At 42.7% G+C, this 53,529-nt stretch overlaps 1 protein-coding gene across 3 annotated transcripts; it reads left to right on the plus strand.

Moving 5' to 3' along the window:
- Nucleotides 1–7,987: 7,987 nt before the first annotated feature.
- LOC121367931 lies at nt 7,988–31,096 on the plus strand. Of its 3 annotated transcripts, none has more exons than XM_041492386.1 (6): nt 7,993–8,627; nt 18,662–18,852; nt 23,711–23,977; nt 25,875–27,767; nt 28,861–28,952; nt 30,448–31,096. In XM_041492386.1, the coding sequence occupies exons 1-6, from the start codon at nt 8,252–8,254 to the stop codon at nt 30,704–30,706; spliced, it is 3,078 nt and encodes a 1,025-aa protein (XP_041348320.1). In that variant the 5' UTR covers nt 7,993–8,251; the 3' UTR covers nt 30,707–31,096. The 3 variants fall into 3 exon arrangements, with proteins under 3 accessions (XP_041348321.1, XP_041348320.1, XP_041348322.1); XM_041492388.1 differs by having other exon boundaries at nt 8,490–8,627; nt 18,662–18,892; XM_041492387.1 differs by lacking the exon at nt 28,861–28,952 and having other exon boundaries at nt 7,988–8,627.
- Nucleotides 31,097–53,529: the final 22,433 nt, after the last annotated feature.

Raw genomic sequence — 53,529 nt, forward strand, 5'->3', positions numbered from 1 at the left:
ACACAATGCAAATTTGATAATAATAATAAATATTATTAAAATGTATACGTGACACCCATATGTACTTAAGAATACATCAAAAAGGAAATTAATTTTTGAGCTCCAAGCTTACTCATCACATTTGGGACCTTGGTTCATATCCAACCATTTTGCCAACTCAAATTCTGAGGGAAACACTACTTACTTACTATGGGATTTCATTTCTGCAATGCATATATGTTTTTATACAAACGTAATGGACAAGCTGATAGGTATAAAACTATTTTATTTCACTAAACATAATTCAAAGACATATTTAAAAATAAATTGACTCTACACATTTTGTTAATTATATTCCATACGTGTGACGTAAATATTGGTTAACTATAATGCAAATATTGTTACTTTTAAAGATTTGAACTTAAATGGCAATACATTAAAACATAGAAAAAAAACCAGTGGACGAAATGACCAATGTACGAAAAGGCACTGTAGACGAAATGACCAGGGACGAAAAAAATCATGGATAATATGATCTGTAACCGCACGGTTGCTCATCTTGAAACCTTTTGCGGGAAAGTTTTTACCCACAATCAGCATTTGATATCTGTTTTCTTTGATTTGGATAAAAAAAAATATGATTCCACATGGAAGTATGGTATCTTGAAATAACTCCATGACATGGGTCTAAGGCCAAACAAAATAAATTTCTGGTCTCTGGTCAGGGCGCGCGTCAACATATATATATTTTTTATTTCTCACTTTTTGACGTCGATTTTTGCCTTTTGCCGGACTTTTCTTGCTAAGACGTAAACACCGTATTTGGAGTCCAAATACCGTCACGCATAAACTAGGATGTGCATTCTGATTTCAATTTAAATATGCCCCCTTATTTCGATATTAAATAGACCCACCTTTTCTGTGCAATCCATGCTTTAAAAAAAACATAATTGAAAAAAACATCACATCGATGAATCAATTCCGGAACTTTGGTATAGTGCGGTCCATACACGATCAATTTTATTGTGCAATAGTAGTAGACCCGGCACTATTTAATATTGCGCAATAATATCGATCGTTTATGGGCGATATTGACGGTTTGCGCATTATATTGAAGAAATCAAATTTATTTGATTTTTATTGACGGTTGGTCAATAAAGTTGTCGTGTATGTGGGATCGGTCAATTGTATTGCGCAATATTCATTCAGTTTGTAATTTGTCACCGATATGAATGGTTCAGTATTCACAATGGCTCCAAAGCAGAAGGACCGGAAGTTCATTATTGAGTGTATTGAAGTATACCGTGAGCTGCCTGCCTTATGGAAAATAAGGAGCGACGAATATAGTGACCGAACAAAGAAGTACTTGGCGTATGAAACGCTACTGTTAAAATTCAGGGAGAAGTACACTGGTCAGGGGCGTAGGCTAGGGGGGTTCAGGGGGTTCGGACGAAACACACACACACACACACACACCCGCTGAAGCAAATGGTTCGCTTTCAGAACGAAAACATACAGATTTATACATATGGAGTTTCTGGTAGTGCAAAAACAAAATAGAAAAAGGTCCACTTGGTTCATATTCGCGTAAAGGAAGGCTACAAAGAAAGACAAAGACAACGTGAAGAAATTATATCGCTGGCTTGCAAATGACTTAGTCAACCAGATAATGAATATCTTCAGGTAGCAAAAAACGTGGGAAACGATTTGTGTAAAATGGACCCAAAGGAGCAAGTGTTTGCTAAGAAGGCGATCAGCGACATTTTATTTGAAGGCCAAATGGGCACGTTAAACCGTAATTCCGTACAAATAAATACAACAGACAGAGCCAGTTCTCCATGCAGTTTCACAAGTAACTCTTGTAATTATTATTCGCAACCTCCAAGTGTTGTTGATAACATTAAGAATCAGTCAGTTCAGTTTAATGACAATCCTCCTCAAACCCATTCTCTTGCAACGTATTTTGTTACCTATCAGCCATAATCAAATAACTACTCTTATTTTGAAAAAGTACAAAATGAATAGAAACCGATTCAAATATTATTGTTCGTATTTGCTATTATTCATTTTATTTTTCGTTCGGTTGGAACATGTTCATGACTGTTTATTTTAAACAAGCATACTATTTGCAATCAGTTATACATGTATGTACATGTATGTAGTTGTTTGTTCTTTATGTTATAATTTATAGTATGTGCTATCAGAATCGATAGAAAATGGATTGTTATGTTGTTTTTTCTTATATACAAAAGAAAGTAATTGGAAAAGAAAGAAAGAAATGTTTTTATTTAACGATGCACTCAACACATTTTATTTACGGTTATATGGTGTCAGACATATGGTTAAGGACCACACAGATTTTGAGAGGAAACCCGCTGTCGCCACTACATGGGCTACTCTTTCCGATTAGCAGCAAGGGATCTTTTATTTGCGCTTCCCACAGGCAGGATAGCACAAACCATGGCCTTTGTTGAACCAGTTATGGACCACTGGTCGGTGCAAGTGGTTTACACCTACCCATTGAGCCTTGCGAAGCACTCACTCAGAGTTTGGAGTCGGTATCTGGATTAAAAATCCCATGCCTCGACTGGGATCCGAACCCAGTACCTACCAGCCTGTAGACCGATGGCCTAACCACGACGCCACCGAGGCCGGTAAGTAATTGGAAGTATCTCCATCATGTACAGTGGGATATTTCAGGTACTTCTCAGACACCCCCCCCCCCCCCCCCCCCCCGCGCCGGGGTGGGATCAGTGGCAGTGCTTCTTCTGATTACTAGTATCCCCTGCCGCTCGTAAGGGAGAGGTGGCGAAATGATTTGGTGTGGTAAATGTATACCCTGGTTATATAACAATAGATTACACGTCCCCGTACACGTAAGAAATCGCAACCTCTCCAATTGACTTACCTTTATACAGATGATAGCCTCACAAGTTTCAATCACTATTCTGCCAATCGCTTGTTGTGATATCGCACTGATATATTTTAAGTCTTCAAAATTAATGTGTTCCCTATGGCCAAATATTGTAGTGTAATTGACAGGCTGACTTGGTGAAATTGGTTCACGCATAAAAATGTTCGTCGAATGAAGCAACGTCCATTCGTACAAAATTTCTGTAATCTTCTGGCTCGTTTGCACGTAATGCCAGACGGAGTTTCTCGTGGGTAAAGTCAGATCTCCTGCTCAGCCAATCCTTGGCCCATTTCCCTCTGTGCCGTTTTTTCTTCTTTTTTTCGAAGAAAATGTCAAGGCGATGGCCATGCAAGTATCACTATCAATATCGGTATCCATTAATTGATGTGTGTACTATCACGGTTTCAAAACAAATGACAGTTTATTGCACAATATGATTGAGTCGTGTGTGGCCGAAATTATTTTTCAGAATATTGATGTCAATACTATTGTATCAATAAAATTGATCGTGTATGGGGCACTTAGAGGTCGACTTCCAATTGTTATGTCCTGTTTTTTGAAAGACCGATATTTTAAAGTTCGGATGGGATCAACTTTGTCTGCTACTCACAAACAAGCGATGGGCGTACCTCAAGGTATCATCCTGTCAGTTACAGTCAAATCGAGATTTACCCGATAGTGGCAGTCCTCCTATAGTCAGTGCCGGGCGAACGAAAAAGACTTATGTCGTACTCGCATCGGTCATACATACATACATACATACATACATACATAACACATTGATTTATTCTGAAGAAGGATCCTCCATCTGTTTCAGTACTGCCAGTTACACAGACGGTGAACGGTAATCAATATGTACCGGCGAGGAAAGACATATATATTTGGTAGTCGAAATGTGATGAAATCGCTTTGATTCCATCCCAAATCTATTTTGAATTTTTTTATGAGATGATGAATTTTACTTGAACTTTTAATATATTTACCTGTGATATCTATAATAATTTGTCCATCCAAAAACAATATTCTATTTTTGTTACTTTAGTGTATTTCACAATATTAAGTAATAACAAATACTAACTCTGTCCATCTATATTAATGTTTTTGGGTTTTTTCCTGCCATATTATTATATTATGTAACGTTATAATTATTGCCACTATGTTTCAACTGTACAAACATTGTGTACGTCTATAAACAGAGGTTTTTGGCTAATAAACAATACATATTTTTAAACAACGCTATGTTTTAATTTAACTTTTGATTTTTAAATTGGTTTGGTATTCACTTCGTGCGGGGTGGAATCTAGCTCAATCGGTTAAACGCTTGTCCGTGGTGATTTCATCGCAGGATCGAACCTCCTCGGTTAACCCAGTCTATGATTCGGGTTTTTCCCTTCCGAACCAGTGCCCTACGACTGGTATATCAAAGGATGTGGTACGTGCTGCCCTGTCTGTGGGAAAGTGCATATAAAAGATCCCTTGCCGCTAAATGAAAAAGTGTAGCAGGTTTCCTTTGAAAGCTACGAGTCAATTGCCAAATTGTGACATCCAATAGCTGATGATTAAGAAATCAATTGCCAAATTGTGACATCCAATAGCTGATGATTAAGAAATCAATTGCCAAATTGTGACATTCAATAGCTGATGATTAAGAAATCAATTGCCAAATTGTGACATCCAATAGCTGATGATTAAGAAATCAATAGCCTATGTATTATTTATGCTGGGTGTAGATCAAAATTCATTCATTGTGTTTATATATGATATGTTAAATTTGAGAAGCCGTTAAAAGAAACAGTGGTAGATTTAGCAGTGTCCCTTGATATCTAAATCCGTAGTATGGCTTGTTCTGCCTGTGGGAAAGGGTACATATAAGATACACTGCTTCTAGTGGAAACATGTAGTGGGTTTTCTCAATTAATTAATATAATAGATATATTATATATATATGATATTATATTATATTATATTATATTATATTATATTATATTATACATGTTTCAGTATATCTATATCATACTGAATGAGGGGCAGTTATCTGCTCCATGCGAAACTCAAACGTATTTTGATATGGGTGAAGATCAGCGAACACACGTCATAACTTAGAAAACCCCATCCCTAACATTATACTCGCACTTGTTCCAGTCTACTAATCTTAAATACCCTAATGACGTCAATGTGCATACCTCTATAATAATAAATATCTCATCCATAACGCATGAGCCAATGGAGAACGTTACGTCGTCTATACCAGATACATAATAGTAGGTTTTGTCACATGAGTGGGAAAAAATGTTTGTTTAACGACACCACTAGAGCACATTGATTTATTAATCATTGGCAACTGGATGTCACACATTTGACAATTCTGGCATATACTTTTAGAGGAAATACACTAAAACAATGTCATTATCAACAAGGGATGTTTTATATTCACTTATCCATATGACAGTACATACCACGGTTTTTTATATACAGCACGAGGGGCACTGGTAGGGATACACACAAACAAAAATCAGAGAATAGTGCCTATGGTCAAAGTTTATATATATAAACATTGGCCATAGGTACTTTGTCGCGTAAAACACAAATTTGATTACTCTCCCTTGTTTTAATCGAACAATTATAATACCCCTCTAGGCACAAGCGATTTTGAAAAAGCTCAGGACAGAATATATATATATATACAAAGTATGTGTGTGTGTGTGTGCGTGTGTGTGTGTGTGTGTGTGTGTGTGTGTGTGTGTGTGTGTGTGTGTGTGTGTGTGTGTACGTGCGTGTGTACGTGCGTGCGTTTATAGGAATATTAAATAATAACTTTGTATTATCTACGTCCGATATGAAGTAGCTTTACTCACTAATTTATGTACGCACTCATACTTTTATTAACTCATACACTTTTGTAGTTTCACTTTGAAAAAGTTCATGTTTATTTACACATGTAATCGGTGCTACTAATGGGAAAATGTAGCGGGTTTCCTCTCTAAGACTATACGTCAAAATTACAAAATGGTTGACATGACTAATAAATCAATGTGTTCTAGTGGTGTCGTTAAACAAAACTTTTTTTTTCATTTAACATGTATTTGTAAATATTTTAGTTCAAACAATTTTGTCATTCTCATATCCATTCAAGATTCAGGCAAGGCCACCCTGGGTTCAATGAATGAATGAATGAATGTTTAATGACACCCCAGCACGACAAATACATCGGCTATTGGGTGTCAAACTATGGTAATGTAAACAAATAAAGTGATGATCAACATCAATATAAAAATTCAAGATTTAAATAAAAACAGTGTAAAGAACTGTGAAAAAATACAAATATCACAGATAGATACTGACTTTTACTAAAAATTTCAATTTGTGCTGTATTGGCCATTCTCAAAAGAGAATGTTACACCCCTGCACCACGGTGAGGTTACAGCACGCGCAGGGGCCCTGGGTTCAAGTCTTGGGCATGGCCAGTGGCTAATCCCATGGCGGAAGCGTATTTTAATTATGGGAACAACATTGACCTATTGCTAAAGGGGGTAGTACTAAACCAAATAACTTCCGGCTGGGTCAAAGTTCGAGGTGCACCGAACTTTTGATAGAGAAGTGAACACCACAAGTCCTGTGATTGGTTATAAATGTGAGTGTGTTCGTTGTAAAAAATAATAGTTTCATCTGGGTAAAAAAAAAAGTGCAATTTTATTTCATCTAGTACCAATGTGTCAAGTAGCCTTGTGCTTGAAACATGTATGGGGTACCTGTAAAAAAAAGTACTCGAATTTTGTGCGAAACTAGGGTAGTCATAGACGCTACCCGTTATCTCAGAAACGAGCAGCTTGACCCCCAGTTTTTTCTGATTCACTTTAAGTGTAAGGGGTGGTAGTATTTATATCCGTGGCGTTTATGTCGGTTGATACGTTGCAGGTAGGAGTTTTAGCCACATATGTTACTATTGTCGTCTATGGGATTTGATTTGGTAGTATACACCCTAAAGGGATTGGGCATTCATTCAACAACTACTATATTCATTGTGCCATATGCATGTAGTATGTATTCGATCTGTAATTTAAACACAGTAGCGATCCAGCTAGGACTGGTTTAATGTGTATAAAACCGGATACGAGTTACTTGTGTGTACCCGTAATTGCGTAATCTCGCTGACGTGCCGAATACTTTAACACAGGTGTATAGAGTCGGACAGTCAATAGGAGGCCATCCCAGATACATACACACACACACACACACACACATATATATACACACACATAAACATACACACATACACACACACATATATACACCCACACACGTGCACGCACACATACCCATACACATGAACACACACACAGACAGACAGAGACAGACAGACATATACAGAGAGAGAGAGCGCGCGCGCGCGCGCGCGAGAGAGAGAGAGAGAGAGAGAGAGAGAGGGGGGGACAAACAAACAGACAAACAAACATGCATGTTTACTTACATACATCATACATACATACATACATACATACATACATACATATATACATAGATACATATAATATTATATTATATACATACATGCTTACTTACATACATCGATTCATACATACATACATACATACATACATACATACATACATAGCTCAGAACGTATTGTGGCATGTCTGCAAGTTGCGGGCGATTATGTGTCCCACGTTCGAGTCTCAGCAACAGCATGAGACAATTTGTGAAGCCAGAAAGGATTTAATTATCCCCTGCGCCAGTGCGTTAATATCTATAAATGTAATAGTCAAACCCTACATACATATAATATATAGATATTCATACATCAATACAAGCATACATGTACATACATTCATAAACAAACACACATTCAAAGATAAAAAAAAATCCCCCACACCCACCCCAACCCCAATAGGTAGCTACCCCATCTTCAAATATTCTTCATATGAAGCAATTTTCGACTGGTCAGCAATAGTATAGGGTAGTGTAATAATATCCTGTATCCATTCTCGTTCATTGGGTTAATATAACCTGCTTCCTCACAATGGGTTCATAAAATATACACATAGCTCTGTCCCGCGGCATACCTGTATCTATTGAAGGCGATTAACCAATCAAAATGTCCTGCGCTATTGTTGCTGTCAGACACGGTTGACGTGCGTTGAGCCTTCCTCGTATCATCGACACAGCAGTTGTTTTTCCAGGAAACTAGTAGTCCCCTTTTTGACCTACATGTCTATACGGAGTTTCCCAGTTTTATTAACAAGATGGCGAACATCGGGGTGTTGTTTTCTTTTCCTTAACCTTGCGTATGTGACAACAAATGGCGAATACTTCGAATCGAGTTATCCAAATATGTGACAATATCGCGATTTATCGAAGTATATGACACCGACGGAGATGGCAAATACGCGAGGACAACAGTGGAGCGGGTTAATCGAAGACCTGCCACCGTCTATTCTGGACACCCGTGTTCGTGACTTCCCGATGTCGGTGATAGACAAGTTAGGGTTGATGCTGTATAACGATGGGAGAGGGGAGGCGGGCAACTGGGAGGGGCTCGCGGAGGAGTTGGGGGTGACGACGAACGCTGAACTAGAGGAGATTCGACGGCGGGCCCACGTGGAGCAGAAGTTCCCAGGCTGTCGTCTGCTGTGCGACTGGATGGCGGGAGACGGTAAAACTGTCTACGTCTTACTGCAGGCCTTGAAGGCCCAGAACAGACAGGACTGTTTGGAGTACCTCATTCAGAAATGTTATGGTGAGGATTTTGTTTTTCTTTCTCTTTTTATTTTAACCATAAAAAAACAAGGAATGAATGCATAGGCGTCCGGGCTCTCAAGTTTGCCCGAATCTAGATACCAACATTTATTCATATTAGCATTACTACCAAACAGCTATATAGGGTTGCAAACTAATCACTACGCATTTTTACATGGATTACAGCTAATTTTGAGGGTAGAATGGTGGAAATACATGGTAAAAAGGCACATTTTATCCGAATATCTGTATCAATTTTGCCCGAATTTGAGCTTTTGCCCTGTTTCGTACGCATATGAATGGATGAATGACATGCGAAAATAAGTGAGTGAATAAATGAATGAATGAATGAATATGAATGAATGAATGTTTTAAAAATATATCAGTTATTAGGTATCAAACAAAGGTAAGCATACAAAAAAAACCTCAATGTAAACAATAATATAAAAATGCAGCAATTAAAACTAAAACACAGTGTAAGGAGATGTGAACATGAAAACAATATAAAAGAATTATTAACCATCCTTGAAACCCGCTGTCAACTCGCGGCAACTTTGTTATTTGATTAGCAACACAAGTAAATTTATATGTGCACTTTTTGACAGTCAGGACCTCTGAGTAACTATCATTTTAATAGGTATTAAGCAATGTTCTATGGGGGGAAATGATATATGTGTATGTATCAGAGCTTCTGGATTATGGTAGCCCCACTTCCATGGCTAGTGATATTCTATGTTGGGCTAGTAAATAACTATCATAGCCATGCCCGACGGCTAGTGAATTTGTTTTTGGATCAGATGTTGCAGTTATGTCTATTTTGTAAATATGAATATCCTGCCCTCACCCCAACTCCCCCCCCCCCATTGTGTATTTTCACTCTATATCTCCCCTTTAGGTGACATATTCAATTATTACTATTACTTAATAAAATTGTAATAACTTTAAGTAATGCAGGGCTAGTGAATATTTAATCGTGGCTAGTAAATTTTTAATATCACTGATCCCATGGCTAGTGCAGTTTATAAACATTCTAGAAGCCGTGTGTGTGTGTGTGTGTGTGTGTGTGTGTGTGTGTGTGTGTGTGTGTGTGTGTGTGTGTGTGTGTGTGTGTGTGTGTGTGTGTGTGTGTGTGTGTGTGTGTGTGTGTGTGTGTGTGTGTGTGTGTCTGTGTGTGTGTGTACCCCGGGTCTGTTATCCACTTTCAACATCAGTACAAAGAAATCGTTGGTCTTGTGTTTCGCCTTTGATCGTCGGGTTTTGTTTTTCTTTCAATGTTTTCATGTTCATTTCAGTATCAATTTTGAAATACACAGGGGTCGAAAATATAGTTTTACCCTCACGACAAATTAAGAGATACAAACTAGTTGCTTTAGTTCACAGTATTATTCCTGGTTGTTTCTCAGTAAGTAGTTCAAACCTGGCCATAATAGATTAATATCTAGTATTGCGTCCATAATGCATTGCAGCTCGTGTGTCATCTAGCTGTGGTCTATACTAAGTTTGATGCATCATTCTACTCGATAATAATATAAACTAAAGGTCTTTGGCATCAGATTTAGAAAATAATGTGGTTTTTTGACGCAGTAGCTGGCGACCATTTGGATGTCCACAATTCCTCTTTTATTACATAATTCTTTCTCTAGCTGTGGTCAAAGTACAGCTAGAGGACACTCGAGCTGAATTCACTATATCTCCACAAAGGTTCAGTTGTCTACATGATTTGTGCTAGCCTAATGCTGCATTTTCCTAACAAAATACTGCAGAAAATAGGTTCTGACTAAACTGTTCACAAGTTACCTTTATGCTTGGGATTTCCTAGAGTATATGAATCAGTTTTGGAGGAATTTTGTTTTGTTTGTTTTCTTTCTTGTTTAACGACACTACTAGAGCACATTGATTAATTAATCATCGGCTATTGGATGTCAAACATTTTGTAATTCTGACATATAGTCATCAGAGGAAACCCGCTACATTTTTCCTTATGCAGCAAGGGATCTTTTATATGCACTTTCCCAACACATAGAAAAGCACATACCACGGCCTTTGATCAGTGGTGGTGCACTAGTTGGAACGCGAAAAAAAACCAATCAGTTGAATGGATCCGCCGAGGTGGTTCGATCCTGCAAAGCAGGCACCTCAAGCGAGCACTCAACCGACTGAGCTAATTCCCGACACACACATACACACATACACACACAAACACAAACACACACACACACACACACACACACACACACACACACACACACACACACACACACACACACACTTTGGAAAGAGTACACCCCCAGTACCCTTACATTAATAGGAGAACATATATTTTTAATATGTTCCTCTTTATGGCAGTCCTCCTCTTTGTGGCAGTCAAAAGGACGTATTGTCCAGTAAAGGAGCTCCACGTGAGTGGCTGTCCTCCCATTAATAGACGAGACAATAGATAGACATTCATGGAATTTTGTGAAATGCCCATTCGACTCTGCATTGTGCAGAGTAAGGAAGGAAGGAAATTGTTTATTTAACGACGCACTCAAAACATTTTATTGACGATTATATGGCGTCGGACATGATTAAGGACCACACAGATATTGAGGGAAGAAACGCGCTGTCGCCACTTCATCGACTACTCTTTTCGATTAGCAGCAAGGGATCTTTTATATGCACCATCCCATAGACAGGATAGCACATGCCACGGCCTTTAATGTACCAGTCGTGGTGCACTGGCTGGAGCGAGAAATAGCCCAATGGGCACACTGACGGGAATCGATCCCAAACCGACCGCGCATCAAGCGAGCGCTTTACCACTGGGCTACGTCTCGCCCTGCATTGTACAGAGATACGGTCGTGATCACTGATTATAACGGTTTTGTCGTTCACATTTATGACCAGCCAGGGGCGTGTACCACCTCATATTAATTAGCCAGGTATAAATATCATTTACGGTTTGTGAAACTGATTATCACAGGTACACTATTGATTATTCGAGGTACGGTGCCAGGTGATGCATGTTCGGTTTACACGGTGACTCATCTTATCGATCACCGTCAACATAACTGTGTCATGACGAATCTGTTAGCGTGTAGTGCAAGAAAATTGATTTTAACCTACTGAGTCATAAACTATGCTATGACTTACAGTCCTCGTTGAAGCTATTAGCATCAATATGATAAATATTGCATCTCTATCTTAAAAATGTCGTGTCCTAATGTAAAATGCACACACAATTATAGCTTTTAAAGGAACCGTTTTCCGTTGTAACTTTCTTCTTACAATAATTTCGTATATATATATATGCTTTTTTTCAAACAGCTAAACAAAACAATACATGCAACTGGGTCAGGGGGAATCCCGAATGCATTTATTGACGCAATGTTCTATATTTTAAACTTTTAATGGGTTTTATTATTCAGGATCCGTGCCGGTTGCTTTATATATTATGCTACCTTGAATTCATCTGATCATAAAGATAACTGGCTGAATTATTGAAGCCTGGTTTTTCTTAAACGCAGGTGTTTAAGCAAATGTCGTAGTTAAATGCCCTAGGTGTTTATACAGACATATGTATATCTATGAATGTACAGTGAAACCTCTCAAAATCGGACACTCTTTAAACTGGAATTCCCTCAAAACCGGACATTTTTCATGGTCCCTTTTTAAATATCTGTACAGAAGAGAACCTCTCTAAACCGGATACCCCTTAAAACAGGAATTTTTACTTGGTCCCCAGGGTGTCCGGTTTAGAGGAGTTTCGCTGTATTACTATACCATGCTAAGGTGTATTCCCGCATGTCAACGTCGGTTTCCGAGTTTACAACGAGGATCATTAACACAATTAACACAAAATGTGAAAACTCAAAATTTGGTGTAAAACTGAAAATGTGTGCAATATGTTCACAATACTTTTCACGTGCAAACCGCATACGTTGGACGCATAAAAGGCACAGATTGATTGTTGGATAAGTCTGTGTGAAACAATGCCACGACTCAGCAATGATCAGATCAAAGGGAGCAAACATTAGGAATGCTGATTGGTGGAATTTCGCAACAAAGGGTAGCTAGGAATTTTCAAGTGCACCCTTCAACACGTTTAAGGTTGAATGAGCGACTGGAAGTGTTCGTAACTGTCCTCGACCAGGCCAACTTCCTCTTACAATAGACCTCTTTCACATTCCCATTGCGCATGTGCGCGAAGAGTACCGTCCCTTGCCGAATTGGACGGTATCGATGCTATATACATATTGGGGGGGGGGGGGGGGGGGGGGGGGGGGCATAATCGACAGTTGTAATGAGCGCCGTGAGCAGTTTCGAAAGGAGCTGTGAATCTCTAGCGACTAACGTACATATTTCGTATAAGATGTTAAATTGGCTGCGAAAAACGGTCTACTAAAGTTTACATCGGAATGGTTTAAGACCAAAAGCAGTGAAACATTAACTTAGACGAAGTCTCTGGAGCCGCCTGTCAAAGGTATTTTAATATCGCAAAATTAAAAGATTCATACAATAAAATTAACTTTTGTGGAATGTGTTTGCTACTTTTAATAAATTAGAATTATAGTTAAATATTCACACGGATTTCCAGTGATGTTTAATTCTCCACATGTATCAGTATTTAAAATTTAATAAAATATGCCTCCCCTTCCTCCTAAAAAATCCAACAAAACCCCTAACTCACAGAGACCTTTATCACAGCTCTATTTTCCCCTTATCGTTTCATTAAAAAAGACAGTCGTACAACTACTAATCAATGTTACATGTCTATCCACAAATTATTTAATTATGTATTTATTTACTTATTTATTTACTTATTTATTTATTTATCTTATTTTATTTATTATTTTATTTTATTTTATTTTCACTATCATTTATATCAGATACATACAATTTCACTTGAAATAATGTCTGATATTTACGAAGTTTTAAATCATATATGAGCCGTCACACGCGAAAACCTACAACTTAGCATGACGCCAGAAACCGAATAAACGCGGCTCAAAGTTTGACGTCACATATAAACGCGGAAGTAAAAGTTAACATGCTGTTTGCGTTGTTTGTTTTGAAGAATTTAGAAGATGACATCTTCTTTACATGAATATCAGTTTAAAGTAAACATATATCTGTATGTAAAATAGTATTTGGTTACTATTTTGTATTTTGTACCTAAGAACATTGGTCGAGATCGTTAGCGATACCATCAGTACTTTGATACACATTTACAAGCATAGGGAGAAGTCTCTATATCGATATATATATATATATATATATATATATATACATACATATATATACAACCCTTGCCAAACAATGAGATGACGCCGGTTACTCTCGAGAATAATACACGAACTTTTGTTGCGAAATATACGTTAAGAAGTTGCATTAAGTTGTGGTATGCATGTAAAATGGCCTGAGAAGTCGGAGGAGGGACTATAGCCCTACTTTTATAAACCCGGTTTAAAATATGACTTTTGCCCCCCCCCCCCCCCCCCCCCCCCCAACCTGCACTAACTAGACTGCGTCCTTCCTATACAGATTGTACCCCCTCCCCTTCCCCAACTCCAGATATCGTTCCTACGGGCTTGATTCTAATATTTTATATACTATAGCTCAAATTTTATATGTATCATTTAATTTTATTCCAAATACCGAACAAAATTTTAAATACCTTGCTGAAAAGAAATCCCGACAAGAATCCTGAATGTATTTATCTGTATAATGCTTTATAAATATTTAAATCATGTTAAATACAATAAATATCTGCATATATACACGCGCGCACACATTAATATTATTTCAGCCCATATCCGATATTTATTGCGTACGAATCCGAACCGATGGTTTGTCGGGCCTTAACATCCAAATATTTTTTATTTCGTGATCCGCGATAAGCAATAATTCACAAATGTCTCCAATAAGTCTTGTTGGATGTCGACAGAATGTTCGGGTTCCCTACTGATAGAATAATTAATCATGGAGATGTTCATATTCCTATTGCGTGGCCTCCCATTGTTTATGGCCCCCAACTTGTCCACAGGTCTATTTTTTCGAGATCTCGCGTGAGTTCGCGGTTTGCGTCCTCGAGTTACCCCGCAACGGGCACATGCGCAGTGGAATGTGGTCTATTCAGAGACAAGACAGACAGGTGAGGAGAAATCATCAACGTAACCGCTTCTTGTCAGCTGCAACAACAGGAAGAAACACGACAGGACGTCATAGGAGGCAAATAAATCCAATTACAGTAAATCAACGTCTCGGACAAATTGGAATGAGATATCGCATCCATACAATTGATGGTTTATCCGTATCTGTCTGTCTTGTCTCTGAGTTGTAACCGGAGGTTGGCCTGATCGAGGACGGTCGCGAACACTTCCAGTCAGATTATATCGCTCATTCAACCTTGAACTTGTTGAAGGGTCACGTGAAATATTCTAGCTACCAATTATTGCGAAATTCCACCAATCAGTATTCCTAACTCCAAGCAATCATTGCTGAGTCGTGGCATTGTTTCTCACAGACTTATCCAACAATCAATCTGTACCTGTTATGCGTTCAGCGTATACGGTTTTCACATGTAAAGATCCTTGTTATAAATTCAGAAACCTACGTTGACATGCAGGAATACACCTTAGCATGTTATAGTAATATATTCATAGATATGCAATATATATATATATATATTAAAACCAAATTGCGTTTTCAAAGTATGTCAGTATATATATATATATATATATATATATATATATATATATATATATATATATATATATATATATATATATACACACGTGTGTGTATGTGTGTGTGTATGTGTATATGGGTATGTATGTATGTATGTGTGTGTATGTATGTGTGTGTATGTATATATGTATGTATGTATGTATGTATGTATGCATGTAAGTATATATATATATATATATATATATATATATATATATATATATATATATCTTTATGTACTCAAAAAAACTTAAGGGTTGTTTCTCTTTCCAGTCAGTGCTTTACAACTGGTGTAACAACACCATGGTATGTAGTGTTTGTGGGGTGGTAGATATAAAATATCTGTGCTGCTAATCGGGAAGAGTTCCCCAATGCGTGAGACGGCGTGTTTCCCCTCTCCTCAGCGTTGTCCTTAAACAGTCAATAAACATTTGTTGAGTGTGTCGTTAAATGAAACAGTTTTTTCCTTTTTCCTTCTTCGAAGTCGTTCTTTTATTACATGTCTTCACTCAATATATTTACACTTAAATATTGAAATTAAAACGGATTGCGAATCTGAGGTGGGTTGCTATGCATTCGAAAAAGTTTGTTTTGTTTAACGACACCACTAGAGCGTATTGATTAATTATTCATCGGCTATTGGATGTCAAACATTTGGTAATTCAGACCCGCTACAATTTTCCTGATGCAGCAAGGGATCTTTTGTATGCACTTTCTCACAGACAGGAAAGCACATACCACGGCCTTTGACCGACTGTGGTGCACTGAAAAAACACAATTAGTTGAATGGATCCACTGAGGTGTTTCGATCCTGCGACGCAAACACCCCAGGCGAGCGCTCAACCGATTGAGCTAAATCCCGCCCCTAAGCAATCGACTAATCCCATGTACTTAAATATTGAACATAAAACGGATTGCTATGGATTTTAATAACCCCGTGTCGTTATTTTATTACATGGCTTCACACTTCCGGCAGACAGACATTTTACGTGCCCCTATCCACGAAGGTTCAGGCACGCCCACCACGGATTTAGCCTCTGACTTCGCCAGTGACTAACTCCGGAGCAGGGGGGGGGGGGGGGGTAAGTTTGAGGTGGGCGGAATTTGGAAAAAAGCGATTTAGTAAGGTCAACGCGAGCGCGGACCAAATAGCAGACACTTCGCAAACTTGAAGTACACCGAGTGGGAGCCGTGCTCTGATTGGCTGAATTTCGATTCCTCGGTGAAGCCTGTATTTTACCTAAGTCTACAAAGAGTAACTGCATCCAAAAACATGTCCGGACTCTAAAATTTAACCCAAAATAGTTAAGACTGCTCAGCCAAAAGGTTTTTAAGGTGATTTTGAGCAATTGAACGGGCGCAAAAGTAAAATGCGTTAGACTACTTATAAAAAAATAAACATAAGAATTTTGAACTGCTTCGAAAACGTTTAAAGTCTAACTAGCCCAATAAAGGAGGTTGGTACCTGTCCTAGTAAAGGTTGGCGTCTAGGGGGATCCGATGTAGTCGGTGGTCTCAAGATGCTGGAGGAACTGCCGGTAATCGGAGTCTGCTACGGTCTTGGTGATTGGACGGTAGTGTGGACCCGCGACGGTTTTGAGGACTCGATGTAATGTCGGGTTGTCCATCTCCGATAGCAGCAGTCCTTGGTTGAATCTTCCGTTCCGGCGGATGGTTACGCATACAGCGCTTTGTCCCTCCCGCATCTTGAGTCGGTGCACAGCGAATTCCCCCTCGTTACGTCCATCTGGCAGAGGTTGGTAGGCCTGTTCTTTTGGGTGGCTCATCAGTTGACGTGCCTCCGTCAGGTTCGTCTTAACCAGCTGTTGGTATCGCTGTTGGAGACGGCCGGCCTGCAGTGACCACTGCTCCACTGGTTTTGTCCCCGGCTGCGGCGGTTGAGAGGGGCGACTTGGCCTGGCTGGAGTGGCATTCGGAGGAGTGGTCGCCTTCCTCTTCACAACAGATCCTTTCCGGGCCTGCGCCTCAACGGGTGTCGACGACTGGATCGGCGACACAACCGGAGGCGCTTGAGTAGGTTCAGGTGCAGGTGGCCGGTTGAACGGAGTGTCACAGATGGCTGTGTCCAATTCAATTCGTCCTCTTCCTGAGGGTCAGAAGCCGAGACAGCCGGGGCCGGAACCTCTTCCATCCTGGTCTTCTTCCTCGGTTGAGTGGCGTTGGGCGGTCTAACAGAAGGAGTCGCCGCCGGCGGTTTAGCCACCGGTTTTGACCCCACCCCCCCACCCCCTGCGCCGCCGCTGGCGCACGTCTCCTCTTCCTCCACCTTCCTTTCTTCTGAATACGATCTCCGTACACCAAGGTCACGGTTGCCCGTGACCCGGTGTACGAGACTCGATATTCCAAGAGAGCTCCGTAAGGAGCGATAAGCCCCCCCCCCCCCCCCAGATGGGGAGGTAAACGCATAGCACAGTCAATCACGTCTGTTTCTAACGGCTGCATGACTTGGAATGCAAGAATCGACACTTCCGGCTTCTGTGGTGAAGTGGTTACGCCATCGGACCTAAGGCTGTTAGGTATTGGGTTCGCATCCGGGTACCGGTTCCCACCCAGAGCGAGTTTTTAACAACTCAGTGGGTAGGTGTAAAGCCACTACACCGACTTCCATTTATTTAACCGCTAACCCTCTGACCTGGACAGACATGTGGGGCAGAACGTAGCCCAGTGGTAAAGCGCACGGCTGATGTGCGGTTGGTCTAGGATCGATCTCAGTCGGTGGGCCCATTGGGCTATTTCTCATTCCAGCCAGTGCACCACGACTGGTATATCAAAGGTCGTGGTATGTGCTATCCTGTCTGTGGGATGGTGCATATAAAAGATCCCTTGCTACTAATGGACAAATTTAGCGGGTTTCCTCAAAATTACCATGTTTGACATCCAATAGCTGATGATTAAAAAATAATTGTGCTCTAGTGGTGTTGTTAAACAAACCAAACTTCTGGACAGACAGTCCAAATCTGGCTGAGGTATGTGCCTAGGACAGCGTTTTTGAACCTTAATTGGATATAAGCACGAAAATAAATATAAACAAACAACACTCTATAGATTTACACTAAAATATCAAGTTTGAGCCGGGTCGCTACTGATTAAAATAATTAAAATATTGCGTCTATTATAGGACTTCAGACCATGGACGTGAACGTTAAGATCAGGTTTGAGCCAGGTCGCTACTGATTGAAACAATTAAAATCTTGCGTTCTTCTATTACAGGAATTAACTCCATGGATCCATCTGTACGTTAAGATCGCCTTCGAGATGGGTCGCTACTGACTGAAATAATTAAAATCTCGCGTTTTTCTATTACAGGGCTTCACTCCATGGACCTGCACGTTAAGATCGAGTTCGACATGGGTCGCTACGAGTTCAAATCCGTGTCAACCGAAATGAATGCTAGTCTCGCCTCGAGCCTCGAGAACATTCTCCATCACCTTCCCAACTACGTCATCACCGGACCAGACGCGTCCATTGGGTGGAACACCCCGGCGCGACAGCTCAAGGTACTTGGACAGAGAAAGGATGGGTGAACAACCGTCACATGTACTAAAATTTTAGTTCTGTACACTTTACACTTTGCACTTTCACTAACCACTAACTGTCCGTCCTGGACACAGTCCAGATAGCCGAATTGTGTGCCCAGGATAGCGTGCTTGAATCTTCATTGGATATAAACATGAAAATACGTATAAACAAAAACAACAACAATACTTTACACACACAAATATGCAGTAGCAAGTGATGTCAACACACAGTTGCAGCATCTGTTCGTAACATGTATATATATATATACTCTTCAAAAGAAGAAACGCAAAACCACATTGTCGTAACATTTGGAGAATTGATTTAATTATTGAATGGTGAGTCCGATAATTACCAAATGTTGCAGGATTGTTCACAATTCACTCTAGTCCATTGTGAGTAAGTGATAGGACACACCACCAAGGTCAAGGTCATCTGGAGTCAATACCGGGTGTGGCCTCCGCGTGTGTTGACAACTGCCTGGCACCGCCTGCCCATTGAAGCAACCAGAGTACGGATGACGTCCCGGGGGATGGTGGCCCACTCGGCCTGCAAGGCTGCTGCCAGCTCGGGCAGGGTCTGGGGCTGTGGTTGTCGCTGTCGGAGGCGTCGGTCCAACTCGTCCCATAGATGTTCAATTGGGTTCAAATCCGGTGATATCGATGGCCAAGGAAGGACATTAATGTTCTTGTTCTGTAGGAAAACCGTTGTGAGACGTGCTGTGTGAGGCCTGGCGTTGTCATGTTGGAACACTGCGTTGGCGTTGGCCATAACTGGAACGATGTGTGGCCGGAGGATCTGGTCAATGTAGCCCTGTGCATTCAGGTTGCCCTGCACGTGGACCAGGTCAGTTCTGCCAGTGTGTGAGATGGCTGCCCACACCATGACACTACCCCCGCCGAATCTGTCCACTTCCTGCACGCAGTTTGCCGCATAACGTTCACCACGACGCCTATACACGCGACATCTTCCATCATGACGTCGGAGCAGAAATCGGGACTCGTCACTGAACCACACCTGTCTCCATCGCAGTTGAGGCCATTGTCGATGAATCTGGCACCACTGCAGTCGGAGTCGACGGTGTTGTGGTGTTAAGATGACACCTCGAACTGGACGTCTGGCACGAATTCCTACCTCACGTAGGCGGTTCCGTACGGTCTGGTCGGATATCCTGCGCAAACCTGGTATTGCTGCGGCTGTGGAGGTGGCAGTAGTCAATCGTTCCCGAAGGTGGCGTACCCGGATGTAGCGGTCCTGCCCGGGGGTAGTGACCCGTGGTCGACCGGATCTAGGGAGGTCACGTGTTGATCCATGTTGCTGGTAACGGTCCCACAGTCTGGAGATGGTGCCGTTCTGGATCCGCCTGCGTCTAGTCGGCCGATGGCATTGTTTCTCTGCGGTTCACTGAGACGTGGCATGTCCTGGATTGTCAACTGTCGGCCAGATACAGAGGCCAGGCAAACGAACACCCTGCACTTTTATACTGTCGGTGTTCATGTTGCACGTGCAGACAACGCACGTGCAGTGGTGACATGGTTTGCACGTGGCTGCGTTTTTGCGAATATTCACATTTTGGAACTTTATTGTACAGTAGCTGCGTTTTATCGAATGTAACCGTGGGAATGTGTTTGGGACATGCAATGACCTTATATTCACAAAGCATGAACCGGTAGGAAACATAAAATCGGAGTTATAACCCATTTGTACCCTTTTGCGTTTCTTTTTTTGAAGAGTATATATATATATAGGTTTAATATTCCGTCATACCATTTGGTATTTGATATAACTGAAAAACCCCACAACAACAAATGGAATATGCACAACATGTCTGTCCGTACATCCGTTTATCCGTGGCGTCTTTCTGTCTACATGTAAGTACATTAACATCGTTATCATCATTGTAAAGATTGCGTGGCCGTCGACGTTGTTGTTGTTGTTGGTAATGATGGTAGTATTAATAGGATCAATGTCAATAACAGTAGCAGCATTTTAGTAGTAACGGTGGTGGCAGTGCTGGTGGTGGTGGCAGTGCTGGTCGTGGTGATACTGCTGGTGGTGGTGGCAGTGCTGGTGGTGGTGGTACTGCTGGTGATGGTGGTACTGCTGGTGGTGGTGGTACTGCTGGTGGTGGTGGCAGTGCTGGTGGTGGTGGCAGTGCTGGTGGTGATGATACTGCTGGTGGTGGTGGCAGTGCTGGTGGTGGTGATACTGCTGGTGGTGGTGGCAGTGCTGGTGGTGGTGATACTGCTGGTGGTGGTGGCAGTGCTGGTGGTGGTGGCAGTGCTGGTGGTGGTGATACTGCTGGTGGTGGTGGCAGTGCTGGTGGTGGTGGTACTGCTGGTGATGGTGGTACTGCTGGTGGTGGTGGTACTGCTGGTGGTGGTGGCAGTGCTGGTGGTGGTGCCAGTGCTGGTGGTGGTGATACTGCTGGTGGTGGTGGTGGCAGTGCTGGTGGTGGTGATACTGCTGGTGGTGGTGGCAGTGCTGGTGGTGGTGATACTGCTGGTGGTGGTGGCAGTGCTGGTGGTGGTGATACTGCTGGTGGTGGTGGCAGTGCTGGTGGTGGTGATACTGCTGGTGATGGTGGCAGTGCTGGTGGTGGTGATACTGCTGGTGGTGGTGGCAGTGCTGGTGGTGGTGATACTGCTGGTGGTGGTGGCAGTGCTGGTGGCGGTGGCAGTGCTGGTGGTGGTGGCAGTGCTGGTGGTGGTGATACTGCTGGTGGTGGTGGCAGTACTGGTGGTGGTGGTACTGCTGGTGATGGTGGTACTGCTGGTGGTGGTGGTACTGCTGGTGGTGGTGGCAGTGCTGGTGGTGGTGGCAGTGCTGGTGGTGGTGATACTGCTGGTGGTGGTGGCAGTGCTGGTGGTGGTGGTACTGCTGGTGGTGGTGGTGGTACTGCTGGTGGTGGTGGTACTGCTGGTGGTGGTGATACTGCTGGTGGTGGTGGTGGTACTGCTGGTGGTGGTGGTACTGCTGGTGGTGGTGGTACTGCTGGTGGTGGTGGTACTGCTGGTGATGGTGGCAGTGCTGGTGGTGGTGGTACTGCTGGTGGTGGTGGTGGTGGTACTGCTGGTGATGGTGGCAGTGCTGGTGGTGGTGGTACTGCTGGTGGTGGTGGCAGTGCTGGTGATGGTGGTACTGCTGGTGGTGGTGGCAGTGCTGGTGGTGGTGGTACTGCTGGTGGTGGTGGTGGTGGTGGTACTGCTGGTGATGATGGCAGTGCTGGTGATGGTGGTACTGCTGGTGGTGGTGGCAGTGCTGGTGATGGTGGTACTGCTGGTGATGGTGGCAGTGCTGGTGGTGGTGGTACTGCTGGTGGTGGTGGCAGTGCTGGTGATGGTGGTACTGCTGGTGGTGGTGGCAGTGCTGGTGGTGGTGGTACTGCTGGTGGTGGTGGTACTGCTGGTGATGGTGGCAGTGCTGGTGATGGTGGTACTGCTGGTGGTGGTGGCAGTGCTGGTGATGGTGGTACTGCTGGTGATGGTGGCAGTGCTGGTGGTGGTGGTACTGCTGGTGGTGGTGGTGGTACTGCTGGTGGTGGTGGTACTGCTGGTGGTGGTGGCAGTGCTGGTGGTGGTGATACTGCTGGTGGTGGTGATACTGCTGGTGGTGGTGGCAGTGCTGGTGGTGGTGGCAGTGCTGGTGGTGGCAATGCTGGTGGTGGTGGCAGTGCTGGTGGTGGTGATACTGCTGGTGGTGGTGGCAGTGCTGGTGGTGGTGGTACTGCTGGTGGTGGTGGCAGTGCTGGTGGTGGTGGTACTGCTGGTGGTGGTGGTAGTGCTGGTGGTGGTGGTACTGCTGGTGGTGGTGGCAGTGCTGGTGGTGGTGGTACTGCTGGTGGTGGTGGCAGTGCTGGTGGTGGTGGTAGTGCTGGTGGTGGTGGTACTGCTGGTGGTGGTGGTACTGCTGGTGGTGGTGGTACTGCTGGTGGTGGTGGCAGTGCTGGTGGTGGTGATACTGCTGGTGGTGGTGGCAGTGCTGGTGGTGGTGATACTGCTGGTGGTGGTGGCAGTGCTGGTGGTGGTGGTACTGCTGGTGGTGGTGGTACTACTGGTGGTGGTGGCAGTGCTGGTGGTGGTGGTACTGCTGGTGGTGGTGGCAGTGCTGGTGGTGGTGATACTGCTGGTGGTGGTGGCAGTGCTGGTGGTGGTGGTACTGCTGGTGGTGGTGGCAGTGCTGGTGGTGGTGGTACTGCTGGTGGTGGTGGCAGTGCTGGTGGTGGTGGTACTGCTGGTGGTGGTGGCAGTGCTGGTGGTGGTGGTACTGCTGGTGGTGGTGGCAGTGCTGGTGGTGGTGGTAGTGCTGGTGGTGGCAGTGCTGGTGGTGGTGGTACTGCTGGTGGTGGTGGCAGTGCTGGTGGTGGTGGCAGTGCTGGTGGTGGTGGCAGTGCTGGTGGTGGTGGTACTGCTGGTGGTGGTGGTAGTGCTGGTGGTGGTGGTACTGCTGGTGGTGGTGGCAGTGCTGGTGGTGGTTGTACTGCTGGTGGTCGTAGCAGCAGTAGCAGCTAGTAGTAGTAGCAGTAGCAGTAGTAAGAGTAGTAGTAGTAGTAGTAGTGGTGGTGGTGGTGGTGGAGGTGACGGTGGTGACGGTGGTGGTGGTAGCAGCAGCAGTATTATTAGTCGATGGTGCGGGTGTGGGGGTGGGGTGGGTGTAGTAGTAGTTGTTGTTGTTTTTGTTGTTGTTTTGTTATTGTAGCTGCAGTAGTAATTGTTATAATATGTGGTGCTAATTAAATAGTTTGTTTTTTGTTGTTGTTGTTGTTGTTTGTTATTGTAGCTGCAGTAGTAATTGTTATCAAATGTGGTGCTAATTAAATAGTGTGTTGTTTTTCTTCAGGGTAAACAGCTTTCGCTGAAGAAAGTTGAAGCGACCGATGTCACCAGACACACCGTGTACGGCAGACACACACAACACGTCGGCGTGCCCACGTCCACGTCGTACCTGACGTCAAGCCAGGTAGTGGACCTGAACCGACTGGACCAGAGACTCTCAGAACACCGTCTGGACAACCTGAAGGGACACGACCAGACGGCGTGCGAGGTGGTCTTCAACATCCCCGTGTCAGGCCACACTGTGGTGGACAACACTCACCCAAAGGCATCAGTAAGTCAACCAACCCAAACCTAATAGGACTGTCCAGAGTTTGATGCAGTCGGCCGGCCTCGGTAGTATTAGTGGTTAAGCCATCGGACATAAATCAGACTGGTAGGTACTGGGTTCGCATGCCAGTACCGGTTCCCACCCAGAGTGAATTTTAACGACTCGGTGGGTAGGTGTAAAGCCACAACACCGACTCCTCTTTCACGGACCACTAACAACTAACCCTCGGGCCTGGACCCATATTCACAAAATATCGTAAGCCTAGTTTTACACGTAAACGTAAATCTACGACTGAAGAGCTATTCACGAAACAACGAAAACGTAAGATACGTGTAAAGTTGGACGTAAATATAAAGAGTGCCTCCAATTACAACTAACGCAGCACGTAAGTCGTGTTCATATGATAAATCAAGCACGATCGCCGTTAATTACTATTATTTACGAAAACTGGCAGCAGTTCCAATAACTGAAGCAGTTTGCGATGGAGAATGCCCACGGATTTAACATATTTTTGTTGGTGATCGAACGGATGTTTTCGACTCGGCCAATTTCTCCTGAGTTATCTTTTCCTTTTTAAGAAATGTCCTCAAGTTCGTACCAAAACGCGGATCCCCACCAATACCAAAATGCGATGTTATTGTTAGCAGACGACAAACAAAATTGCGTTTTGCGCATTTGTTATTTACCCTATAGCCATCGTTTCTAATGTGTTTTTATTAATTACTCCAGTGAGAGTGTTAAATCGTAGATTTACGTCCAACTAAGTTACGTTTACATTTACGACCGTCTTTGAGAATAAGGTGCTTCTTGCACGTAAACGTAAATCTACGGCAGACGTAAGTGCTGGTCGTAGACGTAAATTTACACCTTTTTGTGAATATGGGTCCTGGTGCTTATAAAACTGAGTCTGAGACGGTAATGTCATGACAACGCCATACAAATTGTATGCGTGTGACGTGTTAAGAAATTGAGTCTGGACTCTTAAAAGTTTTATCAGCACGGGCCCTGGAGCCTTTTTAAAAGACTGACATTACATATATATATATATATATATATATATAGAGAGAGAGAGAGAGAGAGAGAGAGAGAGAGAGAGAGAGAGAGAGAGAGAGAGAGAGAGAGAGAGAGAGAGAGAGAGAGAGAGAGAGAGAGAGAGAGAGACAGAGAGAGAGACAGACAGAGAGAGACAGAGACAGAGAGAGAGAGAGACAGAGAGAGAGACAGAGAGAGAGACAGAGATTGAAAGGAATATAAGGGATCACATAAATACTAAAAGCAATCCATGGTGTGAGAAGGTGTTCGTATTACTGGCAGTTAATTCAACACTACAGACATTCAATCCCACGTCACTACTTTGTATGAAATATGCCAGTAATAAATTAAATGTGGTCTATAATTTTATTTCCTGTTTTTCTTTAAGCACTGTAGTTGTATGTAGTTGTATGCGTTTAAGACGAGCACATGCAAGAAGTCGCTATAATGCAACTTTGACATAGCACCTCTAAGGCTGTTAAAAGCTGGGTTCGTATCCCAGTACCAGCTCGAACCTAACGAGAGTGTTAACGATTCAGTAAGGAGATGTAAGATCACTAAAATAATACACTAACTATTAGCAGGTGCATAAATAAAGTGCATAAAAGTATTTTGTTATCTTTCATTGTTATTTTCATCGAATGAACCATGGAATATAACAATCAAACATAAAAATATATGAGGATATTTGTTTTTCAAACTGCTATTTTTGTCTTCAAAGTATTTAATTTTATTGCTGTATCTCTGGATTATGTTCTTTTTGCTATGTGACTATTTTTATGTAATAATTATTAACTATTGAATTGTTGTTGTTTTTTCTGCCATTATAAAACCGATGATATTTATATAACAACATATTGTCTTTCAGGCTCCTCCAAGCTCTGTTTCCTATAATAATTTATCAGGATGCAAACATGAAATACCATCAACCGCTTGTGTAGCATCATTCATTAATCACACCACACCAAAACATCCATTTGTTTCAAACAGTTCTACGACGCCAATGCACAAATGTTCAAACAGTCTTACGACACTGAAACCAGTCTTTGCTGATCCTAGCGTCTCTCCACAATGGCCATCTCTTCCGATGGACGAATCTTTTCTCGATCACGTGAATCAACGCACGCAACAGACCGTGGTGAAAGGAGTAGAAGGACATCTTGTTACAGGCGATACGTCGTTAAAACAGCTGGTTTCGAGACCTGCATACAGCGTGGTGCCGAAACATAACCCAATATGCATCAAGGAACATTTTATGACAAACAATCCAGTGACTGGACCCATGTCTGTGCAACAGTTTCTAGCCAAAAACACTACGTATGCCAAACCATCAACACAGCTAGGACAACCTCCTCATCCTGTGATTTCATCCAAACCGACTGTCCCAATGCCAACAGTTGTTACTCATTCTAAGATGACTGGCTCATCTTCCACTAAACCCGCGTGTCACGATTTCAATCGTTCAGACTGTTGCAATGCAAACAGGTGCACATCAGGTCCGTCTTCTGTTGCTAATATCAACCCAGTTCTTGGATCTCAGTCAACGACGGCCTCGTTGATGACGTGTGCGACAAAAACCACACCGACCACGGCATGCACCTTCGCTCATTCGCCAGCGTACATTGGTTTGGACCACCCTGTGATTTCAGTGACTGCCAGACGATGTGTGCCGCCTTCTGAGGAACATAATCCAGGACAGGATAGAGCTGCACCACCAGCAGGACCAGGTGCTATGGTCGGTTACCCTCATCGTGGTCCAGGTTCCAGTGTATCATCCTCGCCAGTGTACTATAATCTGGTGGAGGAAAACATCGTGAAAACAAATCCCAGACCGTGTACGTATAACAAGCGTCCAGATGGGTATGTGGAGTTGAGTGATGATCCTCAAATCACTGGTATGGAGGTGTCTGAATCCACGGATAAAAACTCGGAGAGTGCGAACAAGGTTTCTGAATGCATCATTCAAAAGAGTGCTGATGGCTACTTCGGTTTTGCTGATATCGGTGACAACACTGGTCCTCAGAAAGCATCTCAATCCGACCCATCACGCAGTGCAACCAGTAGCGATTTAAATAATTCGGAAAGTGGGGTATCATCCATGGAGTGTGAAAACGCCGAGGCTGCCTCTGGGTTAGTTAAATCAGCGTCTGCCCCTCTGAAGATTTGTGAATCTTCTGATGGGTATTTCGGCTTTGCTGGAAACTCGGAATCGCCGATGGAATCGGATCACTGCCTGTTTGCTATGGAGGTAAGCCAGTCTGATTCTGCCTTAACAAACCGCGACCACGACAGATGCATAGGTACTGATGTGGAGAATCATTCCACACAGCAACCTGCTAGCAGTTATACCAGAGTGCAGTGCGCATCCCCTTACAGCAACAAAAAGGTCACATGGCAGTTAACGTACTCCAGCATAGCCAACGAAAACGACGAAGAGGAGGATGCGGATTATTTGGACATGAATGGACAAGCGTTGGCTGTAGCTAGAACACGACAAGGAAACGGTGGATCCCTCTTTGCCATGCATTCCACCGGATCTCTTGACAGTCAGATGATGGAATCGCAGTACGAGTATACTTATATTAAGTTTGACGAGGATCACCCAGTAAAACCGAGATCCATGTCGCTGCCACAACCAAGTCCCCCTCTTCCCATGGAAAGGACGAGGTGCATGTCCTCATCACCGATTGCTGGAGGCAGGCCTAATGCAGTTGATAACGACAAGATTCCAGGGTGGTGTCCAGATGAAAACGAGTCCACGGTATGAGATGCTAACCACTATTTTATTATAGTCCGTCCTATCCTCCTACAAACAAAATGTGGGTTTTTTTGTAAATCATTTCAGTTTGATTTGACGATAGAAGAAAAGTAAAAGTGTTTTGGAAATAACAATAGACTACTATTTTTGTGTATAATTTAGAAAACAATCGTCTCAGAAATAAATAACTTGTAGTAAATTCATAGTATGCGAAAAGGCGTTCCCCGTGGGAAGGGCTATAGTTACTTTAATTTTACTTTAATTTTATATTTTACTTTATATGTGGCCCAAAGTATTGAATGAGTATGACCAGAATGAACACCTACCTTCTTGACTGGACTTTGTTTTAATCTCAGCTTCTTGGGTTTTGGGGGAATGTTTCGTTCTTTTTTTCGTTCTTACCGGTTTGTGGTCTGACACCTCAGAACCTTTCATAGATTAGTTAACTTGAGGTTTAGCCAAGCATACTTATTGCATTACATCTTTTGATGCCAGTGAGTGTTCTGCACCTCACTGAGTCTTGAAGAAATCTGCATTATTAAGACGAAACATCGAGGTTTACATTTCTAATTTCCTTGTGGATGATTTTAAGACAAAGACGTTTGGTTTAATTTTATAGTAATTGACGATATCAAGTTCAGGTTCAGTCGCGTTGTTCTGGAAACATACAGTTCAGCGGCCTGAACTGCCTTTTAAAGACCGATGTTTTGTTAGTATTTTGTGTGTTCTTTAATGCCATATGGTTAAAGGGACATAATCGTTTTTTGACAAAACCATATTATATTTTCATGGATGTAAATCTGAGGTTAACAGCCCAGATATCTGAAATGTGTGTCCAGGACAGCGTGTCTGAACCTTAATGGGATATAAGTACGAAAATAAGTTGAAATGAAATGATAGACTTTCACTTCGGTTTAACTTCGAATATGTACCTTTAACACCCAATAAATCATAAGTCTGCAGTGGGCGTGTGTATGTCTAAACCAGGTCTACACTTAGCGGGGTGGGTGTTGTGTGGTGGGATAAGTTATCTCACAGACAACGACGAAAAAGTGACATTTTAAAGATTAAAAGAACTTCTATATTGTTGTTACAGATAGAAGAAACTATGAGCAAGTTCAAGAACGAAGATGGTAACTTTATCGTGTGGCTCAGGGCAAAACCCAAGAAGTTCGTTATATCTGTGAGGTAAAACCAAATGAAGTTTAAACTTTAAAGTCACCAAACTCTAGTCTCAGCCCATGAAAATGAGCACTAAAGTTTTAATAATCTACAAACATGCAACACATCTGGTTAAGATTATAACAGAAAGAAGCTAAGGTCTGTGATGTTTAAATGGGAAATACAGTCTTAAAAATAACTACGGCTTGTTTCGATAACCATTTAATTATTTCTCAGACGAACGTGCGTTTTAGAATTATGAAAAATGCTTTCGGGGTATTATAAAAACCTGGATGACCAGAACCACTTCAGGTGTACGAAAATGAATATTCTAAATAATAAACTGTAAGTACTTCTAATTTAAATGTTTTAAAAAACAGCTTTAAAAGTGAAAAATATGCTGTAGTGTTTAAAAACTAGGGTCTGTCACTTTAATTTGTAACTACGCCATAGATTAATTCATCATCGACTATTGGATATCAATCATTTAACAATTCTGACACGTAGTCTTCAGAGGATACCCTTTAATATGTTAATTTTGGGTGGAAGACCTGGTTGACCGAGTGGTTAATGTCGTGTGCTGTCAAATGACATGCGAATCGGTGCCGTAGGTTCGAATCCTGTCAATTGACACTTTATTTTATAAATATATTCATTTTCCCACAGACAATTATATAAGTCGTGTGTGACGGATAAAACAACAGCGCCCTCTCCGCCACCACAACCACTACCAGTGTTTCGTCCTAGAACACACAAACAAGACAAGAATAGATTATTTGTATTTTTGAAAAGGCTACAGAGCACATATGTGCAACATTATTGAGCTGTCGGTAGCAAGCAAGGGTTGGTTCTGATGCTATTGAATTTGCAAATGTCCCGTAGGATTAAGGCCAATTTGAAAATGTTGCGTACTTTCTTAAATGTAATTTTGACGCATAATCTAGAATGGTTTGTCAAAATTGAAAATGGAGCTAATTGGTTGATTTGACTTAGATGATCGAAAGGTAGCTCCTTGACCAAATAGTAACAATGTGGAGATCTTTATATTGACGGGGACGGGACGTAAGTCACTGATAAAGCGTTCGCTTAATACGCGGTCGGTCTGGGATCATTTTTCGTCAGTGGGCATATTGGATTATATCTCGTTCCACCCACTGCATCACGACTGGTATATCATAATCAAAGGCCTTGGCATGTGCTATCCTGTCTGTGGGTTGTGCATATAAAAGATCCCTTGCTCTCCTAATGGAGAAATGAAGCAAGTTTCCTCTCTAAGACTATAATATCAAAATTACCATATGCTTGACATCAAGTAGCCGATGATTAGTAAATCAATGTAATGTCAATGTAAATCACTTATTATTTTGTTTAATTCCAAGAAAACGTGAAATACCTCCAACTGCAAACACAATTTTGGTTGAACATTTATCTTTTGCAGTTAAATGTTGTGTTGAAATTCGGTAATAAACAAAACAATGTTTAACTTATGTATTGACCTTTTCGTTTCTGATTTCAATTGCAGCCACCTTCGAGAGATCAGACACTACTGCATCCACGAAAAGAACATCAACAACCAGGTACACTACTACATTTTCAAGTCTGGCAAAGAGTCGCCGGATCTGAAAGAGCTGATAAGCCACTACCAGAGAGAGGGGCTCAAGGGCCCAGATCCAATGCTGACTGGCAGTAGGGGCAAGAGGTGGCAGCAGTTTTCACACATCAAGCTGAAAACCCCTCTGAAGGTGAAAAGGGTCACCACTGTTGTGAGAAAAGACAAGTAGAGAGGTCACCATGACAAAGACATATACTTTTTCAGTATATAATTTATTTGTGTAAATTATTTTATATTAAACATATGTGCTGTTATAATAAGATTGTGGCTATACGGCAACCCCTGTAATTGCCCACGGCAATCAGCAATTCTCTGCGGCATTCGGCAATTCTCCACGACACGTTTTTACCTTGGGACTATATTGTAGGTGTTGTTGTTGTTGTTGTTGTTTTTTCAATGGTATGTTTTTTCAATGGCATGTTTTTTGTCGTGTACATTTTCTTAATTGCAGGGTTTGTACAGATGATAAGTAATTGAATACACATGTTACTGTATATGTTCTGAAGTCTAATTCACAGAGCTAATGCAGGCTCTCTTAAAATACACCGAGTCATCCTTGCAAGGTGTTTGGGTTTTTTTTTATGCGAGATCATTAATTTGCGAGAGTTTAGTGAATAAGGCCTCTGTTACATTAACATTTTAATACATACACATACGCACGCTCACACACACGCACGCTCGCACACGCACAAGCGCACGCATACAAGCTCATACACTCACACACACACACACGTACACGCACCGTGTCAAAACACACGTACACGCACTCTGTCAAATCAAGCAATATACGAGATCGAATACTTCTCTAGCTATATACAGATGTTCAATACATCCACATCCACACGTACATATCCCCTACACAGAAATACACATACATGCACACATACATACATACATACACATACACACACACACACATACACTAACACACACACCACACGCGCGCACACATACATACATACATACATACACTAACACACCTACACACACGCATACATACATACATACACTGACGCGCGCGCGCGCACACACACACGCATACATACACTGACACACATCTACACACACGCGCGCGCGCACACACACACACACACACAAACGTGTGACTCAGTGTTGCAATAAAGTAACGGTTAAGTGTACGTGGACTGTCATCCTCGCAAATCATAGGTCCTGGGAATTTTGGGTTGCGAAGATTGTTAGCTTTGCAAAACCATTTTCCAAAACTGGGGATACTACCGCCGCTTAAACACCTCTCTCTTTCCGACCCCCGCCCCCCCCCCCCCCCCCACACACACACACACACACACTTTACACCTATGGATACTGCTTATAGCTACGTCAATTTACCAACCAACCGAGTTTGAAAGTAGACTGAAACACTATTTTTATTTTCTTGATCACAACTAATTACGATATATAAATACAATTATTTCTTGTTCTCCTTTTTTAAAGTATTTTTCTTCTTCATCTGCTACCTTTGTTTCTTCTTTTTTTTTAAACTTGTTTTCTTCTTCTATCCTTTTTTCTGTTCGTCATTATGATATTTATTACGATTAAAGTGTGGCCAGAATTGAATCCACATTCAGAATATGTGCAATAATTGTTCTAAGACATTAAGTTAATGTATTTATGTAACATGCATCAAAGTCAATTTAACAAAATTGTATAAAGTCGACTTGACGTCAAAACTATTTATTAATTTTTAATTTAAAATACAAAGAAAACTATATACTCTTGTATGATTAAAAACAAATAATTTTTATTCACTTCGAGAATGTTGGAGGTTTTTTTTTTTTTTTTTTTTTTGGGGGGGGGGGGGGATAACTAGTGAAACATGGCATTTGCAACTTTGGTAATGCACCTTTATCATGTTGGTGAATATATAATTCTACTGGAAGAAATCTATGAAAATATATATTATATGTATGTTTGGTGTATGTTTGTGAAGATATATTTTATAAGTATGCATTGTTTGTGAAATACTTGGACATTTTTTGTTGGTAATAATAAATGTTTTAGTATAAAAACATTAATTATTTTATTGTTATGTTTGTATTTGGGTTAGCTTTTGCCATGTCAAAACGTCAAAGGCCGTGGTATGTACTTCCCTGTCTGTGGGGAAAGTGCCTATAAAAGATCCCTTGCTGCATTAGGAAAAATGTAGTGGGTTTCCTCTGATGACTACGAGTCAGAATTATCAAATGTTTGACATCCAATATCCGTTGATTAATTGATCAATGTGCTCTAGTGGTGTCGTTACACAAAACAAACTTGGGGTAGAGTCACTCTACTAGAGTGTCCACCCTATGTTCGATTAGTGGGATAGATTTTCCTGTTGAGTTATTTCCCCTAGATGGGAATATTTTAACATGCTCCTATACCACAGAGGTTTCAAGCATGTCTATCACGGGGCCCGTCTCTGGAGGCCAGGGGCCGGCTCAGGGACAGAAAATTTACGGGACAATTTTGAGTTTTAAACCAAGATATAACAGGGGAATTTAAATATTTTGTTTGCGCAATTCGAAATTAATAATAATATAAAAATAAAAATAAAAATAAATTAATAACATTTTTGGCGCTTAATTTAAGAGCGGACAGCCACCCCCCCCCCCAAAAAAAAACCCCACATAAAATTCATATTTAACCTTAGCCCTTGGGGAGGTAAAGAGGTTAAGGTGGGAGGTTAGGTCAAGGCCACAGGAAGTTATTTAGTGGTTGGGAGAAAGGGAGGGACACCAGGCCTATTATGAACCACGGTGTGACCCGCCAGGAGCGGGTAAGGGGAACAGGGCAACCCCCTGGACATACCCTGACATTCCCCACGGCCAAACCCGCCTACGCTTAAGCGCCTAACCTACTTTTTCCGGTGGGATGCCCCGTCCCACCCCATCCCACCCCAAAAGACCCCCCCCCCCCCAGCCAGCCCAACCGCTGTGCCCTTCAATTCCGGTGTCCTTCAAGAAGTTTCAACACGAGAACCCACTCGGAAGCCCAAACTCGGAGGTAAAAAACCCAACACAAAACCGCACCACAGCAGCGAAAACACCGACATCCGCGCTCCAACACCCAATTCTTTTTATTTTAATAATATTAAAAACAAGATAAAATAAGAAAACAGATTAAAACCGAGCACCCGTGTAAACATATTATACATAATTAAAAACAAAAACATCAAATTATAAATTGATAAATTATAAACAATAAATGGTCGAGTTGGCGAGTGGAGGAGTAGGTCACTGCCAGGTAACAACCTCCCCCATCATACATACCTGAGGCTGACACATTCACACACATACATACATATATAACACCAACACCAATTATAAAAATATGAATATAAATATATTATCTCGCCTTCATGTAAAATTCTTTAATCTAATTGGTTGTTTGCCGTTAGACAAATCCCTTATACCCCTGTAATTCTCTGTAATTTCCAACAGTTTCCAGCCACCCCAGTTAATGCTAAAGCAATAATTAGATTATAAATAAATAAAGTTTCTTTTTATTATTATTAATATCTGTTTCAGACAATTTTGTATTACAAACATTTGAAGTTAAAAACTCGTTTATCGATGGAACTATTTTTCGTCACTGGCAAGTGGTTTCGTTCGCGCCCGCGTGGTACGGCTCCGTTAATAAATTGTTAACAATTATTGTCTGGCGTTATTTTGATTATTTGGTTATATGGTTTAACATGTCGGCAAGATAAATTTGTTGTAGAAGCATCTCTCGGGATATATGGCATTTTACGTACCCTCTGTGTGCTCTTATACCCCCTCGCCTTCGGCTCGGGGTAAAAGAACACACAGAGGGTATATAAAAAGCCATATACCCCTTGTGATGCTTCTACAACTTATAATGTATATTTTTATTACAAAAGTATAAAAGTATAACAATAAATATTCGGGTTAGGGATAAGGGACAGCACCTGTGTCAGCAAGGAATTATATTTTACTTTAAAAATAATAATAATAATAGAAAAAAAAAAGCGAAAAAAAAAGCGGTAAAAGACGTTTAGTTTAAATGTATAGGTAAAATACGCCTCAAAATGTCCAAGTGCCCTTTTTGTTTGTAGAATTTTTTTTTTTTAAGTAAACAATAATTATATTGTAGATAAATGAAATCAAGATTTTCGTGTACATGCGCAAGCTTGCAGATATGTGTCTGTGTTATTGAGTCTCATTGAGGTTCTAACGCGAGTGACGCCAATTTACTTCATTATTGCTAGTATATTATGACGTAGAACTGTAGGAATTCATATTAATTGTAAATATCAAAACTTGTAGTAAGGTGCCCTTTTGACGAGTCAATGTGCCCTTCTTTTTTGGTCCCCCCCCCCCCCTAAAAATATTTCCTGGATCCGCCCATGGCCCTATGAAACAAAAATTAAATAATTAGATAACAATAACTACAGAGATGAATAATATCCCTATATATTAAAAAATATTAATTATGTTAAATATTTTACGCCATTAGACATTGTTATTATGCTTTAGATATATATGATTATGAATATTGTCTGATGTCCATCCTGTTTAGGAGAGCACTTATATAGGCTCTGCCTGTTGTGCAATCCTTTTGATTTTTTTTTTTTCAATAAAATATCTCAAAACAAAAACAAAACAATAATATCCCTCACTCCCTGAGCGCCCCGCATCACATCACTGAGTCATACCATGCCCACGGGGGGAGGGAAATTATAGTGATTGAGTACAATTTATATATATACTTTAGATTGTAATACAAAGGCTATCAACCTGTCCCTGCAATTCGCACACGAAACAGGTTTCGTGCACGGATTATCAGGGGACCTCTTGGGGTGTCCGGTTCCGCACCTAAAACAAACAGGGTGCTCTCTGGTGGACCTACACTTTTTGAATGTGTGTCCCCACCTCTGACATTTGGTGCACTTTACGGGTTCAGCCTGATATGGGTGTAGACCATGCTCCACCCCCCTGACTCTAATGGTTTCGACCCCCGTTGGGTGGGACAGAAGGATATCAAGGTACCCATTCCACCACACCGTTAAATTGGTGATCGAGAGGTTGGGGTAATCCCGCTTGACAGATGGAGTAGGGCTACACCCTGAACCCCTCTCATGTCTGTTTTAACAATCTTTCTAAGGGAAAGGTGGGTGGGTGGGGGGGTCTACCTTGTGAAGCGGATCCCGCCTTGTAACAGTTTGATATGGTATATTATCAGCCGTAGGGGCGGGTGGGGGCCGCACTTGTGTTGGTCCCCCCCCCCTTCCCTTGTAGGTTTGACTTCTTTGTAAAAGGGGGCTGGTACCTTTCCCAATCCTCCCTGTGTGGGTTTCTCCCTCACATCAAGGGGCAAAACTGATCCACCTCCATATCAGAAGTATTTAGTTTAGTTGGCAAACTTGTATTAAAATTGATGGAATGGAGATCAACTTCCCGTTTAACTCTACGTTTTGCCGCTGGGGGATGGGGGGGGGGGGGCGGTTTTTGTTTTAACAAAATCCCCTGCGGTAGGGGAGATTTCAAAATTAAACTCCGGTGAATTCGCATAGCGACGTTTCCTCTTTTTCTTGGTCACCTCAATGAAGGCGTCCTCGGTGGTCTCCTGGGGGTGAAAAGTAACAACCTTTTCCTTCCAAAAGCCCAGACTTGCAAGCTAACTTGCAATGAGGACAGACGTCTCGCCATGTACTCTCGAGTTAGCCCCCTCCCCCCTCCCCCCCCCCCCACACACACACCTGGGGGACTCTTACTGAGTTACGGGAAGCTACTTGAGTATCGCATCACGTACACCAGGTCACGGGCTTCCGTGACTTTGGTGTATGGCGACGCGATCGTACAGAAGAGGAGGAGATGGAGGAAGAGGAAAAGCGCGCCAGGAACGGCACGAGGGGGGTACCAAAACTGGCGGCTCAACCGCCAGCGGCGGTCCCTTCTGCGACGCCGCCCCCAGCCCAGCCTGAGTCGAGGAAACCAGCTACGCCGGAACTGTCGACCACCGAGAGGGACAGACTCAACACCGTAAAGGCCCTCCATCGCCGACCACTACGTGGCCTAGATAAAACTGGCCGGTATCCCCGGTACTGCCAGTCGTCAAGCCACCGGCCCGATCAGCCGCCGTTGGAAAGAGGAAGGCCGTCGCTCAGCCGAGCGACCAACCTGACAAGGCCCGGCCTCCTCCAACACCCGCACCGTCCCCTCCGACTCGGAAGCCGTCTGGAAAGTTCAGACTGGGAAACTCAGGTCCGGCTTCCTGAAGTTCGTGCAGGGGGATACCTCGGATCCGGCATCACTGATGGGCGGACTAGTGAAACCAGAGCTAAAACAACTGCCTGATGGAAGCGCTTACGAGCTACACACCATCAAATCTACAGCCGGCAAGACGGGGTTGGTACTAACTCAGCGCCCAGAAGGAGTCTACCGACAAGCGGTCCTGGTTAGAGAGATGGATAGCCACACCATCCACAGGATCGTCAAGGCCCTTTTCGGCAACGACTACCGGAGTGTTATAACCATCCTCGCCGACCAGAGATGGAAGCACTTCATCCCCGCCTTTGCCGGTTCTCCACTCATCGGTTCGCCGTAGGCCAACCTCCACACCCTAACGGCCTTAACGAGGCCACTCACGTGGACATATAGATCGGACTTTAAACATTTAGACCTTCGTTCAAAATGTTATGTCGAAATTATTTCTTTTTAAAAAATACCGGTATTATTAAATAGTCCGATCCTCTCTTCTTTCTCTTATTTATTTTTGGACTGTCCTTCTAAAATGCTCCAAATTATATAAATATTCGGTCGAGCATAGCGTCTACCTTGTGAAGCGGATCCCGCCTTGTAACAGTTTGATATGGTATATTATCAGCCGTAGGGGCGGGTGGGGGCCGCACTTGTGTTGGTCCCCCCCCCCTTCCCTTGTAGGTTTGACTTCTTTGTAAAAGGGGGCTGGTACCTTTCCCAATCCTCCCTGTGTGGGTTTCTCCCTCACATCAAGGGGCAAAACTGATCCACCTCCATATCAGAAGTATTTAGTTTAGTTGGCAAACTTGTATTAAAATTGATGGAATGGAGATCAACTTCCCGTTTAACTCTACGTTTTGCCGCTGGGGGATGGGGGGGGGGGGCGGTTTTTGTTTTAACAAAATCCCCTGCGGTAGGGGAGATTTCAAAATTAGACTCCGGTGAATTCGCATAGCGACGTTTCCTCTTTTTCTTGGTCACCTCAATGAAGGCGTCCTCGGTGGTCTCCTGGGGGTGAAAAGTAACAACCTTTTCCTTCCAAAAGCCCAGACTTGCAAGCTAACTTGCAATGAGGACAGACGTCTAGCCATGTACTCTCGAGTTTGCCCCCTCCCCCCCCCCCCCCCCCACACACACACACCTGGGGGACTCTTACTGAGTTACGGGAAGCTACTTGAGTATCGCATCACGTACACCAGGTCACGGGCTTCCGTGACTTTGGTGTATGGCGACGCGATCGTACAGAAGAGGAGGAGATGGAGGAAGAGGAAAAGCGCGCCAGGAACGGCACGAGGGGGAGTACCAAAACTGGCGGCTCAACCGCCAGCGGCGGTCCCTTCTGCGACGCCGCCCCCAGCCCAGCCTGAGTCGAGGAAACCAGCTACGCCGGAACTGTCGACCACCGAGAGGGATAGACTCAACACCGTAAAGGCCCTCCATCGCCGACCACTACGTGGCCTAGATAAAACTGGCCGGTATCCCCGGTACTGCCAGTCGTCAAGCCACCGGCCCGATCAGCCGCCGTTGGAAAGAGGAAGGCCGTCGCTCAGCCGAGCGACCAACCTGACAAGGCCCGGCCTCCTCCAACACCCGCACCGTCCCCTCCGACTCGGAAGCCGTCTGGAAAGTTCAGACTGGGAAACTCAGGTCCGGCTTCCTGAAGTTCGTGCAGGGGGATACCTCGGATCTGGCATCACTGATGGGCGGACTAGTGAAACCAGAGCTAAAACAACTGCCTGATGGAAGCGCTTACGAGCTACACACCATCAAATCTACAGCCGGCAAGACGGGGTTGGTACTAACTCAGCGCCCAGAAGGAGTCTACCGACAAGCGGTCCTGGTTAGAGAGATGGATAGCCACACCATCCACAGGATCGTCAAGGCCCTTTTCGGCAACGACTACCGGAGTGTTATAACCATCCTCGCCGACCAGAGATGGAAGCACTTCATCCCCGCCTTTGCCGGTTCTCCACTCATCGGTTCGCCGTAGGCCAACCTCCACACCCTAACGGCCTTAACGAGGCCACTCACGTGGACATATAGATCGGACTTTAAACATTTAGACCTTCGTTCAAAATGTTATGTCGAAATTATTTCTTTTTAAAAAATACCGGTATTATTAAATAGTCCGATCCTCTCTTCTTTCTCTTATTTATTTTTGGACTGTCCTTCTAAAATGCTCCAAATTATATAAATATTCGGTCGAGCATAGCGTCTACCTTGTGAAGCGGATCCCGCCTTGTAACAGTTTGATATGGTATATTATCAGCCGTAGGGGCGGGTGGGGGCCGCACTTGTGTTGGTCCCCCCCCCCCCTTCCCTTGTAGGTTTGACTTCTTTGTAAAAGGGGGCTGGTACCTTTCCCAATCCTCCCTGTGTGGGTTTCTCCCTCACATCAAGGGGCAAAACTGATCCACCTCCATATCAGAAGTATTTAGTTTAGTTGGCAAACTTGTATTAAAATTGATGGAATGGAGATCAACTTCCCGTTTAACTCTACGTTTTGCCGCTGGGGGATGGGGAGGGGGGGGCGGTTTTTGTTTTAACAAAATCCCCTGCGGTAGGGGAGATTTCAAAATTAGACTCCGGTGAATTCGCATAGCGACGTTTCCTCTTTTTCTTGGTCACCTCAATGAAGGCGTCCTCGGTGGTCTCCTGGGGGTGAAAAGTAACAACCTTTTCCTTCCAAAAGCCCAGACTTGCAAGCTAACTTGCAATGAGGACAGACGTCTCGCCATGTACTCTCGAGTTAGCCCCCTCCCCCCCCCCCCCCCCCCCCACACACACACCTGGGGGACTCTTACTGAGTTACGGGAAGCTACTTGAGTATCGCATCACGTACACCAGGTCACGGGCTTCCGTGACTTTGGTGTATGGCGACGCGATCGTACAGAAGAGGAGGAGATGGAGGAAGAGGAAAAGCGCGCCAGGAACGGCACGAGGGGGGGTACCAAAACTGGCGGCTCAACCGCCAGCGGCGGTCCCTTCTGCGACGCCGCCCCCAGCCCAGCCTGAGTCGAGGAAACCAGCTACGCCGGAACTGTCGACCACCGAGAGGGATAGACTCAACACCGTAAAGGCCCTCCATCGCCGACCACTACGTGGCCTAGATAAAACTGGCCGGTATCCCCGGTACTGCCAGTCGTCAAGCCACCGGCCCGATCAGCCGCCGTTGGAAAGAGGAAGGCCGTCGCTCAGCCGAGCGACCAACCTGACAAGGCCCGGCCTCCTCCAACACCCGCACCGTCCCCTCCGACTCGGAAGCCGTCTGGAAAGTTCAGACTGGGAAACTCAGGTCCGGCTTCCTGAAGTTCGTGCAGGGGGATACCTCGGATCCGGCATCACTGATGGGCGGACTAGTGAAACCAGAGCTAAAACAACTGCCTGATGGAAGCGCTTACGAGCTACACACCATCAAATCTACAGCCGGCAAGACGGGGTTGGTACTAACTCAGCGCCCAGAAGGAGTCTACCGACAAGCGGTCCTGGTTAGAGAGATGGATAGCCACACCATCCACAGGATCGTCAAGGCCCTTTTCGGCAACGACTACCGGAGTGTTATAACCATCCTCGCCGACCAGAGATGGAAGCACTTCATCCCCGCCTTTGCCGGTTCTCCACTCATCGGTTCGCCGTAGGCCAACCTCCACACCCTAACGGCCTTAACGAGGCCACTCACGTGGACATATAGATCGGACTTTAAACATTTAGACCTTCGTTCAAAATGTTATGTCGAAATTATTTCTTTTTAAAAAATACCGGTATTATTAAATAGTCCGATCCTCTCTTCTTTCTCTTATTTATTTTTGGACTGTCCTTCTAAAATGCTCCAAATTATATAAATATTCGGTCGAGCATAGCGTCTACCTTGTGAAGCGGATCCCGCCTTGTAACAGTTTGATATGGTATATTATCAGCCGTAGGGGCGGGTGGGGGCCGCACTTGTGTTGGTCCCCCCCCCTTCCCTTGTAGGTTTGACTTCTTTGTAAAAGGGGGCTGGTACCTTTCCCAATCCTCCCTGTGTGGGTTTCTCCCTCACATCAAGGGGCAAAACTGATCCACCTCCATATCAGAAGTATTTAGTTTAGTTGGCAAACTTGTATTAAAATTGATGGAATGGAGATCAACTTCCCGTTTAACTCTACGTTTTGCCGCTGGGGGATGGGGGGGGGGGGGGGGGCGGTTTTTTGTTTTAACAAAATCCCCTGCGGTAGGGGAGATTTCAAAATTAGACTCCGGTGAATTCGCATAGCGACGTTTCCTCTTTTTCTTGGTCACCTCAATGAAGGCGTCCTCGGTGGTCTCCTGGGGGTGAAAAGTAACAACCTTTTCCTTCCAAAAGCCCAGACTTGCAAGCTAACTTGCAATGAGGACAGACGTCTAGCCATGTACTCTCGAGTTAGCCCCCCCCCCCCCCCCCCCCCCCCCCCCACACACACACCTGGGGGACTCTTACTGAGTTACGGGAAGCTACTTGAGTATCGCATCACGTACACCAGGTCACGGGCTTCCGTGACTTTGGTGTATGGCGACGCGATCGTACAGAAGAGGAGGAGATGGAGGAAGAGGAAAAGCGCGCCAGGAACGGCACGAGGGGGAGTACCAAAACTGGCGGCTCAACCGCCAGCGGCGGTCCCTTCTGCGACGCCGCCCCCAGCCCAGCCTGAGTCGAGGAAACCAGCTACGCCGGAACTGTCGACCACCGAGAGGGATAGACTCAACACCGTAAAGGCCCTCCATCGCCGACCACTACGTGGCCTAGATAAAACTGGCCGGTATCCCCGGTACTGCCAGTCGTCAAGCCACCGGCCCGATCAGCCGCCGTTGGAAAGAGGAAGGCCGTCGCTCAGCCGAGCGACCAACCTGACAAGGCCCGGCCTCCTCCAACACCCGCACCGTCCCCTCCGACTCGGAAGCCGTCTGGAAAGTTCAGACTGGGAAACTCAGGTCCGGCTTCCTGAAGTTCGTGCAGGGGGATACCTCGGATCCGGCATCACTGATGGGCGGACTAGTGAAACCAGAGCTAAAACAACTGCCTGATGGAAGCGCTTACGAGCTACACACCATCAAATCTACAGCCGGCAAGACGGGGTTGGTACTAACTCAGCGCCCAGAAGGAGTCTACCGACAAGCGGTCCTGGTTAGAGAGATGGATAGCCACACCATCCACAGGATCGTCAAGGCCCTTTTCGGCAACGACTACCGGAGTGTTATAACCATCCTCGCCGACCAGAGATGGAAGCACTTCATCCCCGCCTTTGCCGGTTCTCCACTCATCGGTTCGCCGTAGGCCAACCTCCACACCCTAACGGCCTTAACGAGGCCACTCACGTGGACATATAGATCGGACTTTAAACATTTAGACCTTCGTTCAAAATGTTATGTCGAAATTATTTCTTTTTAAAAAATACCGGTATTATTAAATAGTCCGATCCTCTCTTCTTTCTCTTATTTATTTTTGGACTGTCCTTCTAAAATGCTCCAAATTATATAAATATTCGGTCGAGCAGTCAATTCGTTTTATTTTTGGTTTGTAATTTGTTTTTTTGTTTTTGTTTTATTTATTCTATTAACTTTTTACTAATTGCTATTTTCAAAATTCTGCCCATTTTCAACACTACCCCTCCCCTGAATCGGGGGAATCAGGAACCTCACTGAGTGGGGCGAAGAAGTTGCTGGTTGGAACTGCAAAATTAGCTTTAGTACTGACACAAGCACTATCCTCTAGGTTATTGCTAATCTTACCTTCCCAGGTTACTAGTCTACTCCCCACCCTTGACTCGTTTTACATATCTAAAGGAAGCAAACGTAGTGCCACATCCTGTGAAGCTGTCGACGAGAGGCAGGGTCAGTGATTTCTCTTTACCCAGGACAACATATATACCATAGTGCCTGCTTTCTCGAACACCTTTCATCACTTTTCTTTCGAATTCTTCGTGATATATGTGTCCCATACCACATCAACTATTTTAGAATGTTCTAACTGTTTAGTGATGTATGTAACACATATACTGTTGGCATTCTGATCAAATATCAGGTTACTGATAGGAACAAGATTCCAGGAAAGTAGGCAGGCGTTTTACATTATCCAAACGCCAAGTATTTTGCATTCCCCATTGCCCTGAAGACAAGGAAAAAATCATTACACATTGTGTCGTAGTTATTCTTCAAGGAACCGAGTGTTCAATGCCACTATGTGACCACGAGGAAGCAGACACTAGGCGTTTAATTCATGTTCAGGATGCTGTTCTGAACGGTTTTATTAGGAGTCTTGTGTGCGCTGCTAACACACGTATGCTTGTCATTCTAATTGGCAAGTTCTATCATTTGATTACCTTGAATCAAAATATGAGTATTTGGGTTGCCTTTGGTACAGGCAAATACTTTCCATTTTATGGCGTCTTGGGTAAAGATACATTCCTGTCCCTACGTCTAAGGGTATGGCACTACCTCTGTTTTCATTGGAACAGGTGAAAAAACAGCCTGAGGTGCACGAAACTGCTATCCTGATGTAATCCGTACCTTTATCTACATGATGCTCAACCCTTTAACATTCATAGATAAAGATGTCCCATACTTCCAGCTACTGGAAGAGCGACCTAAAACATGTTGACAAAGCACGGAAGGTGATGTACTGCCAGAAGGGGAAGACAATGGAATCCATTCCACTCAACCAGGATACCATATTGCAGCACTAAACATGAGTTACATACCAAGCTGGTATATGGTCCACCGATTAAAAGAGGGGTGGGGATGAACGTTTGTTAAAGACAGCCTGTCCTATGTACTGTACATGTGATGCCAAACGCTTGCTGTGATTTGAATACGTGTGATTGCATGATTCTGAAAGGATGCAAAAAAGGTCCATTGGAAATGCGAGTGCTAGTGCGAATAATTTTTACATGCTCATATACCACTAGAGTTTCGAGCATGTCCGTCCCGGGGCCTGTCTCTGGATAGCCAGGGGCTTGTCCCAGGACAGAAAAAATTAAGCTGACAATTTTGAAATTTACATCCAAAAATTAAATAGTGGGCCTTTAAAATTTTGATGCGCATCTCTAATTAATATAATTAATAAAGAAAATTCTACTCATTAAATTTGGTCGCTAGATTAGATCGGGTGGTCAAAAAGAAATTAAATAAGATCGGTGGCCTGACTCGGGGGCGGGGGAGGGGGGGGGGGGGTGGTAGAGTTGAAAATGGGCAGAATTTTGAAAATAGCAATTAGTAAAAAATGTATAGAATAGACAGGATAGTACATAACATGGCCTTTGTTTAACCAGTTGTGGAGCACTGGCTGGAGCGAGAAATAGCCCAATGGTCCCACTGACGGGGATCGACCCAAAGCGATCGCGCATCATGCGAACGCGTTATCACTGAGCTACGTCTCATCCCATCACTATCAGGTATCACCATCAGGTATCACTATCGGGTATCACTATCGGGTATTACCATCAGGTATCACCATCGGGTACCACGATCGGGTATCACTATCGGGTATCACTATCGGGTATCGCCATCGGGTATCACCATCGGGTATCACCATCGGGTATCACTATCGGGTATCACCATCAGGTATCACCATCAGGTATCACCATCAGGTATCACTATCAGGTATTACTATCCATGTATTACTATGCATGTACCCTATAAGTCGACCTTATATCTTGCTACTAAGGGAGCTATCACTCTCCCTTTGCATTACTCTCCTAATCCTACTTGTACCGGTACTTCAAGGAGAGTAATTTGGAGCTCCTTTTAGCATACATGTGATTAAAAACAAATATACAGCAAAGGATTTAATACCAATGCTCAAGATGAAAATATCTTAAATCATATGTCACTTCCTTTTTCTTCACTTGCTTAAAATATTAATATCTATACACCCAGTATATTTCTGGTCACCCTAATGTTTATTGTAGCTACAATTTCATTTTACAATAACTGCATTTTATGTCCTTTCATAAACTTAACAAAAACGAAATTACACACACACACACACACACACACACACACACACACACACACACACACACGCGCGCGCGCGCGCGCAAAAATGTGTATTTAATGCGTCTGGTAAATGCAACTTTAAAAGATCGCACTGCAAACAAGAACAATGTTGAGTGGTTTTCAATACAGCTACTTACTTTAGTTTTATGTTACATCGATTACACAAAATAATCCCTGAAGTCTAATGCAGAGCACTGTAAAAAATGAGTCACACCTGGAGGACCATTTTGTCGTCCTTGAACCATTTTGTCGCCGGCAATAAAATGAGTCACACCTGCCGGGCCATTTTGTCGCGTTGAACCATTTTGTCGCCGGCAATAAAATGAGTCACACCTGCCGGACCATTTTATCGCCCTAGAACCATTTTGTCGTCAGTTTGGCTATAAGCACATTCGAGTCCCACTTTGTAGCTTTTATTAACTCTTTGGTAGATTCAATGACAGATTATTTTTTGCATCTGGTTTCTATGCATGTATGAGTGATTTTCTTGGTAACATTTCAGATGATGATTTTTTTCATAATTATATTACTTTTTAGATTTTTTACGGTATAGAGAGCGGGAAATTGATTTAACATCAGCTAAAACCTTAGGTGATATAAAGACAATTATTATCCAGGAATTTTTTGGTGATAGGCCTGTTATGGAAGAAAGTGAGATTGTTCCAGAGATAGAGATAAGTGACTTGAGTATGGAACAACAGTTAGCTTTTAAAAAGCTTGAGTACGAAAGAGAAGAACATGCATTAGAGAGAGAGAGAGAGAGAGAGAGAGAGAGAGAGAGAGAGAGAGAGAGAGAGAGAGAGAGAGAGAGAGAGAGAGAGAGAGCGAGAGAAGAGAAAGAGAAGAGAGGGATAGAGAAAGAGAAGAGAGGTATAGAGAAATAGAAGAGAGGGATAGAGAGAAAGAAGATAGAGATAGAGAAGATAGAGAGAGGGAGAGAGAGAGAGAGAGAGAGAGAGAGAGAGAGAGAGAGGGAGAGAGAGAGAGAGAGAGAGAGAGAGAGAGAGAGAGAGAGAGAGAGAAAGAGAAAGAGAAGTGAGGGATAGAGAAGATAGAGATAGAGATAGAGAATTCCAGTTAGCAAAATTAAAGGTGGAACATGAGTTAAAGTTGAATACTGAAGAAGTTAGACGAGAAGTAGGAAATGGGTTTAACATGTCGGAGGCTTATAGATCAGTGCCTGTATTTGACGAACAGGAGGTAGATATGTCCTTCCAAATTTTTGAACGGGCCGCTAAGCAGCTAAATTGGCCGCAGTCTAAGTGGACATTGTCAGCCGTGTCTAAGTTTAAGGGGAAGGCTAGTGTAGCTTATAATTCAATGAGTGATGAGCGAGCAAGTCAGTACGACCTAGTTAAGGCGGCAGTGTTGAGGGCGTATGAATTACGACCTGAGGATTATCGTTTACGGTATAGCGAGTTGAGAAAAACGCAGGGTCAGTCTTATAGTGAATTTGTGGCAAAGAAGGTAGGGATGTTTCATAAATGGGTAGTGTCTCATCAGGTAGAGTTATATACCGAGTTACAGGAGTTGTTGATCTTACAGGACATTAAAAATGGATTACCAGTTAGCTTACGTATTCATTTAGAGGATCGTGTCAAAAAGATAGAGGAGGCAGGCATAGTGGCAGATGACTACGTGTTAATACACAAAGCTCAGGCATTACAGGGTAGCTCTATACAACAGGGTGATAAGAAGAAATTTCAGCCAGGTTTTTCCCGGGAAAGTAACTATCGGGGAGAGTCATCTAGTTGGTCAGCTAGTCAGGCAAGGAATGTACCTGGTGGGCAAAGTAAGGATAGGCCTGCATTATCAGCCAATGCACGAACTTTTCGTCCACATTGCAGTTACTGTAAAAAGGATAACCATCTTGTCGGTGGCTGTTTTAAAAGGAAACGCGATAATGCGCAAGTGGTCGGTTTAGTGAGGTCAGCTCCGTTAACGAGAGAGTTAATGGTTAGTTCCATGGCAGAGAAAGTAAACCCCTATGTGTCAACTGGTATGGTTTGTGATGTGAAACAAGACTTGAGTCCTAAGGCAATATCAGTCTATAGAGATACAGGCTGTAGTCAGTCACTGATAACGCAAGAGTGTTTAGCTGGTATTGAGAATTCAGATACAGGACGTAGTTTGGCTTTAATCTCAGTTACTGGAGAAAAAATGGTTGTCCGGTTCCATAACGTTTTCTTGTGTTCGAAGTTTGTGACGGGACCAGTCGTTATGGGTGTTGTGAAGGACTTGCCTGTTGAAAACATAAGAGTTTTGTTTGATTTGACTAGTCAGTGTTGTCAGCCGAAATGTGACCAGTTGTTAATTAAAGACAGCACTTTACCAATAGAAGAGAGTGAGGTTGATGAGATTAGATATCCTGCGTGTATAAAGACTAGGGCTATGGCCAGAAGGGTAACACGAGACCCAGAGGATATTTGTGATTTGTCTGATACGTGTGTGAGCCATGAAATTGGAGTGGATGAGGTTGTCAGTAAAATGGTAGATAAGTCAACTGAGGAATTAAATGTGGTGGAACCTTTTGATATCCCGCAGAGAGGAATTGAACCAGTTGTGTTTGATAGAGGTGCCTTACCTTGTAATAGACAAGAGTTAATCCTAGAGCAGGGGGCTGATCCAAGTTTGTTAGCAGCTCGCATTACGTTGTTAACTAAGGGTGAGATGGAGGATCAGAGGTCAGGTTATGATATGGACAAGGAAGTATTAATTAATAAGAGAGTTAGAGATAGGAGGTTGCCGGTGACCAAACTAGCTAGGAAGCATCTGAGCTATGCTCAGAGTAAAATAAAATCAGTGTTTGATAGAAAGGCTAGGAGTCGGGAATTTAAACCAAGGGATAAAGTGCTACTGTACCTTCCCATTAAACAGGGTTCATTGCAGAGCAGGTATTTCGGGACCTATGTTGTGCACAAACGGGTTAATGAGACAGGGTATGTGATACACACTCCTGATAGGGTTAGGAAAAGTAGGTATTGTCACACCAATTTGCTAAAAGGTTATTTTGACAGACTGCCGATAGTTCTAGAGTTACCTGTCCAAATTGAGAGTCACTCAATTTCCTGTGATGACGTCAAGACTGCAGAGAACAAATTAACCAACAGCCAGATTATAGCAGACTTGAGCCCCCAGCGAGCAAAGTTGACTACGTTGATACAAGACAATGTTTCCATTTGTCAGAACCTTCCAACGGTTACCAATACCTTAAGCCAGGATGTGCGCTTGGAACCCAACGCTACACCGATTCGACAGCATGCCTATCGGAGAAAACCTGGAAAACGTGCGACACTGAACAAGAAGGAAACGAAGTTCCAGTGGTCAGATGAATGCGAGAAGTCATTCAACCGTCTCAAGCAGATGCTCTCCTCGTCTTCCGTGATGGCAGCACCAGACTACCGAATGCCTTTCAAGCTAGCTGTGGATGCCAGTGACGTGGGAGCTGGAGCCGTGCTGTTCCAGGAAGACGAAAATGGACTGGATCATCCTGTAAGTTTCTTCTCCAAAAAGTTTGACAAACACCAGGTGAACTATTCCACTATAGAGAAGGAAGCTTTGGCCATGGTACAAGCTCTGAAGCATTTTTAGATCTACGTGAAATCGGCAGTGCATCAAGTGGTGGTCTTTACTGATCATAATCCGCTTACCTTCATTCACAGAATGAAAGCCACCAACCAGAGAGTTTTGAGATAGAGTCTTCTTCTGCAGGAATTCCCAATTACCATTGAACATATCAAGGGCACTTCCAATGTAATCGCTGATGCCCTGTCCCGAAGTTGAACGTTATGATAATGTGCTGACATTCTTGATTTCTGTTTTGTTTTTATATATTTTATTGTATACCAGGGACTCAGAGACTCAGTGTGATTACTGGTAGTCACCTTATTACTATGTGTTATAAATGCCCGGATGCGTCGGTTAACGCACCTTTTGTTTTAATGTAGTATATTTCCCTATTCCTAGAGTAGAGGAAATATCCTTTTTGAGGTGGGGGTGTGTGACGGGACATGCTCTTAATTTTGTTTTCGCCTGTGGCGATATTAATTGTTTTAGAGGGCCGTGTGCAGTCTCAATATACACTTAAGCCCAGGTGGACCTTGTTACGTAATACCTCTCCGCGACGGTCGTCGAGCTGTACGTTTCTAATACACACCAGGTCCAGGTGTGGAGGCCATGTGGCCAGTAGTTACGTAATACCTCCGCTAGTTCGATACGATCGGGGTCTTGGTGGCGGACTAGGCGTCAGCAAGTCTGGCGATCTAAGAAAAAATATACCGCTTGGTCGCTGTGGAAATAGCACTTGTAGGGATTCGGTGCCGCGGTGTAACCCCAGGCGATAACTTTATCCAGATGTGTTACAGGTTTGTAGATGAACTAAACTTAGTGTTAATTTTGACGGGTTAAAACTAGGATCTGTCCCTTTAATATATATATATATATATATATATATATGTGTCTCTACCATTCTCTCTCTCTCTCTCTCTCTCTCTCTCTCTCTCTCTCTCTCTCTCTCTCTCTCTCTCTCTCTCTCTCTCTCTCTCTCTCTCTCTCTGTCTGTCTGTCTCTCTCTCTCTCTCTCTCTCTCTCTCTCTCTCTCTCTCTCTCTCTCTCTCTCTCTCTCTCTCTCTCTCTCTCTCTCTCTCTCTCTCTCTCTCTCTCTCTCTCTCTCTCTCTCTCTCTCTCTCTCTCTCTCTCTCTCTCTCTGCATGGCATGGCATGTGTGTATAGTAGTAGTAGTAATAATAATAGTAGTTACCTCATCCTTTTACGAGAGATGAATTTTTCTCATTATTTATTTATTTATTTACTAACAAATAGTGATTATTAAAACCTCATTTATAATCCTGCATTAGACAAAAACTAACTTTTATTTTTCAATTGTCCTCATGTATCAAGTAATACTAAATCAATTATTAAATACAAAAACATATCAAGTCCGCACATTATAAGAAACGTCGACGCACGTGTTTTTATACAATGACCTTTATATGACGACCTGAAGCACGTGTTTTTATACAGTGACCTTTATATGACGACCTGATGCACGTGTTTTTATATAGTGACTTTTATATGACGACCTGAAGCACGTGTTTTTATACAGTGACCTTTATATGACGACCTGAAGCACGTGTTTTTATACAATGACCTTTATACAACGACCTGAAGCACGTGTTTTTATACAATGAGCTTTATATGACGACCTGAAGCACGTGTTTTTATACAATGACCTTTATATGACGACCTTAAGCACGTGTTTTTATACAATGACCTTTATATGACGATCTGAAGCACGTGTTTTTATACAATGACCTTTATATGACGACCTGAAGCACGTGTTTTTATACAATGACCTTTATATGACGACCTGAATGAAGCACGTGTTTTCGTACAATGAGCTTTATATGACGACCTGAAGCACGTGTTTTTATACAATGACCTTTATATGACGGCCTTAAGGACGTGTTTTTATACAATGACCTTTATATGACGACCTGAAGCACGTGTTTTTATACAATGACCTTTATATGACGACCTGAATGAAGCACGTGTTTTTATACAATCACCTTTATACGACGACCTGAACCATTTTTATGAAACTCGTGAATAATGTTGGTATACCAAAAACTGTTCACTCATTTCATAAAAATGGTATGACAGGTAAACTTGTTTAGTATTCTATATGAATGCAATAACCTGACTTGCTGCAGTGGGCTTTAAAAAAAAAAATTGGCCTTTTTATTTGTAAAACACGAACCCAGAAGGCCTCTCGTTCAAGTCTCAAGAGGTCTGTTTCGTCTTTTTATCCAAGTATTGGCAGTTGTTCAATTGGAATTATTTCAAAATGTTCATCTAATGAACGGTCAGGTAGCTTAAAGGGATTGGATCCGCAGTTGACTTTGCATTTATTCTACATACTGCGGTTTTCAATGTATTATTATTACTGTGACGGGACATGCTCTTATTTTTTTTCGCCTGTGGCGATGTTAATTGTTTTGGAGGGCTGTCTGCAGCGTGTTTACGTAATACCTCCGCGCGACGGTGGTAGTCTTATATCCCAATATGCACTTAAGACCAGGTGGGCACTTTGTTACGTAATACCTCCGCGCGACCGTACCTCCTAATACACACCCAGAGCAGGTGCGGAGGCCATGTGGCCAGTGGTTACGTAATACCTCCGCGAGTTCTGTTTTACGACCTTGTATTCTTAGCGAAAGGAAGACAGCTAGTCTGACCATCTAAGAAAAAATGTCGTCTTGGTCGCTGTAGAAAATTCACATGATAGGGGGGAGTACCGCGATGTTCCCCCGGGCGATATTCGGACTTTGTAATAAATAGCTAGGGTTTTAGATATATCGGGGAGAAATATATTGGAAGGCTTCCGGGTAACGTGTCCGTTTGGACTTGGTAAATATATATTTCTGCTCTGTTGTATAACCTTGATGTGATTCATGTGACTTTAAATATTTTAATACTGTATTATACCAATATTATTTAGACCGTGTTTCCGGTAATCTGACGAAGTAAATTGTAGGCTTCACTGTTCTAAAATTATTAAAGCTTAACCAGTCATCCTAGAGGACCTAGGTAAACTGTAGGTTATTGTCTTTATTGTGATAGGTACCAGTATTAATTCTGTATTACAAGGTTACTGAATGAGTAGTTAAGGGTTAATTAAAAATTAACCAGTTAGGAATAGAGTTGTAATTCCTTTATTAATTAAGTTCCCCTGGCAGCGTTTCTCAATTATCACACGTGTGTGTGTTGTATCACGGTGAAGTGATTAGAATATTGTGTGAACTAGACACCTAGTGATTAACTAATTAAGTGATTAGTTCTGGGTTGTTATTATTATTGTTGTTGTTAATTAATTAACTGCGGCAAATATATTTGTCAGCTTAAGGTTAATACAGATTCCAAAGTGTATTGTGTTTTGTTGTGTTTTCTAGTGAACTAAACGTGCTATATTATAAATATTTATATAAGATCATATCTCTGATATACCTAGAGCCGAGCCACTCGGGTATACACTGCCCGATACAGAGAGATCTAATAGATATACAGTTAGGAGAGATATTTGGATAATCGTGTTTTATTCAGTTACGGGTATTATAGGATCCCCGTGACAATTACCCATATGGTTAAAACTATTTTGGTACATATCAAAGTGATAGTCCCAGTAGAACGCCAAGTGAGACGTAACACGCCGTGACGTCATCGATTGGCGCACTACAACCTTACAGGAATGTCTACCAAACGAGTTGAGTGATATAAATTAAGATCGATTATAATGGGTAATAAATAGGATGTTAGACTCGCTATCATTTCGTATCATGTTTATGTCCTTCGTGAAATAATTTTCATTGTCACTCGCTAAAGCTCGTGACAAACGAAATTGTTTTCACTCGGATATAAACATGATACAAAATATAAGCTCGTTTAATATCCTATAATTATGGCCATAAAGATAGCGTGGGAAAATACTATATTTATGTAACCGTTTATTGTAGATCATGTGGGTAATAAATAAATAAATATATTTTTACTTCCAGTAGTCCCTACCAGTTTTTGGTGTCCCTGCTGCTATAGCTACATCAGTAGGTATAATTTGTAAACAAATAAAAATGAACAAATATGTTATGGTCAAACTTTATTTACCATATGATGAAGATGAATAAATAAAAAATACTTAGACTTAGACACTTATGACATGCAGCTTACTTATACAAACACAAGCAACACGAATTTTACTTTAAATACGTTTAAATGCGAAGCTCTAGAATTGTCTAAAGGTATTTCAGATACAAGTATAAAATAGACTGAGCTGTATAACTTTCAAATGAAAGTTAAAACGAGAATGCTACATAGCTGACATTGAACTCCGTCTACAAAACAATATATGAAACAAATTAAGAAATTGGCAGATACATCAAACAATTCGGTTCAACACAAAACACATTACATTTACATATATGCATTACTTACATACATTACTTTACATACATTACTTTGCATACATTACAGTACATAACATTACAGTACATACATTATATTTTTATAAATTATATACATTACATTACATACGTACACGCATACGTACGTACGTGCATACACACATACATACATACATACATACATATTGTATGTATATACATGCATACATACATACATACATATATAACAGTCAACCTCGACATACATACAATATATAGATATTCATACATCAATATATACATGCATATATATACACACACACACACACACATACACACACACACACAGACATATATATATATATATATATATATATATATATATATATATATATATATATATATATATACACACACACACACACACACACACACATACATGTCATATCAGATTAGACAGACGGATGTACACACTGACCGATATATACACCCACGAGATCAACCAAAATAATTTCAGAAATACACTAATTTAAAGAATAGAGTAAGGTAGAATATTCTATTAACGTGTCCATTTTTGCTGTAGGAACGTCTATCGCGGTAAACAACCTCACCTAACTTAAATTAATCTGACATCGCAGTGCTATTCAAGATAGTCTACAAACCGTAGTAAATAAACCAGTCTATCACAGACACGCTGCCCAACTTCACAGAAAACTCTCCCTGAGCCTACTCTGCCGTCTGAGCACCTTGGAACGAGTGAAGGAGTTGTGTGTGTCTGACATCACGGGGTCATCCTTGAGCAAACGCCAAGCTGGTCCCGAATGGTT

This window comes from Gigantopelta aegis, chromosome 3 (assembly GCF_016097555.1).
Source record: "Gigantopelta aegis isolate Gae_Host chromosome 3, Gae_host_genome, whole genome shotgun sequence".
NCBI classification, from domain to species: Eukaryota; Metazoa; Mollusca; class Gastropoda; order Neomphalida; family Peltospiridae; genus Gigantopelta; species Gigantopelta aegis.

Coding starts and splice junctions, on each gene's coding strand:
- LOC121367931 (XM_041492386.1), top strand. CDS start 8,252: ATGACACCGACGGAGATGGCAAATACGCGAGGACAACAGTGGAGCGGG. Junction 27,768..28,860: donor CAGATGAAAACGAGTCCACG/GTATGAGATGCT, acceptor TTGTTGTTACAG/ATAGAAGAAACTATGAGCAA. Junction 28,953..30,447: donor AAGTTCGTTATATCTGTGAG/GTAAAACCAAAT, acceptor TTTCAATTGCAG/CCACCTTCGAGAGATCAGAC.